This window comes from Oratosquilla oratoria, chromosome 12 (genome assembly GCF_046742065.1).
Source record: "Oratosquilla oratoria isolate Oo_2021 chromosome 12, ASM4674206v1, whole genome shotgun sequence".
In the NCBI taxonomy this organism is placed as follows: domain Eukaryota; kingdom Metazoa; phylum Arthropoda; class Malacostraca; order Stomatopoda; family Squillidae; genus Oratosquilla; species Oratosquilla oratoria.
This window is the reverse complement of record NC_134788.1, coordinates 66,750,141-66,822,229: the sequence shown is the minus strand read 5'-3', so window position 1 is coordinate 66,822,229 and position 72,089 is coordinate 66,750,141. Positions and strand designations below refer to the sequence as shown.

Below are 72,089 nucleotides of genomic sequence, written 5' to 3'. Positions count from 1 at the left end.
ACAAAGGCGGAGCATGCCGACAGGAGACCTTTTGATCCATATCTAGGTCGGATGCGAAAAAAAAAAAAAATCATATTAATAATAAAATAATAAATAAAAACTATGATAATGTAAATAACAAATAAAATACATAAATAAATGCATAGGTATAGTTAAATAATAAACAAACAGGTAAATAGTAAATAATAATAAATTGACATATAACTAATAATAAATTAAAATCAGACAGACAAATGATAACAAAACAAAAACAAATAATATAAAATAAATTATATTCATTACAGCATCTTACTTAGGTATTTATCTAACTGATTCTTAAAGCTTCGAACTGAACTACATTGCACTACCTGTGCAGGAAGTTTATTCCATTCATTTACTACACGGTTGGCAAAGTTGTTTCTACCTACTTCCAAATTGAATCTATTTCCGGAGAGTTTAAGACCATTGTTTCTTGTCTGATTCTCATTCAATGTAAAAATTTGGTCACTTTTGATGTTGTCAATTCCCTTTAGAATTTTAAAGACCTGTATTAAGTCACCTCTGAGTCTACGCTTTTTTAGGGAAAACAGATTCATATGTTTTAGTCGATTTTCGTATGATTTATTTTTGATATTTGGAATCAGTTTTGTGGCTCGCCGTTGTACTCTTTCCAATCTGTCAATGTCTTTAATGAGATTCGGTGACCATACAGAAACAGCATATTCCAAATGTGGACGAACTAACGATTTATATAGCTTGTTAATGAGTGATGGACTTTTGAAATCAAAAGATCGCGCAATCAGTCCTAGAATCTTATTTGCTTTCTCAGAGGCTGAAATACACTGCTTGGGTGATTTGAGGTCGTTACTGATAATTACGCCGAGATCTTTTTCACTATCCACTTTTGTTAACGAATTTCCAAATAACTTGTAATCGTACTTACTGTTATTTTTACCTATGTGCATTACCTTGCATTTACTTGTGTTAAATTTCATTAGCCACTTTTCAGACCATTGCTGTAATTGATCTAAATCTTCTTGAATATCTAATTGGTTTGAGTGATCATTTGCCACTCCGCACAGTTTTGTATCATCAGCAAATTTGGAAACAGTAGATTTTAGTCCATGGTCTATATCATTTATATATACTATGAATAGAAGTGGCCCAAGAACGGAACCCTGAGGAACTCCACTTCCAACACTTTTCCATCCAGAAGTTTTTCCATTTAAAACAACTCTCTGTTTTCGATCATTCAACCAATTACTAGTCCAACCTACTAGGCTACCACTTATTCCATGCAAAGCTAATTTAGTAAGTAGTCTTTCGTGTGGGACGGTATCAAAAGCTTTTGCAAAGTCTAGATATACTAAATCTATATTGTTTCTTTTGTCATAATTCGAGATAACTGTGTTGTAGAATTCGAGTAAGTTAGTCACGCAAGAACGTTTCCGTCTGAAACCATGCTGGCTATCATTTATCAAACGGTTACTTTCTAAATGATGTTCGATAGCATCTCTGATGATAGTTTCCATTATTTTTCCTACGATTGAAATCAAACTTATAGGCCTATAGTTATTTGGTTTCTTTTTGTCACCTTTTTTGAATATGGGAGTAACGTTAGCTAGCTTCCATTCTCTTGGGACATCTCCGGATATGATGGGTTTCTTGAAAATAATTTCTAATGGAACAACAATCTCATTTTTCATTTCCTTTAAGATTCTTGGATGCCAACCGTCAGGCCCTGGTGTTTTATTAACTTTGAGTTTGTCTATACACCTTTTAATTTTTTCTTTTGTTATATTTACCGTACCGAGTAAGTTTACCCTAGACTTTTCACAGGTTTCAGTTTGGAATTCACCTTGAGGTGTTTCGATTACGAATACCGAGCTAAAATAATTGTTTAAGATATTACACATTCCTTCATTTGAATATTCAAGTTGACCGTCAGCAGATAATAGTGGACCAATGTGATTCCTAACAACCTTTTTATCTCTAATGTAACTATAGAATTCTTTGGGATTCTCTTTGGATTTCTCAGCGATGTTCATTTCGTATTGTCGTTTTCTTTTTCTTATTGTCTTTTTTATTTCTCTCTGTATTGATACATAACTTTCATAGTCATTAGATGCACCCGAGCACTTATATTTCTTATAAGCCTGTCTCTTTTTAGCAATACTTTTTTCAGTTTCCTTGTCGAGCCACTTTGGGCGAGCCTGATTTGGGGGAGTCTGTCCTTAAAAGGAATGTAAGTTTGAATCATCTTAGTGAGCGTATTTTGAAATCAGCTGCATCTTCTGATCGACATACATGTCATGATTCATTTGTCCCTGCCCTTCAGCATGAACGGCAACTATAGAATACTGCTTCATCATACCCTTCACAAATTCATCACCAATACAATCAGTACAAAATAGATGTTTGTCATTACTTATGTTAACATTCGTAGGAGAAATTGGGTTATGTGGACTTCGATGGCAAAGAAAAAAGAATCAAAGGTCTCAGCTTATTTGACAAAGGATTTTCTCAAAAGAATGCCACCGACGTCCAATTTGTCAGAATAAAACGTAATCATTAAACTGGATTATACTTCTTTGTGACAAGATATCCATCGACACTGACAATGACATTCACCTGATATCGTCTTTTATTATAAATGTATGTAATAAGAAATGTGTATATGCGTAGCGGTCTATACACTTTTGTTTATAGACCGCTACGAGTGACGTCATCACTACCGGAAGTAAATAGATACGCCGCCATATTGGATGACAAACCACGAGCGAGAAGGAATGCCAGGGCTTGTTTAAAGAACTCGGAAGTTTAGGTTGATTAATTAAAACCCATTAAACTCCGGTGACAAGATTCTTGTCATTTGGTCAAATAAAACAAAAAATCATAAAATACCAAAATGTTTGATCAAACAGCACCAGAAAAATATGACGTCAGTCCTCGCTTCGCTCGCAGCGAAGCGAGGACTGACGTCATATTTTTCTGGTGCTGTTTGATCAAACATTTTGGTATTTTATGATTTTTTGTTTTATTTGACCAAATGACAAGAATCTTGTCATCGGAGTTTAATGGGTTTTAATTAAGGGACGATGTCCCTGGGGCCAAAACCGACATTTCACGTATTGATAGTTATTCCAACATCCAACTGAAGCCTTGGCTGGAGTGTCGAGGACTAAAAACTAATGGAAACAAGGACGAAATAGTGGGAAGGTACACTCCGCCATGTCCACCTCCGCTAACCCTATTGATTGGACGAGAAGCCACACCCAATGTTTTAAAAAGTTATTGAAGCAGCGTTCTTGCTTGTGGAACGTCAAGAGCAAAGAACATATATAGTGCGAGCCTTGATGATATGAGGAAATTTTCATTATGAACCGTAACATTAAAAATAAGGCTGCCAGCACACGAGCAACACTTTATTGCTAGTTGTCACAACAAAAATTGTAAAAAATAGAACGCACACATCTCTATGGGTGCCCGCACATGGATAATTTTTCCTGAGGCGACAACAAAAAATTGTGAGGTAGTTGCGGCCGGATCAATTTCTCCGACAACACAATTATTGTCGGCAACTGTGGCAGGCGATAGAAAACGTTATTTCAAATGGGAGCTCGCACACGAACAACATTTCGTTGCCGCCACCCAGCCTGATGCTGCCTTGGTGTCTTTCAGACTGCAGTGGTGAGAGGAACTTCAGGAGCTACGGGTCACACACAAGACCAGCTCAGACACGGCACCTGGAGAGGACCTCGTCACCTATTCCATGCTGACCCATCTTGGGCCAGTGGGTGACGAGGCACTTCTAAGGGTGATAAACAAGTCTTGGAGGACTGGCAAGCTACCAACAGCCTGGAAGACAGCAATCATAACGCCAATTCCAAAGCCAAAGGAACCTGGTGCTTATCGCCCCATCAGCCTGACAAGCTGCATGGAGAAGACAGCGGAGAGGATGGTGCTAAACAGGCTGCTGTGGAAACTAGGTCTAATGCATGAGCATATATATGCTTACTGCAAGGGCACTGGCACAGCAAACAGTATAGCAACACTCCTCAATGCTGTCAGTGGCACACCGTCCATCGTGGTCTTTTTGGATTTGGAAAAGGCGTTTGAGCTGGCCAGTCCACTTGTGATATTGGACACCCTTGCTCGCAAGGGTGTAAAAGTCAAGCTGCTTTCTTGGATTGCTGACTATCTCAGTCACTGGTCTGCGAAAGTAAGATTTCAGGGTCACATGTCAGAGGCCAGAATGCTGGAGAATGGCACTCCACAGGGGGTGGGGTGGGGGGGTCCTCAGCCCCACTCTGTTCAATGTGCTCGTCTCCAACATTCTGGAATTACCTCTACCCAATGGGTGCAAGGTCATCTGCTATGCAGATGACATTGCGCTCATAATTACTGGGAAACGGCGGTGTTTCAGCAGGGCCCAGCGCTGCTTAACTACTGTGGCGACAGAATGTTGCAGGTTAGGGTTAAAGATCTCCCCTACAAAATCGAAGGCCATGGTATTAGGACTCTGAAAAGAGGGGGAGCACCTCACCATCCAGGACCTTAGGCTGGACTGGATTCACCAGTTTCAGTACCTGGGGGTCTGGATTGATGGGAGGCTCACCTTTCAGAAGGAACTAGCCTATCTTAAGGAGAGACTGAAGGCAAGAACCACAGTTACGAGAGCAATGACGAGGAAGGCACTTAGTGCCACGCATCAGGTCCTTCGCACATTCTATGTGCAAGCAGTCCGCAGCTTGGTGGACTACGCTGCCCCAGCTCTCATAACTGTGGCGACTGCCAAGCTTGAAGACCTGGAGCCTTGCCAAAATGCCGCAGCAAGGATCATTCTGGGAGCTCAACCTTGGAACAAGATTGTTAACCTCCAAATGGAGGCTTCCTTGCCTTCATTAACATCACGGGTCAGAAGGCTGGAGGTCGACTTTCTTGCCAAGATAGTCCAGAGCCCCAGAAAAACTGAGCTGAATCAGAGCCTTGTGATAGAGCTGGGACGGGTGAATAATCTCATCCACTCCGGTACCTGGCTATCTCAGACGGCTGGGCTCCTGGACTCCTTCAGGCTCACCAGCGTTCTCCTTGAGAAGGGTAGGGACTCCCCACACTCAGAGTTCAAGCCCCCACCACCATGGCTGTCGATACCTGCAACCTTCGTTGTCACAAAGCTTCCCAGTAAGAAGAAGTTATGTGATCAGGAAAGAGTACGAGCGCAGGCCCTACAAGGCATCCGCGCACTGTCGGAACCTGGAATGGCCGTCTATTATACGGATGGCTCCGTAGACCCCAACAGGCCCCGTAGTGCGGGGGCTGCTTTCGTGACGGATGGTTTGACCTTTGGCAGGAGAGTATCTGATCATGCGTCCGCTCTCCAAGCTGAGACCGTAGCGGTCCAAGGAGCGTTAAGCCACGTCCACACGGTCGAGCACTGTCCGCCGGGCACGAGGGCTTTGCTCGACAACGGGCAATTTCATCGAGCAAACCATCAAACTGTCCGTTCCCGGCGCCATTTGCGGGCAGTGGATGGAGGGCTGACATTGCTGCCAAACGCATGAGGTGAGGTGCGAGCAAAGTTAGCAAACCCGCTCAGTACAGACCGAAGTTACCTTACTACCATGTCCACACCTAGTACTAGTGTGTACTGGTCTCGACAAGACGTGCTATTGGTGCTATGCTTTTCCTCATATTTGTCTCTTGCCTTTGTATATATGGCTCCACTTTCGAAAGGAGAAAAGAAAGCTGCTCATGTTCATTCTCATGTAACTGCAAAACAATTGTTCATTTTCATCCTGCAATTCACGTAGGATTGTCACTGAGCTTCCCATTAAATCACGTCTTTGTAACCACTCCCGGCATCAGGCATGTCTCCGTGATTTCTTGTTTTTCTTTTTAATGCAGACAGCAATTATAATGCTGTAAAGCGCTACTTTCTTTCCAAGTATGGCGGGAACCATGGTTATCGTACCGCACTGAATCACTCCCTCCCAACCTCTGCTTGCGGCCAACTAACCTCCAACCACCATCGTCAGCCGTGTGGACACTTTGCGGGCAGTCTGCGGACTTTGCCCGGTAAGGGCAAAGTCTGCCAGGCACAGCTCGACCGTGTGGACGCGGCATTAGAGCATGCTCTAATATCACGAACTGGTCCTGTGGTGATCCACACGGATTCACACTCTCTGCTAGGCAGCTTAGATACAACACAGCCCAGCGACAATGTACGCCTACTGACCTCCATCCTAGCACTCCTGCTGAAGCTACACCAGCAAGGCAGGAGTGTTACGCTCAACTGGGTGCCGAGCCATGTGGGCTAGCCGACGCCACAGCAGAAGCGGCGCGCCATAGACCCAAAGTCGATGTTGTCGTCCCTCTCAGCAGAAATCAGTTGCGCATACGCACCAGGGCTCTTAACCAGGTACAACGGTTCCTTCAGCACAGACTGGAGGCAGAGGTGTCAGAAAGGGTGAGGTGGTACAGGGCAGTCACCGTATGGTCACCGAATCTCTTTAAAGACATTGACAGACTGGAAAAAATACAACGGCGAGCCACAAAACTGATTCCAAATATCAAAAATAAATCATACGAAAATCGACTAAAACATATGAATCTGTTTTCCCTAAAAAAGCGTAGACTCAGAGGTGACCTGACACAGGTCTTTAAAATTCTAAAGGGAATTGACAATATCAAAAGTGACAAAATTTTCACATTGAATGAGAATCAGACAAGAAACAATGGTCTCAAACTGTCCGGAAATAGATTCAATTTGGAAGTAGGTAGAAACAACTTTGCCAACCGTGTAGTTAATGAATGAAATAAACTTCCTGCACAGGTAGTACAATGTAGTTCAGTTCGAAGCTTTAAGAATCATTTAAATAAACACCTAAGCAAGATGCTGTAATGATTATAATCTATTTTATATTATTTGTTTTTGTTTTGTTATCATTTATCTGATTTTAATTTATTATTAGTTATATGTCAATTTATTATTATTTACTATTTACCTGTTTGTTTGTTATTTAACTATACCAATGCATTTATGTATTTTATTTGTTATTTACATTATTATACTTTTTATTTTTTTTTAATTATTATGATTTTTTTCGCATCCGACCTAGATATGGACCAAAAGGTCTCCTGTCGGCATGCTCCGCCTTTGTAATCCTTTGTCACAGACTACGAGCCCCTTGTACTTTCTTGCTCCACACCTAGAAAAGTGGAAACTGCTTTTCCGTCTGCGGTTGGAGGACCGTTGTTTCCGGCAAATCAAGAACAACTCCACGCCAGAAGAGAGAAGATGTCGCCATTGCCGTCGCCCAGAAGCCACCCTTGACCACTACCTCAAGCATTGCCCCGCAACTGCTTTTCTGAGGAGAGGGCCTCCGACAACATCTGAGGGTCTTGTGCGCCGCCTATGCAGCCACTTAAGTCTGTTTGAACTGCGTCGGCTGGTGGAGTGTCAGCCCCCCCCCCTTTAGATTTTTATATTACATGTACTCATAACTGCATATACCGTTAATGATAGGAAGGGTGCATTCACCGGGATGTGCATACGTACATCACATACGTATGCACATGTAGTGAGTGTATGAGTGGGTGTGGCCAAGCCATACACACTCATACATTGAATCACCCCACCCCCTCCTTTAAATATCCCATATCTATTGTTACACACATCATTATTAGCATACACGATCATATTAGGAAGGGTGCATTCACCGGCATGTGCATACGTGTATCACATACGTATGCTCATCTTGTGAATGTATGAGTGTGTGTGGGTTTAACCCATTAAACTCCGATGACAAGATGTCTTGTCATTTGGTCAAATAAAACAAAAAATCATAAAACACCAAAATGTTTGATCAAACACCAGAAAAATATGACGTCAATCCTCGCTTCGCTGCGAGCGAAGCGAGGACTGACGTCATATTTTTCTGGTGTTTGATCAAACATTTTGGTGTTTTATGATTTTTTGTTTTATTTGACCAAATGACAAGACATCTTGTCATCGGAGTTTAATGGGTTTAAACCCACACACACACTCATACATCAAACCCCCTACAAACGGGCTAACTACAAAAGCCCGTGGGAACTTAATTCCCAAAATACATAGAATAGTAGAAATGGTGAGAGGACATGGTACTACGGCATGTCTGTAACAAAAGAGTTATTTGACTGCAAAACACTGATAACAGAGGTAGAGAAGAGACTTAAGGAATACAGCGATAAGAATATAAAAGAAAAGTTGTGGAGTGAGGTATGTGAGGCTGTGGTGAGCGATTGAAATACTCTCTCCCCTGAGGATAAAAAGGAGAGAGGTAAAACACATATTGTATTTATTTGAAAGGAAAACGTTAAGTATTGTCTGGAAGGTCAATGCATCTACCTGCTTGCCTGTCTGCCTGAATGTATGCTCTTATGTATGTATGTTCTTATGTATGTATGTATGTTCATATGTATGTATATATGTGTATGTTCTTATGGATGTATGTTCATATGTATGTATGTATGTATGTATGTTCTTGTGTATGTATGTATGTCTATAGAATTGTGTATGTGTGTGCTTACGTATAAAATATCCTTTCTTACAATAATAGTTTGTCTCGTCTATCATGTGGTTCACTTTTATATAGTGGTAACTTTCTACATTTTGTTATACTGCCATGGAACTGCTCCTTGAGGACTTGTGAAGTATGATGCAAAGTGATCTCTTACTGTTTTTCCTTTCATATTACTGTACATCTGGTGCCAACACGATCAAGGCCCATTGGACATTCAATGTCTCTTCAAAGTTGATACCCTCATGTTTTGTTTACAAAGTTGTGTAAAATACAGCATGCCTTAACTATGACAAAACAAAATTCAGGTTTGACATCCAGAGATCTATGGAAAAATCTCCATTTGTTTGCCAGGATACCAAACGTGCATTCAACCGAACGTCTTGCGCGTGACAAACGATAATTGAAAACACGCTGTTGACCTATCAGATTCTAGTTTGGATAGGACCGTAGAACATTCTCAGTCAAAGCAAATGCCTCATCACTGACAATAACGTATGGCATGCGGATTCTACTGTTGTCATTAGGTGGTGGGCATGGGCTTGGAAGATTCAGTTCCCCGGAATCTAATTTCTTACCTAAATTTTATTCTTTAAACACATTTGAATCACTGGACTTTCCAGCAGCTCCAACATCTACATCAATAAATGAACACCTACTGTCAACTAACGCCATGAGTACAGTTGAGAAAAACTGTTTGTAATTGTAGAAACTAGAACCACAATTATCTGGATTCTTGATGCGGGCGTGTTTTCCATTAACCCATTCAACTCCGATGACAAGATGTCTTGTCATTTGGTCAAATAAAACAAAAAATCATAAAACACCAAAATGTTTGATCAAACACCAGAAAAATAGGACGTCAGTCCTCGCTTCGCTGCGAGCGAAGCGAGGATTGACGTCCTATTTTTCTGGTGTTTGATCAAACATTTTGGTGTTTTATGATTTTTTGTTTTATTTGACCAAATGACAAGACATCTTGTCATCGGAGTTGAATGGGTTAAGAGGGCCAATGCTGTTTGGGAATTGTGTATCAGCATAGAAATCCTTTGCGACTTGGAGTCAGTCACTTCCACTTCTCTCAGGCATATAGATGTCCTGCAGACTTTCCCAGAGTGCATAACATGTTTCGTAAACAATTTGACGAATTGTTGATTCACCAAGCCGGTACACAAAGTGAAGCGAAACAAAGCTGTTCCCAGTTGCTAGGTATCTGCAAAAATTTTACCTAAGTTACTATTATGTAACTGTAAATTTTAATTAAATATTCCTACGAGTATATCTGTATATGACGCGATGAAGGTTTAAATATCTTGTAGTTATTAATTACCTCCGTCAAGGAGGTAATGTAATTGTCTCCGTTTGTCTGTCTGTCTGTCTGTCCGTTTGTATGCGCTCTAACTCATAAAATTATGAACGGATTTGGATGAAATTTTCAGGATATGTTGATAATGGCAGGAGAAAGAACTGATTAAATTTGGTAGTGATCCAGATCTGGATCCGGATTTTTCAATTCGAAAAATTATGAACGGATTTCGATTAAATTTTCAGGATATGTTGGTAATGGCAAGAGAAAGAACTGATTAAATTTTGGTAGTGATCCGGCCGGATCCGGATTTTTTCATTTATCTATTTATCAAACTTGATCATTATGCTCCACTTAGTATATAATACGTCCTTCATTTACTTCAGGAAACCAGCTACAGCGAAGAGGGAAAAATATCCGCGAATGTTTTACGAAAGAGTTAAAAGCTCAGAAAGGCAGGTCAGGAGATGGTGTCACTAAGAAAAGGAAGTATGTTTACTTTGATCAGCTCCTGTTCCTTGTAAGAACTTTTAACGAGCAAGAAACCACAGGTAACTACTCAGCACCAGAGGGTAATGATGATGAGGAATGTGGACAAGGCGACACAACACCAAGTAATTCTACGAACGTACATATCCCACAAAGACCCCATAAATCAAGAAAAATCCAAGGAGGTTCCAACAACAGGTATGAAGAAGAACTAATTGAAATATTAAGAGAAAAGACCAAAGAAGATTGTGATGAGGATAAAGCATTGGTGATGTCACTACTTTCGAAGTTTAAAAAGTTAAATGATGAGCAAAGATTTGAAGCACAGATAGAAATGTTGAGGTGTGAAGACAGAATGAGTGGTAGGGTGGTGAGTTTAAACGCCAAGAATCCGTTGAAGTTTTATTTCTGACGTTTCGTCCAACTAGGACTTCTGAAGAAGTCCTAGTTGGACGAAACGTCAGAAATAAAACTTCAACGGATTCTTGGCGTTTAAACTCACCACCCTACCACTCATTCTGTCTTCACACCTCAACATTTCTATCTGTGCTTCAAATCTTTGCTTCTTCAGAAGTCCTAGTTGGACGAAACGTCAGAAATAAAACTTCAACGGATTCTTGGCGTTTAAACTCACCACCCTACCACTCACAGATAGAAATAATGAAAGTGATGAGAAGTGTACAGATGATGCCAACACAGATTCCATTTACTGCTTATCATGGTAATGCGCCCTCTACAAGCAATTGTCATCCGTATGTTGCTGTACCAGGTATGTCTCAGCCTACAAGTGGTATGCATCACATGCATTAGCACCAGATACGTGAAGGTCACCACTCAACCCAAGAATTAGTATATGCCCATGGATATCTTCACAACCAACATTATTAACCTCACCTACATCATTCATAGGCAAATCGCGATTTTTTTTACAGTCTGCATCAAATATCAATACCACAGTTTCGTCACCAGCATCAGAATATTCTGTGAACTCAGGTGACACTAACCTATTTGAACTGTCATCATGAGATAATTATTATTTTCACGCATGACTAGTGTTTAGTGTGTAATGCATTAATTATCATAGACATGCATTCCAATTCATTCTGGTGTTTACCAATAACTAAAATCATTAGTTTATTTACATATAAAAGGAATTAAAAGTGTTTCCAGATTTCCATTGCTGAATCTTTCATTGATTTTGTTAAAGTTGAAAGTGTTTTTGAAATGATGCTCAATAAATAAGGAAATACATTTTTTTATGATTCACATAGTATTGGTTATATCTTCACAGCTACAGTGATGTGTAATACAGAAAATAGTCATATAATTTTCCTTTCTGAGAAATGGTAACGGATTTTCTTCATTTCTCTGTACTGTTATTTCAAGAATAATCCTTGATTATGTCAATAGATTACATGGAATATGAATTTGCATTTCCCTTATTTATCCTTACCTAAATGTTACAGCTAGCCTATCTTCTAATGGCACACACTTCCTCATGTTGGTGTCCTGGTGTGCTATAAGTGGCCCAGTTATTGTCAATAGATGACCAAAGGTTTCCTGTGACATCCTGAAGTAATTACAAAATTTCTCAGGGTGCCCTTTTAAGCCATTAAACTCCGATGGCAAGAATCTTGTCATTTGGTCAAATAAAACAAAAAATCATAAAACACCAAAATGTTTGATCAAACAGCACCAGAAAAATATGACGTCAGTTCTCGCTTCGCTCGCGAGCGAAGCGAGGACTGACGTCATATTTTTCTGGTGCTGTTTGATCAAACATTTTGGTGTTTTATGATTTTTTGTTTTATTTGACCAAATGACAAGAATCTTGTCATCGTAGTTTAATGGGTTAAATCATCAAATAATGTGTAGAATGCTCCACGTAGTAACCTCTGACTGACCATGGGGTGTACCCAGTACTTTCTTCTTGGCCTCTTTTTGTGCTTCCTCCTGAGCAAGAGCGCACAGGTCACTGCAACTTACTTCCACAGTATCCATGATGACACTGTAAACAACATTTGCCGCCATCGCGTGGCTCGTGTGCGGGTGTACCTTACCGACAATTTATCGTTGCGACAATTTTTGTTTATTGTGACAATATTTTGTTGTGACAACTAGCAATAAAATGTTGCTCGTGTGCAGGCAGCCTAAGAGTTGGGTTAGGTACGGTCGAGCGATTTCCCACGGCAGCTCCTGTCTGTTCTGTTCTGTGTAATTCGGGAGCGAAGTTCCCACGGGCTTTTAGTGTGAGCCCGTTTGGAGGGTGATTTGACTTATGAGTGTGTGTGGGCCCAACCACACACATTCATACATTCACAAGATGTGCATACTCATGTAAAATGCGTATGCACATCCCGGCGAATGCACCCTTCATGATGTATCGGTGTTAGGTGTTTCAAGTAATGATGTTACAAGTGAATACTTAAGTGAATGGTGTTAATCCACAGTGCTTAAGCAGCGCTGGGCCCTGCTGAAGCACCGCTGTTTCCCAGTAATTATGAGCGCAATATCATCTGCATAGCAGATGACCTTGCACCCATGTGGTAGAGGTAGTTCCAGAATGTTGGAGACGAGCACATTAAACAGAGTGGGGCTGAGGACCCCCCACCCCACCCCCTGTGGAGTGCCATTCTCCAGCATTCTGGCCTCTGATATGTGACCCTGAAATCGTACTTTCGCAGACCAGTGACTGAGATAGTCAGCAATCCAAGAAAGCAGCTTGCCTTTTACGCCCTTGCGAGCAAGGGTGTCTAATATCACAAGTGGACTGGCCAGCTCAAACGCCTTTTCCAAATCCAAAAAGACCACGATGGACGGTGTGCCACTGACAGCATTGAGGAGTGTTGCTATACTGTTTGCTGTGCCAGTGCCCTTGCAATAAGCATGTATATGCTCATGCATTGGGCCCAGTTTCCACAGCAGCCTGTTTAGCACCATCCTCTCCGCTGTCTTTCCCATGCAGCTTGTCAGACTGATGGGGCGATAAGCACTAGGTTCCTTTGGCTTTGGAATTGGCGTCATGATTGCTGTCTTCCAGGCTGTTGGTAGCTTGCCAGTTCTCCAAGACTCGTTTATCACCCTTAGAAGTGCCTCATCGCCCGTTGGCCCAAGATGGGTCAGCATGGAATAGATGACGAGGTCCTCTCCAGGTGCCGTGTCTGAGCTGGTCCTGTGTGTGACCCGTAGCTCCTGAAGCGTAAAGCTAACGTCAGTATCATCCGACCGACTCATCATGTCCTCAACGCTATGGCGCCTCACTCCTTGGAGGTCCTGCAGTGTGTCTTGAACACACTGCGGGAGTGAAGTACTGCTGGAGCGAGAGACAAACTCCTGCACCAGCCGCTGCGCCTCAGCATCGGGGGCATGATGAGTGCGTCGCGGTTGAGTCCTGCCAGTAGCTTTACGGAGCTTAGACCACAGCTCTGCTAGGGAGGTGTGAGCGTTAAAGCCCTCACACCATTCATGAAATTTAGCTCTTCTGGCATCTGCAGCTATGACGTGAGCGTCATGAACTGCAGCGCGCAAGTTGGCCAAATTGGTCCGAGTTCGGCGCCGTCGGAAAACACGCCTAAGCATGTTCACCCGATGGTTGGCCTCTCTCACCTCGGGGGTATAGTACCAGCTGTTCTTATGTTCTCTGGGGGACTGGCGAGTCTTTGGGATGGCTCTGTTGGCAGCCACCTGAAGGGCTGCAGAAAAGTCAGCTTCTAACGTTTCCACGTCCTGTGGTGGAACGTAGGACGCTGCCCATTCTTCAACAGATCTCTCAAAGACTGGCCAGTTTGCCAAAGCTGTCTTCCACCTAGGAACAGGTAATACAGCTGGTGCATCCCGTATGTGCACAGAGACACCGAAGTGATCGCTAGTGACAATAGGATGCACCTCCCAGGTTACCCTTGGGAGGAGAGTGGCCGTCGCCAAGGTCAGATCAAGTCGTCCACCTTGCACGTGCGTCGGATTGCCATCATTCAACAACGCAATGTCAGGGCATTCGTCTAATACGTAACTTAAGTGGCGCCCAGCGACATTGGACCCTTGGGGCGACATCATGATATTATGATGGGCGTTGAAGTCCCCTCCTATGATAAGGAGCCTGTCCGCAGCAAGAGCACACACTTCTCCAAGGTCCAGTTCCGCTCTCTGGCCCCTGTATATGTTATAGATGGTATACGTTTCGTGGGCCCGATGGAGTCGAACCGCAAGAACTTCTACACCATCCCCACATGATACAGGGTCCACGATCTCACTGCAGGGGATGGATGATTTGACTAAGATCATGCACCCCTAGTAGTGGGTAAGCGAGGGAGGGAGAAGATGCGATATCCCGGAAATCGCACCTCATCGATCACCAATGTCTCCTGGAGAAGTATGATATTGTAACCATGCTCTTGCGCAAGCGCAAGGAGATCCGAGCTTTTGCTGCGGAACCCATTTATGTTCCACTGTAGCAACCTTAAGTGATTATTGAACAGGGCGACTTTCTTCCCTGTCTAGTTCCATTACTGTCTCATCTTGTCCTCCCCGGTCAGAAGACAAGATGGGTTGCGTCTTTGTAACAGTGGGGACATTTTCCTCCTCATCAGAAGAGGAATCTTCAAGCCTAAGTGCATATTGGCGTTGGGGCTTGGCAGAAAGCACTTTCCTCGTCGTCTTTGACGTTGTAGGTGTTGCTTTCCCAATGGTGAAGGTGGGTGTGACGGGCTTGGGGGAAGTGGAAGGGGAGGAGGAGGCAGAGGAAGAGGAAGAGGTAGGGGAAGAGGCGGGGGAGGAGGCAGGAGAGGAGGAGGTAGAGGGGGAGGGAGTCCTCTCCTTTCGCCTAGGGTTTCTTTTCTCTTTGAGGAGTTTGAGCACGTTCTTGACGGCCCTATCCACCATGACTGGCATCTTCTCTGGGTCGCTTTCCCCTAAGGTAGTAGCGACTGCAGAGACTACACCAGTCACAATCAGGTCGATGTCATCCTCCCTAAGGGGGATGACATCAGACGGATATTGAGGTGGAGGGGACCGCCGTTCCTGTGCTCGTGGGGTTGGTACTGGGGGCGTGGGCTTGGCTTTAGGTTTGGGGGTGGGATTGGAGGCAGGCGTGGGTTTAGAGGTGGGCGCGGGTTTGGAGGCGGGAGCGGGTTTGGAGGTGGACGTGGTTTTTTTGGGAGCTGGTTGTGTTTTTGTGTTTGTCAGTGTGGGTGCTGGTGTCAGTGATGGAAATTGCTCCTGATTGCTCAGATCAGGAGCACTAGGTGTAGGTGGCTGTGGTGCTGTGGTGGGAGAGTGCTTCCTGCTGCCCCATACAAATGTTCCTGGGGGGGCAGGTATGAAGTCCTGTTGCTTCTCTGTCCTCTCCTTACAGGCAATGGCCTGAACTTTACGCACTGCGCATGAGGTATTCCAGGCGTGGTGCTTCTTTCCACAATTGGGGCACTTGGCAACAGTCTCAGTGCCAGCCTTCAACTTGTTGAGACAAGTCTCGGTGGCATGAGGCATGCTGCAAATGCCGCACTTGGTTGCTTAGCAGTGCACCTCGCCCGGTGGTGACCATATCGCTGACACCTGAAGCAACAAAGAGGATCAGGGATGTACGTTCGTACATCATACCTGCCATACCATCCCAGGTCTATCTTATCAAAGGGTTCGCCTTTGATAGTTATAAGGGCCTGGCGTGTGGGCGTTTTGTCCCATCGGCGCATTCTCGTGGCCGCGATTACCTGACTGTGGTCTTCGATGGCCTCGGTCATGTAACTGGTTGGGTAATCGTGTACCACGAGTCGATGCTTCCTGTCCTCCGGGTTGAGACGCTCCAGGTTCACTGGCTTGCCACCGAACGACTTGATCCCGTCCACTTCCTCGACGAGTTCGTAAGTGCTTGGTAACAGCAGCACGTTACCATCGCCGAGGGGCCGGAGGGACAGAAGCTTGCCGCGGAGTGGACCCTTTTCAAGAGCTCTCGCCACCTCAAAAGCGGTGTCATACCCCGCCGAGAGTATGACCTTGAAGGTGGGAGCTTGCCACCCTTTCCACTAACAGGGGCTATCACTACAGCAGCTTCATCGTCCGATGGAGCTGCTGAACCTGGAGCGCATCGACGCCTTTTCGACACGCCAGTCGCAGAGTCAGTAGCCGCCATGGCGGCACTGATAACGAGAAAAATACTAAGTTAAAACGCAACGGTAACGTGAAAAAAAACTCGTAATCTAAGGGGGCGGGGGATCGCGGGCGTTAACTAGCGCGTTGGTGCTATGTCTAAATTTGGGTAAATACCTTTCAGATCTCTACTTTGATTATATAAAATTCATTTCCTGGATCATATACAAATGCATTTACCTTGAATTTACCTTGAAGCGCAATTGCCTCAAGGGAGTGTTGCTTCCCCGATGGAAATTGAGGCAATACAGCGGTAACTTTATCTTTTTATAATGCGAATACTATGAAGCAACATCGCACGTCTGGCAGCTAATGCTGCCCGCGAGATTTTGACCCATAGTGAAGGGGTTAGAAAAGAATTGAAAGATATATGAGCACAGTAGTAAAGGATAAGATGTCAAGATGGAGAGAAGTAATGAGCGGAGTGCCACAAGGTTCAATGTTTGCATCAATAGATTTTCTTGTCTATGTCAATGACATGATGGAAGGAACGACAAGCTATGCAAACATGTTTGCAGATGATGCAAAAATCACGAGAAGAGTGGAAAATGAGGATGGTAAACTATTGCAAAATGATCTAGACACTATTTTTGCATGGAGCTAAGAATGGGAAATGAAGTTTAATATCAAAAAATGCAAAGAACTGGAAATGGGCAGTAGTGGCAAAAGACCATTCTAAAACTGCTCCTTGGAAAGTGAACCCATTACAAATGCAAAAGAGGAGAAAGATTTGGGAGTGTTAATAAAAGACAACCTGTCACCTGACAGACATATAAGCAAGACTGGGAGAAACATACAGACGACTGCAAAAGATCAAAGTGCTGTTTCACTATTTGGATGAAGAGATGATGAAAAAAACTCATCAAAACCCTAATATATCAAAGATTGGAATATGTGTAAGTGGTATGGTCCCCACACAGAGTGAAGGAAATAAGTATGATCAAGACAATGCTAAGGACATCAACCAAACTGGTCCCCAGACTGGCAGATAAACCACATGGTGAAAGATTAAAAACACTGGGTCTGCCAACTTTGAAAGATCAAAGAGGAGTGATATGATTACAGTATTCAGGTCACTAAAGGGGATAGATTGCACATACAGAAAAGATCTGATTAGAGATGGGAAGGCTTTACAAGGTCATGGGAGCAAATTGAGAAAGACCACAAGTCTAAAAGTATGTAAAGAAGTACAGTTTTCCATATAGATGCATAAATATCTGGAATAACTTAAGAAATGATGTAGCCCAAACTGAAACAATGCATGAGTTCAAATCTAAATATGATACAGGTTTCCCTTGCTATTCGATGGTTCGATATCCGATATTTTGTTTATACAATCCTTTTGAATTGATACCACTCACTCATTTTTCAATGTAGGTGCTCAATTATGATCACCAAACCATAAACAAATGCACTGCAATGACACCGCCACCCACGCTTCATCAGCCACCCATCGAAACTCGTTCCCGCTCTTTAATCAGTTGTGTTTACTCCCTCAGTCCGTGTGTCAATGTCTGTGTTTTGTGCTACTATTTCACTGTTGCTTTTACAAGAATAATACATAACATGATGGCTTACAAGGAGCCTGCAACAACTACTAGTAGTAACCACCACTCCTCTATCCCTTCAATCAGCAAACCCATGCCGAGACCGGACGCATCCATTCAGCAGAGATCCAGCGCACCAATCCCTAGATCGACACATCACGACTTCAGTCAAGACGCAGTGGACCCAGGCCGACGAGACACATCCAAGAGACAATCTCATCCGGCATCCACAACTACCGTCACCAATCATCGTGAGTATATACCATAGACTCCCACTAATTCCCCTTTTTTTTATAATTCAGGAGCCGGACGAGAACCCGCCTCCTCCCCCCCTCTCCATGACAAGCCAGACCCGGGAATTCGCAGCGGTTAGGCTCAGACCAGCCTAACCCACCTCCAACCCCCTCCATGACCACCCAGACCAGGAGCTTCGCATCGGTTAGGCCCCGACCCGCCTAATCCACCACCCCCCCCCTCCATGACCACCCAAACCAGGAGCCTCGCATCGGTTAGGCCCCGACCCGCCTAACCCACCTCCAACCCCCTCCATGACCACCCAGACCAGGAGCCTCGCATCGGTTAGGCCCCGACCCGCCTAACCCACCTCCACCCCTTCCACCCAGACCAGGAGCTTCACAGCAGTTAGGCCCGGACCCGCCTAACATACCTGCTCTTCGCATCGGGTCAGCATTCTCGCTGAGAATTGCTGACACTGGCGATGTTCAGCGTCAGCTGGACGTCAACACCCTTACCCACGAAAATTGCTTGCCCAAGCAATGTTTCAACACCAGCTAGGAATCCTCACCTCAGCCCACACCAGTGTCACATCCGCCCACGGAACCAACCAGTGCTACCCAGCCTTCAGTGCAGCCCTACCATAAGTACCCCATTTATAAAACTTTTTGTTATATTTAATCATAATTCTTCAGATGTAAAATAGCCCACGTAGAACTATCGGAAATAACTATTGTTACAATTATAGAAAATCAAAGACCAAAATAGACAGAACTCAATAATTAAATAACAAAACATCCACTAGTGTAATTTTTAACTTACGAGATAATTTTTCAGTTTTAACGTAGACTCAAAATATCTAAATGTCACCGCGAAGAAATCTCCCAGGCAGTCACCCGAAACTTAGTAAATTAGGATAAACCAATATACAACGACAAATCCCAAGATGAACATAACTAACACTTAAACTATGAATTTACATTAATTATTCCTCCTTCGGACGCAGGACGTCATGCGATTCGATAGGTTAGGTCATCACGATCATTTACTTATAAAACTTTTCACTATCTATAAAAGTACTTCTTCACTTCCTTCCGACCGTGAAGCCCCGGAATAATACACTCAGAACCCCACCCACTCAAAGATGAATAAGCATTTCATACCATACATACATTAGAATTTTTCAAAAATTAACTGCCTTAACTAAATATAAATATGTATAAGCGCGATAATAAGAACAACAGAAAAAATAATTTCCCATGAAAATTTTAACCAATAACCATTCTCAATACTAGCAACTTTGTATCTCTATGCAATGTATAAATATTTACCCATATATATATATATGTGAATATTTAGCTCTACACAAACTAACATATTAATTAAAAAACAACAATAACATCTTAGGATGTCATGTCTTCAGTAAAGCTATGACTGTAGTGAAAGTGTACAATATCTCAAAGAAAAGAGATCATCAAAAATTCTCATTGAACAGAGAAAGAACACAAGTGAAAAGTGAAAATTCATTCTCATTGAAAAGAGAATATACAAGTGTAAAAAAAAACACCTAGCATTATTGAACACATACAAGATATGATAATATACGTAAAAATCCCCCTTCTTTTACTCACTCAAACCAATTTTATGAATCAATATCCCCCACTAGCAAGTTAACAAATTATCATATCTTAAATTTTTTTTTTTTTTACAATTATATATGCCAAACCCTAGGTCACGACCTTAACCCAAGGTACGCGGACGTACCTCAAAAGGTCAGGGAGGCAATGTAACCATCACCCACCACGCACGTGATCCACATGCTTGCAACATAGCGGGACTCCCCCTTCTTGCTTACCTTGCATTTCCCACAACATACATCTAACGCAGCACATTTTAAGACAAACAAGATATAGATACCCAATGTCACCAGACTAACCTATTAAAATCCTTTATTATAAACTGCCCTATTATATTACGCATAAACTAACATATATATAATATACCTGACAACATCCACCAACTATAGGACCAACCCTCATATATAAACTGACCCTAATGCACAGAATAGCGAGACTAACGCCTTTGCTTACAGTAACCTACTAACAACCTATATAACCTTTAACACCCATGTCACGTAGCGAGAGGCTGGGTAGGTCAAGAGCCTACCGGCCAGTCGTCAGAGCTAGGCAGACTGAGCAGGCTGCCAGCCTATTGTGCCCTAGGTCAAGGCCTGGCACTTATTGTAATCTGCCCACAGGGCCATTTGTACCTTATCATATTTGTAAACCAGATTTGCCTCAATTGTTAATTAAAAGTAGAAAACTCCCGTTTTGGAGTTTATCTTGCCCGCATTAAGTCCTCCTTACATAACCAACAAACCTATTTAATGGTTACAATACAAATACAGAGCAAACATATGCACATTACAGTATACATGAAAAAACACACCCATAGTCAAACAAACCCACCTACATATGCACACAAACAGGTAGACAGACACAGCACCAGTCAGAAACAGTATGCCCAGTTTGACTAGTGCTGTATTTACCTAGTTGCATCATACGGGAAGGGGAGCTATGCTTGTGGTAACCTGTCTTTGTATCTCGCAACATCTAGTTTGTTCCCAAATTCTTGTATGGTGTTTGCCCACACTATTGTTTTGTCCAATTTGTTTGTTGCCTCATCCAACTTATTCCAGATATACCGTACTCTGTGTGGAAAGCTGTTTTTTTCTTTTTCAGATCTCTTCTATAACTGTCCTTTTTTGGTTTCTTTTCATGTTCCTTTTCTTTTATCCCCCTTTCATGATTCTGTAAATGGCCAATAGATTGCCTCTTTCTCTTCTTTGTTCCTGTGTTGGTAGTTCCAGTTTAGACAATCTTTGCTCATATGTCAATTTTGAAAGTGTTGGGGCCATCTTTGTCATTACTCTTTGGATTCTATTTTCCTTATATTCTTTTTTGAACTGGGTGTCCATAGTGTCACTGCGTATTCCAATCTTGGTTTTATCAGTGTGACTAGTCCTTTCTTTACCATTACCTCATGCAAGTAATTAAAAGCCACCTTTATTGACCTTAGTAAATTGTAGGTTTCTCCAACTATTTTGCTTATCTGCTTGCCTGGGGACATGTCTTTGTGATGATTACTCCTGGGTCCTTTTTGGAACCAACTTTCTTTACTTCCTTTGCACCAATTTTATATTGTCCTTATATTCTTTTTTTAGTTTTTCCAAGTTCCATTATACATTTCTTTATAATGATGTTTACTTCCCACTTCTGACTCCATTTTCAGACCTTGTCCAGGTCTCTCTGTAGTGATTCACAATATTTTTCCATACTTTCTTTAGTAGTTTTGTGTCATCTGAAAAGAAGTTCATGTAGCATTCTACACCTTCATCCATGTCATTTACATATATAGCAAACATTATCGGAGCCTACCTGTGCGTATTTACCTAGTTGTATCTTACAGGAAGGGGAGCTATGCTCCTGGTGTCCCATCTCTGTATCTCACTATATTTAATTTGCTCTTAAATTTTTGTACTGTTTTTGCACACATTATTGTTTTATATAGTGTTCCATATACCACTCTGTGGCAAAAACACTCTTTTTTTTCAGGTCTCTTCTATAACTGTCCTTTTTGAGTTTCATTCCATGTCCTCTTGTATTTCTCTTATCCTAATTTAGTAAGTCATCTCTATCAAGGATTTCCAAACCTCTTGTAATTTTGTAGATGGTCAATAAGTCACCTCTTTCTCTTCTCTGTTCCAGTCGGTAGTTCTAGTTCTGACAATCTTTCTTCATATCACATTTTTGATAGTGTTGGAGCCATCTTTATAGTTACTCTTTGGATTCTCTCAATCTTCCCTATATTATTTTTAGTACTGGGTGACCATAGCGCTGCATTCTCCAAATTAGGCTTTATCAGTATGACTAGTCTTTTCTTTACCTGTATATATATGTGGACTGTTCTGTACTTACTTAATTGTAGCATACAGGGAAGGAGAACTGCTCTGTTCAAAAACTTCACAATATCTACCACCTTTTGCCAAAAAGTCAAGAGGGATTCAATAAAAAAATATGGCATCACTCCCATCTTTATTTACTTAAGAAAATAAGACATTCCAAAGATGGTAAATAATTACCCTCTATCCCTAGATCCAAATAAATGCACAAACATAATCCTATTCAAAAAATATAGCAGACTATTATAATAATAATGGTAACATTAATCAAATCTAGCTAATTGAAGACAAGTAAACATAGAAATGGCGGGAAGCAGATGACAGGCCACTTAGCAAGGCGACTTGAGGGCGATAGTCGTATCTTTAGCATGCTCAGTGGGTCCCGTCTCCTATTCTCTAATTTTCTAACCTAACCTAGACTCAAATTCATGTGTGGTTCCAACTTAATCTATATCCTTGATTTCCAAGTATCATGTTTAGATTTGAACTATGTATTGTTTCAGCTTGGGCTATATCACCTTCTAAGCTATTCCACATGTTTATGCATCTATATGGAAAACTGTATCTTTCCACATCCTCTCAACTTGTGGTCTTTCTTAGTTTAATTTCATGACCTCTTATAGCCCACCTTTAATCAGATCTCTTCTATCAGTGCAATCTATCACCTTCAGTCACCTGAATACTGTAATCATATTGCCTCTTTCTCCTCATTCTTTCAAAGTTGGCAGACCCAGTGCTTTTAGTCTTTTCTCATATGGTCTATCTGCCATGTTGGAGACCAGTTTGGTTGCTGCCCTTTGTATTCTCTTGATCTTGCTTATACCACTGACACCAGGTGCTGATCCAGGAATGTTACTTGGTGGGGGGAGGGCCAAACCGATAACTGATACTTGAAACACGTTGATATTTTAACCCCAAGAATAATGCTGTTGGCTTGGAGATTGGTCTAAGTACCTAAGTCTGTTTTGCTTGTAATTGTATGTAAAATCATATATAATTCACAAATATAATCCAAATCGTAAATTCGCACTAACCTGAAAGAATTTGCAAGATATCTGTTTACATTTGCCCAACCGCTGCGACATAGTCGGTGCGCAAGGCGCGGAGTAAACAATGAGACAATGATGCCAAATGAAAAGTTGACACCTTCAAATTCTACAAGCAGATACAAACAGAAAAACCTACGCGGCTGCCTTCACAAATGAATCAAATGTTTGACGAAAATGACATACCCCATCACATACAAGTACTGACTGATTACACTGGGGAACACTCATTTTGTTGCATTTAAAAAAAGACTTTTCTATAGTCAACTTGAGTGTGCTGATTTCAAATCTGAAGTCGGGTTTTGTCTGCAAGCTACAGATTTTATGCAATTTGACATTTTTATTTATTTTTTAAATTTTCGTTATTATAGGAAATTGCAATATCAGCCACAATTCTTTTGTTCACTTGAATCTTAAAACAGTATGAAAGCCATTTCTGTACATTTATTAAGACAAAAGAAACAGAACATTAACAGAACATCTATCCCAAAGTTAGATTAGCATCCTTCAGAACATCACCACAGCTGATGGAAGCTTATCAATTTCTTTGTGTATTTTTTTCAGGCAGGAATTTGCGTTTGTAACTTTTGCGTTTGTACATTTCATCTGGGCAATTTCGTTTAATGCTCCAGCAGTAGTCAGCCATCATACTTTTGTCCCAGCGCCCTTGGTAGCGTTCTTAAATGATCTTTAGGTCTTGGTGGAATCGTTCTCCTTGTTCGTCACTCACAGCCCCCAGGTTGTCAGGGAACTGATCAAGGTGGCTGTTCAAAAAATGAAGCTTGATGCTCATGTTGCACCCGAGATCACGAAAAGCGAGGAGCATTCTGTTCACAAGTTCACTGTAGTTCTCCACCTTATTGTTTCCAAGGAAGTTCTGAACGACTGCCACAAAGGATAACCATGCTGCCCTTTCTAAAGCGGTCATCTTAGCAACAAACTGATCATCACGAATTAGGGTTCGAATCTGTGGGCCATCAAACACGCCTGCTTTGGTCTTCTCAAATGATAACCCTGGTAAAGCTGTGATGATGTGTTGGAAACATTCACCTTCGGTTTCCAGTGCCTTGACAAATTGTTTCATCAAACCTAATTTGATGTGAAGAGGAGGAAAGATGATCTTATCTCTGTTTACAATTGGGTCTTGTATGATATTTGGCATGCCTGCTTCAAGGGTGTCACGAATAGGCCAGTCCTTCTGGACCCAATGTCTGTCTCGTGCTCGGCTGTCCCACATACAGAGGAAACATGGAAACTTGGTGAAACCTTTCTGTTGTCCAAGAAGAAAGTTGACCATCTTTAAGTCTACACAAATTATCCAATTGTGCTCATGATACTTTAATAAGTCCATGACCATTCTCATATCATCATAGTCTTCCCGCAAATGCACTGAGTGACCGACAGGTACTGCTCCATAAGCATTGCCATTATGTAAAAGAACACACTTTAGACTGCGTTTTGAACTGTCTAAAAAGAGTCTCCATTCAGCAGGACTATAGTAAGGTACACCCAGTTCTTTGAGAAGCCCTGGGATGTCATGGCAGTAAACAAACTGTCTGTCTTTTGAAAAGAAGGTCACAAAAAGCTGGTCACGCTTTCTGAAATATGATACTTTAACAGAGTGATCAACAAGATTTCTGCCTTGTAATCTTGATGCCAAAAGCTCTGCTGCTTTCTTTGAAAGACCTAAATCCCGCACTAAATCATTCAGTTCAGCCTGGGGAAGAGGCTTAGGGACGGGGAAAGTTTCAGTGTCTGAAGAACAGTCCTCCGATTGTGAACACTTTTCTGACAATTCACTGTCACAACTGTCTTGCTGGCTTGTATCATGTCCAATGTCTTTATCGTCCAATGAAGGCAAGCCTTTGAAAACTGGAACAGGTACTTCTTCAGAGTGCGGAACAGGCCGAATAGCTGAGGGAATGTTCGGATACGTAATCTTATGTCGGTTTTTCTTCCCAACACCCGTTGTGTTTACCATGCAGAAATAACAGTCAGTTACATGGTTGGTGGGTTCGCGCCAAATCATTGGAACTCCAAAAGGCAGACCTTTGCGTTTTCCTTTGGTCCAGTCTCGAAGCATTTCCTCACAATTGTGGCACACAACATGAGGAGCCCATTGCTTGTCTTGATCACCAAGATGAACTTCAAAATATGCCTTGTAGGTACGCTTGACGAACGAGGATATGTTACGTCTCTGACGATTGAGTGTGTAGCATCCACATATGTAGCAGAAGGCATCAGGCTTGTTTCTGCAATGATGTCTCATTCTGGAAGCCATGTTTGAACTGAAACAAAAGAAGAATGATCAAAATATTAGAAGTTATCTATATATATGGACGTTAAAATGCTTATACATGGTTTACGCAAGTTCACATATGTACAATTTCATTAACCTCAAATTGCATACAAACTAGAGCTTGTAGAGAAAAACTAATTTCAGATTTGAAATCAGCGCCTAAAACTCTTTCAAAATCCGTTAAAATATCCAATGCAACTCAAAGTTACTGAAAAAGTGTTCCCCTGTGTTATGAACGTGTACCATACTCAGTGTGTTGGGGCCTGGGCCCCCCCCCTTGTATCCATGCCTGACTGACACATATTCCAGTCTTGGACATATCAGGGTTTCAATTAATTTTTTCAGCATCTCTTCATCCATATAGTGGAATGCCCCTTTAATCATCTGCACTAGTTTGTATGTCTCTCCCACAATCCTGCTATGTTTGCCAGATGACAGGTTGTCTTTAATCAACACTTCCAAGTATTTCTCTTCTCTGCTTTTGTAATGGGTTCGCTTCCCAGAGAATAGTTTAAGGAGAGACTTTTGCCAATATTGCACATTTCCAGTACTTTGTCATTTTTAGTACTGAACCTCATTTCCCATTCTTGGCTCCATACAAAAACAGTATCTAGGTCATTTTGCAATATTCTACCAATCCTCATTTTTCATTCTCCTTGTGATATTTGTCATCTGCAAACATGTTGGCACAGCTTCTTGTTCCTTCCATCATGTCATTGACATAGACAACATTATTGGTGCAAGCACTGAACCTTGTGGAACTCTGCATGTTACTGCTCTCCATTGTAGGAGAGAGGCCAAACGCAGAGTATGGGATCCAATATATATACATTGGATCCCATACTCTGTGTTTGGCCTCTCTCCTACAGTGCTGTTGCAGTCGTTGCTGCTTTTACTCAACTGCTCTCCATCTTGACATCTCATCCTTTACTACTGTGCTCATATATCTTTCTTTCAAAGTCTTAAATCAATTCTAGTTGTTTGCCTCTCAGTCTTCCATCATACTCCAATTTCCATATAAGTCAAATGTGAGGTACTTTACCAAATGCCTTCTCTAGCTTGAGGTACACAGTCCACACACTACTCTCTCTTGCAGCACATCAATCACTCTCAAGTAAAAACTTAAAAGCTTCGATACACAAGACCTTCCAGATCTGAACCCAGACTGATTCTCTGTCAGAATGTTCATCTTTTCAAAATATTTGGTCCATCAATCTTTCATAATCCTTCCACAAAATTTCACTATTGTGCTGGTTAGTGATACTGGCCTATAATCTAGTGGTGTCTCCTTATTTACAACTTTGTGAACTGGCACCACAATTGCCTCTTTTCCAATGAACATGTAATAAGACTATGGATCTTCCTTGTTAGTTGTTCCCTACATTCCTTAAGTATCCATTTTGAGACCCTTTTAGGTCCTGAAGCTTCTGTCACATCAAATGATCCCAGGAGATTGAGCACTTCCCTCACTTCTACTTTTATATCAGCTAACCGTTTTTTTTTGTGTTTTTTTTTCTCCATTACTTTTCTGTGTTTGTATGTGTATTTACCTAGTTGTATTATATGGGAAGGGGAGCTATGCTCGTAGTGACCCATCCTAGCAACATCTAATTCATTCTTAAATTCTTGTATGATGTTTGCACAAACTAATGTTTCATCCAATTTGTTCTAGATATCTACCACTCTGTTTGGAAAACTTTTTTTTTTCAGATCTCTTCTTTTCATGTCCCCTTGTTTTTCTTCTATCCCACTTTAATAAGTCTTCTCTGTCAAGGACTTCCATGCCTTTCATAATTCTGTAAATGGCAAATAGGTAGTTCCAGTTTAGACTATATTTGCCCGTATGTCACTTTTGAAAGTGTTGGGGCCATCTTTGCAATTGCTCTTTGGATTCTATTTTCCTTACATATATAGGTATATACTGTATATGTGTGTGTGTGTGTGTGTGTGTGTGTATATATATATATATATATATATATATATATATATATATATGTATATATATATATATATATATATATATATGTATATATATATATATATATATATTTGTATGTGTTCTGATGCTTCTACCAGCTTTCTGACTTCCCAACATAAAGGACCTTAACTAAAATGAAATACTATAAGGATTTATTCAAACTTTGAACATGTGACAGTATGTTGAAAACAATTCTAGTACTTGAGAAAGCTAAAATGCACAGGGATCATTGATGGGTATCTGCCCATGACAGTCCTGCAAGATAGTTGTCAAGAAGAAGAATCTTGATCTTATCTTACAAACCTTAAGAAATCTAAGGAAGAGCCTAAGGATCACCACTATCTCTGTGGGGCTCTGGATTTCCAGAGGCAACAACTATTACTATTCTAGTTTACAGACCACACTAGAAAGGGCTCTTGCTTGTGTGGGTTATCTCATGCTTTTTCAGAGCACATTTCTGTGAGAAAGCTGCACCACATTGGCTGTGTTAGATAGGCTTCTCTCCTGTGTGGGTCATCATATGGCGTTTGAGGCTACTCTTCCATGAAAAAGCTGCATTGCACAAGTCACACTGGAAAGGCTTCTCTCCTGAGTGGATCCTACCATGCCTGTTGAGATCACCCTTCTCAACAAAAGCGGCATCACATAAATCACACTGGAAAGGCTTCTCTCCCATGTGGGTCATAACATGTTTTTTGAGAGCACCTTTCTGAGAGAAAGCTGCATCACATGAATCACACTGGAAAGGCTTCTCTCCAGTGTGGATCATCATATGGGATCGAAGCTTGCTCTTCTCTGAGAAAGCTGCATTGCACAAGTCACACTGAAAAGGCTTCTCTCCTGTGTGGGTCACAGCGTGCCTTTTGAGATCGCCCTTCCGAGAGAAAGCAGCATCACATAAATCACACTGGAAAGGCTTCTCACTAGTGTGGGTTATACCATGCCTTTTCAGATAGTTCTTGTCCGAGAAAGCTTCACCGCAAAGATTGCACTGGAAAGGCTTCTCTCCAGTGTGGCTCACCATATGGCATTTGAGTTTCCTCTTCTCTGAGAAAGTTGCATTGCACAAGTCACACTGGAAAGGCTTCTCTCCACTGTGGGTCATACTATGCCTTTTGAGATCACTCTTCCAAGAGAAACCAGCATTGCATAAACCACACTGGAACGGCTTCTCTCCTGTGTGGGTTCTACCATGCCTTTTGAGATCACCCTTCATAGAGAATGTTGCATCACACAGGTCACAATGGAAAGGCTTCTCTCCTGTGTGGGTCATACTATGTCTTTTAAGAGCACCCTTCTGAGTGAAAGCAGCATCACATAAATCACACTGGAAAGGCTTCTCTCCTGTGTGGACCATCACATGGTTTTTGAGTGCACTCTTCTCTGAGAAAGCTGCAGCACAAAAGCCACACTGGAAAGGCTTCTCCCCTGTGTGGGTCTTCCCATGCCTTTTAAGAATACTCTTCTGCGAGAAAGCTGCATCACACAGGACACATTGGAAAGGCTTCTCTCCTGTGTGGGTCATCACATGCTTTTTGAGAGCACCCTTCTCTGAGAAAGCCAAATCACACACGCCACACTGGAAAGGCTTCTCTCCTGTGTGGATAGTACCATGCCTTTTAAGAGCATCCTTCTGTGAGAAAGTAGCATCACATAAATCACACTGGAAAGGCTTCTCTCCTGTGTGGACCATACCATGCCTTTTCAGATATCTCTTCTGCGAGAAAGCTGCACCACATTGATCACACTGGAAAAGCTTCTCTCCACTGTGGGTCATCATATGGCATACAAGTGTGCTCTTCATTGAGAAAGATGCATTGCACAAGTCACACTGGAAAGGCTTCTCTCCACTGTGGGTCATACCATGCCTTTTAAGGGTATCCTTCCGTGAGAAAGTAGCATCACATAAATCACACTGGAAAGGCTTCTCTCCTGTGTGGGTCCTCACATGCTTTTTGAGAGCATCCTTTTGAGAGAAAGCAGCATCACATAAATCACACTGGTACGGCTTCTCTCCTGTATGGGTCATTACATGGTTTTTGAGTTTAACATTCTCTGAGAAAGCCGCACTGCATAAGTTACACTTGAAAGGCTTCTCTTTGTGGATCACCATATGCATTTTGAAATAATTTTCATGTGAGAAAGTTACATTGCACATGACACACTGGAAAAGCTCCTCTCTTGTGTGAGTCGACACACGGCTTTTGAAATCATCCGTGGATCATCACAAGCTTTCTCAAACTCTGGTTCAGTGAGGAAATTTCATCACACAGGTCATACTGGAAAAGCTTTACTCACATGGGAGCCATCATACGTTGTTTGAGAATACTGTTCTCTGAGAAAGCTGCATTGCAAAAGTCACACTTGAAAGGCTTCTCTACTGTATGGGTTGGCAAATTGTTCTAGAGATTATCCTTCAGTGAGAAAGTTATATCTCAAAAAATTGACACTTAAAAGATCTCTCCTGATAGGGTCACCACACTCTCTTTGAGATGGATTCTTTCATATAAGAATGTGGGCCACCATATTAATCTTCTGTTGGGGGTGATTATACAGCATACATACATCCAGGTAACTCTTCCACTTACAGCATGGTGCTCATATCCTGCCAGAGAAAAGAAAGAAATTTCTGGAATGAAATTAGATATACATATATGTGTGTGTATTTTACCTAGTTGTATCTAATAGGAAGGGGAGCTATGCTCATGGTGTTCCATCTCTGTATCTTGCTATATCTAATTTGCTCTTAAATTTTTGTATTATTTTTGCACACATTATTGTTTCATCTAATATGTACCATTCATCCACCACTCTGTGGGGGAAGCTGTTCTTTTTTTTCAAGTCTCTTCTATAACTGTCCTTTTTGAGTTTCCTCCTATGTCCTCTTGTGTTTCTCTTATCCCAATTTAGTAAGTCATCTCTATCAAGGATTTCCACACCTCTCGTAATTCTGCAGATGGTCAACAAGTCATTTCTTTCCCTTCTTTGTTCCAGAGTTGGTAGTTCTACTTTTGACAATGTTTCTTCATATGACATTTTCAATAGTGTTGGAGCCATCTTCATAGTTGCTCTCTGGATTCTCTCAATCTTTCCTATATTCTTTTTAGTACTGGGAAGTGTCACTGCATACTCCAATTTCGGGCTTATCAGTGTGACTAGCATTTTCTTTACCATTTCTTCATCCAGGTAAGTAAAAGCCATTTTTATTGATCTTAGCAAGTCATAGGTCTCAACAACAATTTTGTTTATATGTTTGTCAGGGGACTTATTTTTTGTAATGATCACTCCCAGGTCTTTTTCAGATCCCACTTTCATTACTTCCTATTCACCAATTTTATATTGTCCCCAAAAAAAAAAAAAAAGAGAAAAAATGAATGTAGGAGTAATATATAGGCCAAAAACTCATTAGCAGACTACAAACTGTTGTTTCAAGAACTGTCTAGTTTCTGCAACTGGGACTTGTTGATAATGGGTGATTTCAATTTTACTGACATTGATTGGATGACCCTTGAACATGGCCATATAGGTAGTCGCTTGGTAGATTTTCTCAATGACAATTACTTAATTCAGCATGCAAAAGAGCCCAACTCTGAAACAAAGAAGAGAAAGAGGAGATCTACTATTTATAGAATCATGAAAGGAGTGGAAATCCTAGATAGAGATGATTTATTAAAATGGGACAACAGAAAAACAAGAGGACATGAAAAGAAACTCAAAAAGGACAATTATAGAAAAGATCTGAAAAAGAATAGCTTCATCACACAGAGTGGTGGATACCTGGAATAAATTAGATAAGGCATCAGTGTGTGCAAATACTATCAAAGACTTTAAGAGTAAACTTGATGCTGAAAGATAGAAAGACGGGTCACTACGACCATAGCTCCCTTCCCATGCAATACAACTAGGTAAATAGGTAAATACAAGACATGGAAATTTACTAGATCTATTGATCAGTAGCTGAAAAAGCATGATAACCGATGTAGAAGTTGGTGTAACTATTGCAAATAGCAATCACAACTTGGTTAGATTCAAACTGCTAAAATTTTTTAGAATAGATACATGCGTATTTAAAATACCCAATTTTAGTAAAGCTCAGTTCATAGGACTACATCAGGAGCTTCAGCTTGATTGGGATACAAAATTAAGCGAAAGACCTGTAGATCCCATGTGGGAAATATTTCAAATTACACTTACTAAGATGATTCATAGTTACATCCTATTTAAAGGCAGATGCCCCCAAATCAGGCTCACCCAAAATGGCTTGACAGAAACTGGAAAAAGTATTGCTAAAAAGAGACAGGCTTATAAGAAATACAAGTCCTCAGGTGCACCTAATGACTATCAAAGTTATGTAATAAGACAGAGCTTTAAAAAAGACATTAAAAAAAAAAGAAATAACAATACGAAATTAATATCACTGATAGATCCCAAAGAACTCTATACAGCTGATGCACTAGCCAGCCTAGTCAACCCTGCCAGCCCCTAGGCTGACACCCCTGGCTGGCACCACTAATCCAATGGAGATCCTGTACTAGATTTAATATAAATGGTTCAATTTCTTCTTTATATGTAATGTACATCATTATACATATGTACTGTAGCTTTTTATTACATATCTAATACGTATGTGCACGCTGAAACCTGACAGACAATTTTCTACGTAATGGACTTATGTTCAGTATCCAGTATTGGTAACGGATGGACCCAATTTTCAAATAATGGACTTTTACAAATAACAGACAAGAGTCTGTACGCATTTGTCCATTAAATCAAGGGTTAAGTGTAGTTACATTAGAGATAAAAAGGTGACTAGGAATCACATTGGTCCACTATTATCTGCTGTTGGTCAACTTGAATATTCAAATGAAGGAATGTGTGATATTTTAAACAACTATTTTAGCTCAGTATTCGTGAGCAAAACACCTCAAAGTGAACTCCATACTGAAACCTGTGAAAAGTCTAGGGTGAACTTAATACAGTAAGTATGACAAAAGAAAAAATTAAAAGGTGTAATCATGTTCCCTAGTAAGGATTACAAAGGATTACAAAGGCAAAGCATGCTGACAGGAGACCTTTTGATCCATATCTAGGTCGGATGCATATTAATAATAAGTTAAAACTATAACAATGTAAATAACAATTAAAATACATAAATAAATGCATTGGTATAGTTGAATAACAAAACAAACAGGTAAATAGTAAATGATAATAAATTGACATATAACTAATAATAAATGAAAATCAGACAGACAAATTATAACAAAACAAAAACAAATAATATAACATAAATTATAATAATTACAGCATCTTACTTAGGTATTTATCTAAATGATTCTTAAAGCTTCGAACTGAACTACATTACACTACCTGTGCAGGAAGTTTATTCCATTCATTAACTACACGGTTGGCAAAGTTGTTTCTACCTACTTCCAAATTGAATCTATTTCCGGACAGTTTGAGACCATTGTTTCTTGTCTGATTCTCATTCAATGTGAAAATTTTGTCACTTTTGATGTTGTCAATTCCCTTAAAAATCTTAAAGACCTGTATCAAGTCACCTCTGAGTCTACGCTTTTTTAGGGAAAACAGATTCATGTGCTTAAGTCGATTTTCGTATGATTTATTTTTGATATTTGGAATTTCCAAATAACTTGTAATCGTACTTGCTGTTATTTTTACCTATGTGCATTACCTTGCATTTACTTGTGTTAAATTTCATTAGCCACTTTTCAGACCATTGCTGTAATTGATCTAAATCTTCTTGAATATCTAATTGGTTTGAGTGATCATTTGCCACTCCGCACAGTTTTGTATCATCAGCAAATTTGGAAACAGTAGATTTTAGTCCATGGTCTATATCATTTATATATACTATGAATAGAAGTGGCCCAAGAACGGAACCCTGAGGAACTCCACTTGCAACACTTTTCCATCCAGAAGTTTTTCCATTTAAAACAACTCTCTGTTTTTGACCTTTCAACCAATTACTAGTCCAACCTAATAGGCTACCACTTATTCCATGCAAAGCTAATTTAGTAAGTAGTCTTTCGTGTGGGACGGTATCAAAAGCTTTTGCAAAGTCTAGATATATTCAATCTATATTGTTTCTTTTGTCATAATTCGAGACAACTGTGTTGTAGAATTCGAGTAAGTTAGTCACGCAAGAACGTTTCCGTCTGAAACCATGTTGGCTATCATTTATCAAACGGTTACTTTCTAAATGATATTCGATAGCATCTCTGATGATAGTTTCCATTATTTTTCCTACGATCGAAGTCAAACTAATAGGCCTATAGTATTTTGGTTTCTTTTTGTCACCTTTTTTGAATATGGGAGTAACGTTAGCTAGCTTCCATTCTCTTGGGACATCTTGGGACATTTCTCTTATCCCAATTTAGTACGTCATCTCTATCAAGGACTTCTGTGCCTTTTATGATTCTGTAACTGGTCAGCAGGTCATCTCTTTCTCTTCTTTGTTCCAAAGTCGGTAATTTCAATTTGGCCAGCTTTTCCGCCTATGACAGGTTTGAAAGTGTTGGGGTCATTTTTGTGGCTGCTCTCTGGATTCTTTCAATTTCCTTTATATTCTTTTTGGTACTGGGTGACCATAGTGTCACAGCATACTCCAGTCTAGGCCTTATTAATGTGATTAATATTTTTTTAGCCATTTCTTTATCTAAGTAGGTAAAAGCCACCTTTATTGATCATAGCAAGTTATATGATTCTCTGACAATTTTGTTTATCTGTTTATCAGGGGACATGTCATTTGAGATAATTACTCCCATGTCTTTTTCAGATCCCACATTCTTTACTTTCTTTGTTCCAATTTCATGTTGTCCTGATATTATTTTACTTTTTCTCAACTCCATTATTGAAGTCTACTTCTCACTTTTGGCTCCATTTCCAAACCTTGTTTAGGTCTCTCTGCAGTGATTTACAATCTGTTTCAGTATTCACTTTCCTCAACAATTTACCATCATCAGCAAAGAAGCTCATGTAGCATTCCACATCTTCATCCATGTCATTCACATAAATAGCGAACATTATTGGAGCCAATAGCGAACATTATTGGAGCCAATACCGATCCCTGTGGAACTCCGCTAATCACCTCCTCCCAAGCTGAACTCTTCTCTGAGCACTACTTTCATTTTTCTGCCATGCAACAAATCCTCCATCCAGTTCATTAATTTATCTTGTATTCCTATGTTTTTCCGTTTTTTTTAAATAATTTTTTGTGTGGTACTTTGTCAAAGGCTTTTTGTAAGTCTAGGAAACACAACCAGCCCATCCATTCCTTTCTTGTATTATATTTATTAGTCTTGAGTAAAAACAGATTAAATTTGTGGTACATGATCTTCCCTGTCTGAATCCAAATTTTCTCAGGTTTATTATATTGTTTTCCTCCTGGTGTTTTATCCCTCTATTCTTGATAATTTTTTCACGAATTTTGGCTACAGTATTTGTGAGGGAGACTGGTCTGTAATTTATTGGTTCTCCTTTATTTCCTTCTTTATATATTGGTACAATATTGGCATTTTTCCTGTCGTTTGGTATTTTTCATTCTTGGAGTGAGCACCTTATTATGTTATATATTTTGTCCATTAATTCTTCTTTACATTCTTTTAGTATCCAGTCTGCAATTCCATCTGGGCCATGTGATTTCCTGACATCAAGGTTTGTTAGTTGATCCATTATTTCTTTTTTTTTTTATTGCTATTTCCCTCATGGGGGTGATCACACTGCAATTCCTTCGTCCCAATGCTGTACTTTTTCTCTAGTAAAAACAGACTTGAAGTGGTTGTTGATGATTTCAGTCATTTCTAAATCTTCTGTATATTCTACATTTCTGTGGCATAGTTTCACCATTTCCTGTTTATCTTTAAGTTTACCATTCACATAACACATATCTATAGAATAGTTTGGGTTGGTTTTTACATTTTTCTATGTCTTTTTTGTAGTTTCTTTTTTCCTCTCTGCATATTTTTACATATTCATTTCTATGGTTAATACATATTTGCTACTTTCCATTTTTTTTTTCTTCTTTTTTTCATCTTTTCCAAGTTTCATCTCTTCTTTCGCCTCATTGCATCTTCTGTTGTTGAACCAGCACTTAATGTACACCTCTTGTTTCTGTCTTGGTATGTATTTATTCACTCCTTCACTGTAAATTTCCATCAAAATCATCCATTTCTTTTCCACTTGTGTCTCTTTGAAAAAGTTTTCCCAATTTACCTTTTGAAAGAATTTCTTAAGTTTCCCAAAGTCCATTTTGTTGTACATCAATCTTCCTTTTCTATATTTCTCATTTCTCTTTATATATATATATATTTCCTCCTTTAGTTCAACTTCTATTAGTATGTGGTCACCCATTCCAAATGGTGTCTTGTACTCAATTTTATCCAGTTTCAGATTCGGTTGTAAATATTAAATCTAGTCTAGACAGTTCTTCATTACTTCTATATCTAGTAGAGTCTTTTACCCATTGCGCCATTCTATGTTCTATAGTGATATCTAGTAATACACTTCCCATTCATCCTCTCCTCCTTTCACTGTCATCTCTTCCCAACAGATTTCCTTGCAGTTAAAATCCCCCATAAGCACCAAGTTACCTCCATCCTTCAGCATCTCATTTAATGAATGCCTTGTACCTTCTAACATTTTTGAATGCTTGCCCTCTTTCCAAGAGCCCATTTTTGGGGGCACATAAGAACCACAAACTTTCTACTTTTCATGTCGCTGTCTTCAACTTTTATCATGATCAGTTTTGTTAGCTCTGTCACCACTGTTCCCTTCTTTAGTCCCCTTTCACCACTCTGTGTTGTTGTCTCTTTGTGTTGTCTTTCATGCATTTACTTTCTATTCGTACGTCTCTCACTTTCTACTTTCTTTTCACCACTATTTGTTACTCATGATTTGTCACTACTTTCATTTGTAGATTGTTTCAGTTATTATTACTATGTGTAAGTGAGAAGAATTAAAGAGAGATTAGTTTTCTTTCATTTCTTCTCAATTATATACACTTGATTCTCTGAGTTACGCCAAGGGACTCCCATCGAGAATCCTCAATTTGTTTACTAGGTCGGTTCTGCAATGACATCATGATTTCTTTACCCCCACTGATCTTTACTTTTATATTTAAGATCCTCCCCTAAAGGCGTGATCTTACTTTCGTGACCCAATTAAATTTTCTCCTCCACCTTTTCTCCAATCAGAGTGTTACAAACCCACAAGCAATACTGCTTACTCAAGCAATCTCAAAATCAATGCCCCACTTAGTTTACATATTGTTACATCAGCATAAAATGAACATCATACAGCAATGAAATCGGGTCCCCAGTGGCTGTTTGTAAACATTTAGGTGGGGAGCGAGTTCGTGCAATTCCTTCACCTATGAAATGTTGTTTATCAAACACCCAACTCATGAAAATGAAATTCTCACCACCTACCCCTCTATCTACCTCACTTGTCTACCTATATCTACAAACCTCATCTATGAGCCTCTTATAGGGCTCAGCAGCTACCACATGGTTGTCCCAACCAACCATTTTCCATTACCCTCTTACAGGGCTCACTGGAAATACACACTTAAAAAATACCCTATACAAGGAGCTATTAAAACTATTTCTGTATAAACTGGCTAAACAAGGTTAACCCGTTCAGTGTCGGAGCCATTTTTTTTTCTATTGCTTAAATCAACTCAAAATGATGTGAAACCAACAAATCTTGCTTATTTTGATTCTTCTTAGCCTAGAAGTGGAGAAACTGGGTTGATTTTGTCGAGATATGCGTGCGAAAGTTTGGTAGAACATCCGTAGACTTTCTTTCCTTCCTCTTGCAGGTTGAACGAGGTCATATTTTTTGGGGAAGCTTTGTTAGAATTTCAGAGAGGGAATTTGACATTTATGATGTTTCAAATCAATGTGCAGTCACCAATAATAGTCTGACACTTATGAAAAATGTGTTTATAAACAGATTTTGTGGATTTTTTTGGCAAATATTTATCACTTTGTTATGTGGTAAATTGATTTTTCAGCATTTTTTTTTTTTCTTTAATAATTTCATGGAGGATAGGTGATTATGGTGTTTTTTATTGTTTTGGTAAATGTTTTAGTAAGCATCCATCACACCATTTATTACGAAAATTGGCAATGCGAAATTGCTAGTTCTACACGTCTGAATACATACTAAATAGCACCTGCCCGTCAAAGTACAGCTTCACCTCCTTGTACTTCGTTTCATACACGAGTCTCCTAAATTACGTCCTAAAGGCCGATTTTATACCCCAAGTTACCCCCAAAAAATTGCTGCTGGGTTTGCCAGTTTTGTCAATAGATAAAAAAAAATTTGGGTGTCTTTTATAGCCAATGGATAGGGCTACTTGGTCATTACCACAGATTTGACCATCAATGTAATGCCTATTTTTAGCAAATTTTCAAATTTGCGGCATGCAACGTATGTCGCTGACATTGTAGGGGTTAAATGTATTATCCTTTAATGGATGTTGTCATCAAAACATGCCACATATAACAAAGAAATAAGTAACCCCTCCAAAATGCATAATTGTCTTTAACACCAAAATAAAACAATTGTAATACAGATGTAAATTGGATGTCATAAATTGATTTGCAAAACTCACTACTACCAAAGTCTGAAGATGTCATAATTAGTAATAACAAAATCAGGAAAAAATGTTAAATAGTATTTAGTGTCTTCCTCCTGATTGTGAAATTTTATTAAGAACAGTAACAATTAAAATAAGACATTATTGAAATAGTTGTTTGTGTTAGATCTCAATGAAAGATGTTTTAAAATTTCCAAAGATGATGAGTTGTGTATCTGTAAGGTATGTTACAACAGTTATATACACAGCATTAAAGATGTTAGTAATAGTAGAGTGTCTCTGCATAATTTCACATTTGTTTCACACTTATTTCACTTTGTCTAGGACACATACTATTGAAGCTATATAAGGTTTTTCAATACTTCACAGAAGAAAATATTGTTCAATAATTATTGTTCTTATATATTGGCAAGGTTCCAAGTCTTCATGACTGACCAAGGCTCCAGGTAGCACATCTGTCTGACACACCAAAGGTCCCAGTAGTTCCAGTTTCCCATCTCAGTCATGCACCATACATAATTAACAAATATTATAAATCTAGGATTATCTGTAAAAAGTATTTGGAGTAATACTCAACTCACACATGATACTATAAACATACTACTCCTCTGGACTCAATGTTTCTTCAAAACTAATACATTGTGTATATTTTCCCTCAATGTCACATTTATCATCATCAAATTCTATCCTAGTCTTCTTTATCTCATCTCCATGTCTAACTGACACTTCCCTAGTTTCTAAGCATAAGATCTTGTATTTATTTCCACCTGCAAACCCAATTATCCTATATGAACCTGAATACCTTGGTGAGAGTTTATTATGGGTTGTATGTAATTTAACCATGACTTAATCTCCTATTTGTAATTCTATTTTATGTGCTATTTTGTGGTGTCTAAGACAGAACATCAAAGGACAGAATGTTGAATGGTCAAAATGTCAACACGACAGATGGTCAAATGCGACAATGTTGAAATATACATCTCACTGATTATTAAGTTATGTGTACCTTTTACATTAGTGGCACTTGACTAATCATGACTAAAAGAGGTTGTTTGAAGATGGATATTGTTTTAAAGAAAATCTAACTTGGCAATAAAGACCGATATTTCCCAAATCACTCAACCCATCATGGCCATCTGGCATGATTTTCTTCTTTAACATAACAATGAAGATAAAACAACTTAAACAACAGTCACTTATACCAGTTCAATTGCAATTAAATTAATTAAAGGACTATTAATGAAACCATCGTGAATTGCGATTGCCTTATTGCAGTTGATAATGGAATGACACAAAACAAAGTTTAATGTTTATTTCTATGTACACTGTACTATCAAAAACACATTAATGATTGAATGATTGCCTTATTCCAGTTGGTGATGAAATCACACAACACAAAGTTTTATGTTTATTTGATACTGTACTCTATTTTATATGTAAACTTATTTCCACATTTATTTATACATAGATTTAAATACACAAGTATTGGTACAAATGGATGTTATACACTATATTAGAAAATATCAATATGTGATATTAAAAGTTAGACCTTCAACATATTCCTGAATGGATTGGTCCTCATACTGAGAAACAATGCACGATATCCATTTATTTGTTGATCTAACTGACTTCCTTGGTTTACATGGCTCATATCCAGCAACGAGTTGTGAGAGGACAGTTTCTGTGTGGGCTTGTTCATCTTGTAGACAAAGTATAAACTTGTAGATACTTGGGTGAGCCTTACCAATGACTACTTGAAAGCGCCAATGCCATCCTTCAAGGTGGCTTGTCATTCTCGGTTCTTTCTGGATTATACGGTAATAAACACTCCAAAACTTCAGTGGAAAACTTGGTTTTGTCCATGATCTATGACACAGAGAAATGGCGAGGCTAGATGTACTGGTGTTTGTTGACTGGTATTGATAGTATCTGATGTATGTTTCTCTGATGTAATTTACAAAAGGGTCACATTTGGGAGGTATATCTGAAATATGTTCATGAAAAGCTCTTGAGATGTCAGACGGGGAACAAAAGCCAAAGCAGTGAGCTCTTTAAGTCTCTGTGCAAAACCGCTGTCATTCATGTACATTTCACACAAACCTAAATCTACAACCTTTCTCCAGTGCACTTAAGCAAAGTGAAAGAAACAGGCTTCAACCTTCTGTACAGACAGGATATCCTTTGCAGCTTCCATCACAGCACATTCAGTCATTTCTGTAAATAGTGACTCTGAGATCCAGACCACATTGTGATGCAGCTTCTTGGATGGCTGAGAAGACACGACAATAAGCGTCTTTGGTTTTCTTGGTTGTCAGCACGAAAAGGGAATGCAGCATTTGCCCCATCACTGGTGCATGCAGGGTGTAGCGTTGATATAACAATCCTGGGGAGACATCAAAAGTGCCATCACTGTACCATACTGAAGAGCTTGATATATTTCTCAGGTTGTTTGAACAAAACACTATGATCTGATCATTGTTACCAAAACTGATATCAGCAATGATCCAAGGGTCCCCTTGTTTTGTTTTGATGTAAGGATCAGGTAGGGTAAGTCTGTAAGGTAAGCCCAGTTGATTTTTATGACACTGCCTCTGAATCATCCTTTTGATGCTCAACTCTTCCAGAAGATATTCACAAACCTCTTCTGGAGGATGGCTGGAGAGTTCTTGGCATATTATCCACAATGTCCCTTCCAAAGTTTCTTTGGCGATGTGCCTAATCTTGGACATCAACTGCTGGACCTCAACCCTTGCAGTATTTGATCTATATTGGGAGTTTTTGTGGTTACTATTACATCATCAACAAGTTACAACTTTTCCTAACAGGCACAGTCCTTACAGCACCAGTATATTTTTTCTTTAACACACTTGTTTTTGGTGTGAAGAAAACCTTCATATGAATTTTTTTTCCTCCTTTTTGAGCAATGAAGAATTCTGCCATGTTTTCTTTGTACTGTATTCAAATGAATGTAGAAGAGGGAAATAAAGAGGTACATACATACATACATATACCAAGGCTTTCCCCCTTACAAGGGAGGTAGTCACAAAGGAAAAGGCATAAAATCATTCCCACCCATTCCATCCCTGAATACACTCCACACCCCTCCACCCTCCCTCTTATCTTAGCACTTCCTGGATGACAGGTCATCCCTGCACCTTGTCCACTGCCCTGGGTCAGAAGCAGTGTCGCAAGACACAGCACATCCACAGCAAGGCCGCTTCATCCTCGTCTGGGGTATTGGCTGCTTGTTATTGTGGCAAAGTAGCAAGCAGTTGATACTTTAGGGTCTATATGGGGCGCCCCTATGGACCAGAGCCACACATCATTTTGTCTTTGATAGAGGAAAACTCTTCATAGAGAAATGATGACACTTTTATACTACGACTGTCCCTCCGTTATGCTGTCCCCCAACCCCTTGCTGCTGTCCTGTGCCATTTCTCTGAGTATTCATTTTCTGCTGTGGGGGAATTCCCTATGGTGGGGAAAAAGAATACTGCCACCAAGTATTTCCACTTGGATCGTAAGAGGCGAGAAGAAAGGGACGAGGAGTGGGACTAGGCATCCTTCTCCTTGTAGCCCCACAGGGAACATTCCTAAACAAAAAAAAAGGAATAAAGAGGTACTTCCTGAAAATAGGAGGAAAAACAAATAGATAACAGAGGAAATATTCAAACTAATGGATAAGAGAAGAGAAGCTAAAAATAGGGATGGAAATGAATATAGAGAACTTAATAGACAAATCAAAAAGAAGTGTATAGATGCCAAGGAGAGTTGGCTTGATGAACAATGTAGGGAAATTGAGGACCTTAAGAAAAGGGATTCTAAAATGGTGTATGATAAGATTAGAGAAATTACCAAGAGAAAGAGGAGTAATGGGGGGGCAATCAAAGACATAGAAGGAAAGGTTTTAATGGACGAGGAGGATATTAAACATAGATGGGAGGAGTATGTAAGGGACCTATTTGAGGACGACAGACAAGGAGAAGAGGAAAATTATAGATATCTAGATGGGGAAGAAATAATGGAAGAGGAAATGAAATTTGCAATGAAGAAAATGAAAAAAGAGAAAGCCATGGGTGAGGATGGTGTGATGATTGAAATGTTAGAGGCATTAGGGGATTTTGCAATAAGAAAACTCACTAGTCTAATAAACCAAATCTACAAAAAGGGTGCAATAATGGAACATACAGGAGTCCCTCAAATAACGCGGATTCGAATAACACGGATTCAATCATACGCGGATTTCATTTCAAAACCATCTCAAATGTAGAGAACTGTTTTAAAATTCGTGCCAAGTTGGGCACGCATACGCATACACGCGGCAACATCGCAAACATTTGTGGTGACTGCTTTCTATTTTACCATATACAGTCGATCCTCATATAACGCGGTCATTATGTACACTGGGAACTGCTCAAACAAGGGTGTGGGGCGAGGAGATAGCCGTGGGTGGCTGCCTGAGGTCATGTGTCAACCTCCTGGTACTGATGCAGGAGGGAGGAAGGGGAGGCGAGGGGGAGTAGGGGCGTTAAAATAAACCGTGTTATCTGAGGAACGGCTGTATATATTTTGTATTTTACTTATATTCATTTCATTTTATTTTATTATTATATACCACTTTACAATATTTCATTATTGCTGTTTTGTCTCACTTTGATAATTTATGTAAAGTTAAGGTTGCTTGTTGGTTGCAATCCATTAGCGGTGCACTTGATTCTACCTGTTCCCACAACCTGTGTGGTGACCCATTCCTCAGTCTCTCAACATTCGTAGTGCTGGTCAATTGCTCTGAAAGTCGTGTTCATTACCCCTCCACGTGTTCTCCACATGGCACTGAAACGCTCCTCTAAGCCAACAAAGACAAAGATTCAAGGAAAGGATGGAAAATTTGCTAAGCGAGAAAGGAAGCGTATGACATTATAAAAAAAAAATCGTCATTTTGGACAAACTGAGAAGTGGTATGTTCTATGCAGCATGTGCCAGAGAATACGGACTTAATGAATCTTCTGTGTGAACCATAAAAAATGTGAAAAGGACATCAGACATGCCATGACACATTGTGCTCCTGTTTCTGCTAAAGTGGTGCATCACATCAGAAATACAGCACTGAATCAGATGGAGAAAGCCCTGAATGCTTGGATCGAAGATCTGAATCGTCGTCATGTTTATTTAGACACGCTCAGCATCAGATAAAAGGCCAAGAAAATGTATGACTACTTCAGTGAATAGTGTGAAGAAAAGCGACCTTTTGTGGCCAGCAAAGGCTGGTTTGAAAAGTTCAAGAAGAGGTTCACTCCGCACAATTTAAGAATCACAGGAGTCAGCTTCTGCTGATCACGTGGCAGCAGAAGGTTTTCCAGAGAAGTTGAAAAAGATAATTTAAGACAATGGATATTTACCAGAGCAAGTATTCAATGCAGACGAAGCAGGACTTTGGTGGAAGAAGATGCCAGCTAGAACATTCATATCTCAAGAGGAAAAACAAGTGCCAGGATTCAAAGCCCAGAAGGATCGCGTTTCCCTTTTGTTGTGTGGAAATGCAGCTGGACATATGATCAAGCCTATGTTCCTGTACAGAGCTAAGAGACCACGTGCTCTTAAGGGGAAAGACTTAAACCAGCTGCCAGTATTCTATCAAGCAAATGAGAAAGCCTGGGTAACAGCTGCACTGTTCACAGATTGGTTCCACAACTGTTTTGTGCCTGAGGTGGAGAGATATTTAACAACTAAAGGGTTGGATTTCAAAGTCTTGCTTCTTGTTGATAACTGCCCCGGCCACCCCGATTCGCTCAGGTTTGCTCACCCCAACATTCAAGTGGAATTTCTCCCCAAAAATACCACTTCCCTCATTCAACCTTTAGACCAAGGTGTAATTGCTGTGTTGAAGGCCAAGTATGTCTCTCGCAACTTTTCTAACATGTTGAAAGCAATTGATGAGGAGGGAGAGGAAGTAAGATAATGGTGGAAAAAGTATAACATTGCACACTGTATCTCTATGGTGAAAATGTGCCATGATGAACTCACTACACATTGCTTGAATGCGTATTGGAAAAAGTTGTGGTCATCTGCAGTCAATGATTTTACTGGTTTTCTGACTGTGGATGCTGAAGTCTTCAAGATAAAGAGCTATGCTAGAATTCTGAGTGGTGTCGGATTTTCAGACATGAGGGAGCAAGAAATTAGTGATGAATTGTTGAACCACACAGGGGAAGAATTAACGGAAGAAGAAATAGAAGAATTGCCACATGAGGAGGAAAAAGAGCAAGAGGAGGAAGATTGCGGCACGCCACCACCACCAGCTTGGACTTTAGCTAAACTTTGTGAAGTTCAAAGAAGTTTGCATACACATATCCCACACCAAGCCCTCTACACTCCCTCCTCTCCTGATATCACCTTCTGCTCCCCCTGCCTAACCCCAACAACATCATGGAGAGTGGTCAGAACCAAGGGTTCTGACCACCTTCCAATCATCATCACCACCAAAACAAGATGCACCCCGGTTGGCCACAGACACACATACACCAATTACAAGAGAGCTAACTGGGAAGCTTTTACTGAAGAGACAGAACAACATTTTGAAACACTTAACAGTACACCAATCACAAACATAAACAATGCTGTGCACACTTTTAATACAATCATACAAAACGCAGACAAGAGATACATCCCTAGAGGCAACAGAAAATCACACAACCCCAACTTCACACCAGAAATCTAAGGCCTCATCAGACGAGACACACTTAAACACAATACCCCCACACCTATCCCTCAAAACATAGCAGACCAAATACAAACACTAAACACTGTGATTGCCAATAAAATACTCAAACAAAAAACACAAAATTGGCAAAACTTTATCAATACTTGATCACAAAACAAACACCAGCAAATTGTACAAAACACTCAACAGCATTACACTATCCAACAGTAACACAACACGCTCTCACACAGCAATAATCACAACAATAGACAATCTACCCTCAAACAGACAACAAGCAAACACACTCATCAATCATTTTGCACAGACAAGACATCTCACTTCTCACCCTGACGACCGACACACTATTCGACGTAAGAAAGACTTTCCCACAGACTCAGACTATACACCCTTCATAGACAGTCAGACAAAATACAAAATACATAATCTCAAGCACTCATCTGCCTGTGACCCTGATAACATAAGTAACATCCACCTAAAACACATTGGACCACAAGGTATACATGCACTCACAGACATTGAACTACAGCTATTCACACAACACTATACCCGATATATGGAAGCATGGTAAAATAATCACCATTCCAAAACCGAACAAAGACCCAACAATCCCAACATCGCACCGCCCAATCACACTTCTCTGCACCCCCCCTCTAAAGTCATTGAACGCCTAATACTAAACTTGTCACACCACATATTCCCTTGCTGACTCACAACACGGTTTTAGGCCACTACACTCCACAAACACTCTTCTGATAAATCTCTCACAAAGAATTTTAGATGGCATCAATTCAGATAGGCCCCACCACAGAACACTTCATATAACATTAGACATTAGTAAAACTTTTGATGCTATCCCCCGCCACAACCTAACAAATACATTATATAACACAGACATGCACAATAACACAAAAAGATGGCTGGCCAATTATCTGGCAGGTAGGAATGCTTACGTGTCATATAATGGCCAATCATCGCACATCAGAAACATTAAGAATGGAGTACCACAGGGCTCTGTTCTATCCCCACACTCTTTAATCTATACATGCATGACTTACCCACACCAGACACCTCAGAAACACAAATCTCTTCCTACGCAGACGACATAACAATCACATGCACACATCGTAACACAGACAAAGCTGCAGAAATAATCCAGCCATACCTTGATACACTCAACACATGGTTCATCACAAACAGACTCATAATAGCTCCAACCAAATCTACAGCAACACTTCTCACCAACTGGACAAAAGAACACAAATACATACCTCATCTCTACATCAACAACACTCTAATATCACACACAAACACACCGAAAATTCTTGGTGTAACATACGATACATCCATGTCTTTCAAACAACACATCACAAGCATAAAAAACAAATGCACACCTAGACTTAACGCACTTAAGTCAATCACTGGAACAACATTTGGACAAAACAAAGAAACTAATACAACAATATACAAACAATGCATACGCTCAGTGATGAATTATGCAAGTCCTGCATGGGCTCTTAATCTCAGTGAGACACACCACAACACCCTTCAAATCATATAAAACAAAGCCCTAAAAACAATTACAGGCTGCACAAATACAACACCTACAGACCATTTACACCATGAAACAAAAGTCCTCAAAGTCAAAGACCACCTCGACATGAGAGGCACACAAACACTTGCTGCAGCCACCACAAACACATCACACCCACTACACTACATAGCAGAACACCCACACACACCAAGAAACATTAAAACAACACCCAAAGACCTGTATCACACAGATACTCTCTTCTCTTCCTCCACAACCACCAAATACCAGCCTCCGGAAACATATTCATAATCATATCACTCACTGCTCCAGTAACACACTGAAAGACAACACACTGATGCATGCCAGACCCCCAGACATCCACCCTTCTGAATCCTCTCTCCCACGAAAGGACAGAGTCCACCTGGCCAGACTGCGGTGCGGCCACCACCCAGGACTTCTAAGCTACCAGAAGAGGCTGGATGACCGCATTGTGAACAACTACCCAGGATGTAACACTTCACTCCATACCATACAACACATAATGGATTACTGCATTATACACAATCATGCACACAAACAACACAACATACACTCTATAAAGGATTTGTGGGAAAACCCAGTTTCGGCTGTGGCATTCCTTGGGGAGAAGGGACTGCTCAGACAGACAGTCTAGGGAATGACAACAACAACAACAACTGCATGCTACTTTGCCACAATAACATGCAGCCAATACCCCAGACAGAGTATAAATATCAAATAGTAAAACTGCTTGGAGATAAAGAATATATAGATGACACAGAAATGGCAGAAGTTATGATCAGACATTTCAGGTCTATTTTTACAATTGAGAGCTCACAATTTTGGGAAGATGGACAACAAGAAAGATCCCCCAAAATGAAAGAAATAAAGGTAACACAGAAAGAAATAAACCAAATAAAAAACCTAGATGTTAGGAAATCGCATGGAACGATGGAATTGCAAATTGGATACTAAAGAGTGTATCGACGAACAGACAGACAAATTATACAAGATAATAGACTTCTCATTCAAAGAAGGAAAGGTACCGCGAGATTGGAAAGATGCAAACATAGTGCCAATATATAAAGGAGGAAACAAAGAAGAACCTACAAACTCCAGACCGGTATCCCTTCCAAGCACAGTAGCAAAAATATGCAAAAGTCATCAGAAACAAATGGACCAAACACTTGGAAGAAAATAGAATATTAAACTCTAAACAATTTGGCTTTAGAAGTGGAAGATCGTGTACCACAAACCTAATCTGCTTTTACTCAAGATTAATTGAGATAATACAAGAAAGAGATGGCTGGGCAGAGATAAAGAATATATAGATGACACAGAAATGGCAGAAGTTATGATCAGACATTTCAGGTCTATTTTTACAATTGAGAGCTCACAATTTTGGGAAGATGGACAACAAGAAAGATCCCCCAAAATGAAAGAAATAAAGGTAACACAGAAAGAAATAAACCAAATAAAAAACCTAGATGTTAGGAAATCGCATGGAACGATGGAATTGCAAATTGGATACTAAAGAGTGTATAGACAAACAGACAGACAAATTATACAAGATAATAGACTTCTCATTCAAAGAAGGAAAGGTACCGCAAGATTGGAAAGATGCAAACATAGTGCCAATATATAAAGGAGGAAACAAAGAAGAACCTACAAACTCCAGACCGGTATCCCTTCCAAGCACAGTAGCAAAAATATGCAAAAGTCATCAGAAACAAATGGACCAAACACTTGGAAGAAAATAGAATATTAAACTCTAAACAATTTGGCTTTAGAAGTGGAAGATCGTGTACCACAAACCTAATCTGCTTTTACTCAAGATTAATTGAAATAATACAAGAAAGAGATGGCTGGGCAGATTGTGCCTTCTTGGACTTGCAGAAGGCATTTGACAAAGTACCACATAAAAAACTAATAAGAAAAATTTAAATAATAGGTAAGCTACTGGAATGGATGACGGATTTCTTAATTGGGAGAAAAATGAGAGTGGTACTTAGAGACAAAAATTCGAACTGAGAAGATGTGAAGAGTGGCATCCTGCAAGGCTCTGTATTGGCTCCTTTAATGTTTGCCATATATATAAATGATATGGATGAGGGAATAAATTGTTACATGAACTTCTTTGCTGATGATGCCAAATTACTCAAGAGAGTAAGAACAGAAGATTGCAGATCAACTACAAGACCTAGATAAAATATGGGAATGGAGTCAGAGATGTGAGATGAACTTCAACAAGAAATGTAGCATAATGGAATTAGGAAAAAGCAAAAATAGAATATCGGGTCAATATAAAATTGGAAACAAGGAAGTCATAAAAGTCGACTCAGAAAGGGACCTGGGAGTGATCATCTCAAGTGACTTGACACCTGATAAACAGGTCAATAAATAATTTGGAGAGACCTATAACTAGTTAAAATCAATGAAAGTGGCCTTCGACCACATGGATGAAGAAATGGTGAAGAAAATAGTGGTTACACTAATATGACCTAAACTAGAGTATGCTGCAACACTATGGGAACCTAGCACAAAAAAGAACATAAGAAAATTAGAAAGAATCCAAAAAGCAGTGACAAAAATGGCACCTACACTATCAAATTTGACATACAAACAAAGATTGGAGAAATTACATCTATCAGCACTGGAACAGAGAAGAGAAAGAGGTGATTTGTTGACCATTTACAGAATTATGAAAGGGATGGAAATTCTCGATAGAGACGACTTATTCAAAATGGGACAGAAGAGAAACAAGAGGACACGAAAAGAAGCTAAAGGACAGTTACTGAAGAGACCTGAAAAAGAATAGCTTCCCACATAGAGTGATTGATGTCTGGAACAAACTAAACGGGGAAACAGTGAATGCCAAAACTATACATTATTTTAAGAATAACCTGGATGCGGAGAGATACAAAAACGAATCACTACGAGCATAGCTCTCATCCCATGAAATACAACTAGGTAAATACAACTACGTAAATACATGTGCACAGCTTAGAGGGAATGCTGGGTACCTGTAATTCTAGAGGTCATCAGTGTTGTCATCATCTTCGACTTCTGAATCTATCAAAACAAAGATGACATCTAAAGGAATCAAAGCGACCTCATTCATTTCTGTATAGGTTTTAGCAATGTTTTCTGATGTTGATTTCTGCCAAGAAAAATATTTATTACATTGAAGGTTATTTCTTTTTTTTTATAAGTGCACACCTACACAATATAGCATTAGAAAACTCTATATTAATTTTGTTAATTATAATACATCAATGTATTACATATTTTTCTTGGAAATCAACAGCAGAAAATGTTGCTATCTTTGTTTTGATAGATTCGGAGTTTGAAGATAACAACACCTTGATGACCTCTAGAATTACAGGTACTGCATTACTTAATGCAGGTTATGTTAGGTTAGGTTAGGTAGGTTGTTAGAAAAGACAAATCTATCATACCTTAATTTCTTCAATCTCCACATTTCCCAAAATAAAGATGGTGTCTCAAGCAGTTGAAGCATCTACATTTGTTTATGTATAGTGTTTAGCAACTTTTTCCATTATTGATTTCCAAGAATAACATACATTACATTGATATATCATAATTTACAAAATTACTGTTTAATACTGTATATTGCTCTATCGTGTAGGTGCGCACTTCTAAAAATTTACCCATTGATGTATGTTACAAAATTAATATTTAATTTTCTAATGCTATACAACGTAGGTGTGCACTTCTAAGAATACTATCACTGCTGACCAAAGGTACCTTTTATATCCCAATTGTCTCACCATGCCTTCAAATGTTGAAAAGAAAAAAAATTCTGGTTCCCTTTCATCAAAATTGGGGGCAAGTTGATTTGCCTTTAGGCTTTACAACAATATCCTCTATACTTCTCTCCCTACTCATCCAAGTTAATTGTTGCTCACACTGTTCTAGGAGTATTCCTTTTCTAAGCTCAGCTCAGTTAATCAAAGTAGCCATTGTGTAGGTATGTGCAAATCTGCGGGCGATGCCACTATTGCAGATGCAATGTTTACACTGCCATCTTTTGCAGTCTATTTGAATGGGTATGCCTCAGTTTGAATGTTTGTAGCATTCGGTGCATCCACAAGATTTTCAAATTGTCTTGCTGTTTTATATATGTAATATATATATACATATATATATATATATATAATATATATATATATGTATATATATACATAGACATATATATATATATATGTATATACATATATATATATATATATATATATATATATATATATATATATATATATACACATATATATACACACAAATTTGGCTATTAGCCATGGCAAATTAGTTTTCCGAGTAGAAATCTAAAGATAAGGCACCTATATATATCTTAATGTGATATTCATGTTTTTTAGCCTATTTTCTCCCAGAAATGAGTAACTTTAAGATCATTGGTAATGTGACAGCTGTTCCTTAATGCGGAACATGTAGGCATGTTCTCCGATACTTAGTTATGTTTATTAATGCATGACATGTCGGAGATACTATTTTTGATATGGTATAAGTTGGCTGCATGTTATTGTGACAAAGTAGCATGCAGTTGATTCTTTAGGGTCTACAGTGCTCAACAAGGAAGTACGAACTGTTAGCAAGAATGAGTGATGAGGAGAATGAATGAGTCATAAATAAATAAACAAAAACTCACTTTATACCTCTAATACTTTGATGGGTGGCCTTTACGTGCAATAATCTCACAAAGGCGGTTTGGAATGGAAATGGCGTACTTGGCAAGATGTGCAGGGGTTATACTAGCCCAGGATTGGCGAATGGCTGCCTTGAGCTTGTTTAATGTGGTTCCACAGGTCTTCTATTGGGTTTATGTCAGGACTATTGCCTGGCCAGTCTGCTATGTAAGGTATATGACAGTCTCTAAGCCACTGAGTAATACTACGAGCAGTGTAAGCTGGGGCATGATTTTGCTGAAAGATGTCAGCACCTGAGCTATTAAAAGAATCCTCCAGGGGGGTAAATTATATGCACAAGAAAGTGCAAACGGACAAGCAGGCGGAGCTAAGGGTAGGGTTTATGACGCATGCTATCAATCATTCCTCAGTTGCCTCTTAGCCTTCGCGGGGAGGCTTTTCGTTCCGTGAGTGTTCTGGTGACGCCACCTAGGCGGTCAGTGTTTTTTGCAGACAGAGGTGCTTCCTAGCCTTAATATGGGCAAGAACAAGTATTTATCACAAGAGACAATAACCCAGATCATAGCTTTACATAACTCTGGTCACCAAAGGAAATAATAGAGCAGGTTGGGGTTGGCAAGACGTCTGTGTGCAAGTGGGTTGCCATTTTTAAGAAGGAAGGTGGCTGTGACACACCCGGTTACAAACCAAGGAAAAACTACCCCCAAAAAGACATCCTCTCGTGCTACTAATGTTATCAAGAGACATTTGACCATAATCCATGTGTTACCACCAGAAAAATAAAAGAAAGTAACCCGGTACTCTTTGGGGAGGTTAGTGTGCAAACAGCCACCACATTCACGACCTTAGGTACAGAAGCCACCACCCGGTGAAGAAGCTTCTTCTCACTCTTAACCACTTCCATACGGTGACACCTATGTAGGCGGCATGAGGAGCAAGTGGGTACTCAATGATGCCGACGTCGGCATCTTGATTATGTTTATTGTAGTCATACCTATGTAATTTTCATTCTCTCTAAACTGGCTTCATCAATTTTCTATGGTTATCAAAATACACAGGTGAAAATGAACGAACGATTAAGCACCGACTTTACTTTTTATGATACGATTATTATGACGCAACATCGCACGTTGGGCAGCTAATGCTGCCAGACGTGCGATCTGCCACGGAGTGAAGAGTTTAACCAGAGGCGCCATAGGGTCGAGTTTTGCAAGAAATATCTTCAGTAGGATGATGACAAGTGGCTGGATATTCTCTGGACCGGTGAGTCCACCTTTACTGTGACTGGCAATCAGGGTGGAAACGTGTATCAGCGTGCAGGTAGCAACCCTCTTGACCCTCGGTACATTCAACAAACAGTGAAACACCCTGATTCTCTCATGGTATGGGGAAGTTTTAGTGGAAAAGGACTTGGGAGCCTTGTTGTACTACCGAAAATGTAAAAGTGAGCCAGTATGTTCATTATGAACTCTTAAATGACCACCTGGAGGATTCTTTTAATAGCTCAGGTGCTAACATCATTCAACAAGATCACGCCCCAGTCCACACTGCTCGGAGTGTTACTCAGTGGTTTAAAGACTGCCATATACCTTACATAGCAGACTGGCCAGGCAATAGTCCTGACACAAACCCAATAGAAAACCTGTGGAACCACATTAAACAAGACCTGCAGGGTAAAGATACGAGTTCTATGCCCAAGCTCGAGGCAGCCATATGCCAATCCTGGGCTAGTATAACCCCTGCACATCTTACCAAGTATGCAACTTCCATTCCAAACCACCTTCGTGAGACCATTGCATGTAAAGGCCACCCATCAAAATATTAGAAGTACGAAGTGAGCTTTTGTTTATTGATTTATGACTCATTCATTCTCCTCATCACTCATTCTCGCTAACCATTCGTACTTCCTTGTCGAGCACTGTATATGGGGTGCCCCTATGGACCAGAGCCACACATAATTTTGTCTATGATAGAGGAAATCTCTGTCCAAAGAGATATGATGACACTTTTATTATACTGTACTGCAACTGTCCCTCCGTTATACTGTCCCCTAACCCCTTGTTACTGTCCTGTATAATTTCTCTGAATATTCATTTCCTTTTTTTGCCTACCCTGTGGTGGAGGAAAAGAATGCTGCCACCAAGTCTTCCTACTTGAGTCGTACAAGGCGACAAAAAATGGGAGGGAGGATAGGACTAGGAATCCTGCTACCTGTAGCCACACAGGGGACATTCCTAAAAAAAGGTAAAGGCATAAGAGGGTCTAGGAGCTTTCCAGCCATGCCTTAAGGTTTGGGTCTTTTAATGTGCATGTGGATGAAATGTCTGAGAAGTATGATAGGGGTTACTAGCCTAGATAGAGTGAGAAATGAGGTGAGGAGGAGAACAGGGGTGGAAAGGGTGTTGGGAGATAGGGTTGATGAAAGAGTATTAGGATGGTTTGGACACATGGAAAGAATGAATGAAGAAAGATTAGTAAAAGAGGTGTGGAAGGCAGATGTGGAGGGAGTGAACATGAGGGGGCGACCTAGGATGAGATGGATGGATGAGTTGAAAGGGGCTTTGGGGAAGAGGGTAATGTCTGTTGAGGAAGGATAAGAGAGGACAGAAGACAGGGGTGAATGGAGAATGGTTGTATATGGATGATGTTGTGATGCATGAGGTGGAATGGGTGGGGGGATAGGGGGTGAGATAGTGTGAGAAAAATTTGACACAGCCCAAAGCAATTTCTCCCCATCTTTTCTGCATGAGGGGATGGAGAGTGGGGGTCACCGAACTAATGAAGCAGCCTTGCTGTGGATGTGCTGTATCTTGCAACACTGCCTCTGACCCATCATGCAGGAGGTGCCAAGACAAGAGGGAGGGAAGAGAGTAGAGGGAAGAGGAGTACGTAGGAGATGGAATGGGTGGGAGTGGTTTCTATGCTTTTGTCTTTTGGCTACCTCCCGTGTAAGGGGGAAAAGAGCCTCTAGTATATGTATGTATGTATTAATAATATGGTCAGTATTCCATGTCATGGACTATGTCCATGACCATGAGAAGTCTCAAGATTAGTAGAGGTCTAGAGACATGACTTAAAATTTCCTCTGGGTTTCATGATGATAATAGACACAAGCTGTTGAAATAAGGCTGTTTATTCAGATTGTCATGATTATAGATAACATGATTAAACAAAATAACTCATTTGAAAGTAAAAATACTCTATTCGTTTTTCTATCTCAATAAATTGGTGTATAAAAAAAAATCACAGGTTTCAATGTAAATCTAAGTCAGGTCTTAGGATAGTTGTAGTACTAACTGGTTAGTGTACCAAGAGACAATCTAAGGGTAAGGGCTAAGGCACCTATATATGCACTTTTTAATGTGATAGTAGAATTCTTTTAGCTGCACATACATTACATTTGGAACATGTTACATGATAGGTGTTAGTAAGAATAGAATAAAAGGAAGGTCCTGCATTGCTTTTTATATGCTCAGGTGATTTGTTGACCCATAAAACCTTCACATGCCAAGTTGCATGTCAATTGGGTCAGGGGTTTGGATTTTATGGATGATTATCTCTAAACTGACAATACCTGTAGTTGCCAGGGCAACATGATACATGTTAGTAAGAATAGTATAAGAAGAAGATCCTGCATTGTTTTTGACATGCTCAGATGATTTATTGACCCATAAAACCTTCACATACCAAGTTACATGTCAATTGGGGTAGCAGTTTGGGTTTTACTGATGATTATCTCTAAATTGACAATAGCTGCCATGGCAACATGAAAGATGTTGGTAAGAATAGCATAAAAGGAAAGTCCTACATTATTTTTGACATGTTCATGTGATTTGTTGACCAATGAAACCTTCATATGCCAAGTTGCATGTCAATTGGGTAACGGTTTTGGAATTTATGGATGATCATCTCTGAATTGACAATAGTTGCCATGGCAACATGAAAGGTCTTAGTAAGCATAGTATAAAAGGAAGATCCTCCATTGTTTTTGACATGCTCAGAGGATTTGCTGACCCATAAAACCATCACATACCAAGTTGCATGTCAAATGGGCCAGGGGTTTGGATTTAATGGATGATCATCTCTAAATTGACAATAATTGAAATGGTAACATGATAGGTGTTAATAAGAACAGTATAAAAGGAAGGTCCTACAATGTTTTTGACATGCTCAGGTGATTTGTAGACCCATAAAAAACCTTCATATACCAAGTTGCATGCCAATTGGGGCAACAGTTTGGATTTTACTGATGATTATCTCTAAATTGACAATAGCTGCCATGGCAACATGATAGGTGTTAGTAAGAACAGTATAAAAGGAAGGTCCTATGTTGATTTTTACTTGCTCAGGTGATTTGTTGACCTATAAAACCTTCGTATCCCAAGTTGTATGTCAACTGGGCCAGGGGTTAGGATTTTATGGATGATTATCTCTAAATTGACAATAGTTGCCATGGCAACATGATAGGTGTTAGTAAGAATAATATAAAAGGAAGGTCCTAAATTGTTTTTTACATGCTCAGGTGATTTGTTGATCAATATAACCTTCACATACCAAGATGCATGTCAATAAGGGATAGTGGTTTGGGTTTTACTGATTATCATCTCTAAATTGTAGGTATGTATGAATCTGCGAGCATTGCCACCATCAGGGATGTAATGTTAACCGCCATCTTTTGCAGCCCCATTCGAATGGGTATGCATGAGTTCGAATGGGTATGCATGAGTTTGAATGCTTGTAGCATTCAGCGCATGTGCAGGATTATCAAATTGTCTTGCTTTTCTTCAGTTCTTGAAAAACAAAACATAATTTACTGATTTAAATACAAATTTGGCTATTAGCTATTGCTAATTAGTTTTCCAAGTAGAAATCTAAATATAAGGAACCTATATATTAATATTTTAATACACTATTCTTAATTTTATACCTATTTTCTCCCAGAAACAAGCAACTTTAAGATCTTTGGTAATGCGACAGCAGTGCCTTAATGCAGAATATATAGGCATGTTTTCCAATACTTTGTCATGTTTGGTAACGCATGAAATGTTGGAGATACTACGCATAGTAGTCATAGAGGGTGTTGTTCACATATAATACATTGTTATGGTGTGAATTTTAAGATGCTGGACAGGCCTATGCCTATTACATAGCCAGCTATGGCTATGATAGCAAGTATATGAAATAACTATTAATAGTAGAAGTCTAGAGACAAGACTTAAAATTCTTCTGGGTTTCATGATGATAATAGACACGAACTGTTGAAATAAGGCTGCTTATTCAGATTGTCATGGTTATAGATAACATGATTAAACAAAATAACTCCTTTGAAAGTAAAGAGACTTTATTCATTTTTCTATTTCAACGTAAATTTAAGTTAGGTCTTAGGATAGTTGCAATACTGACTGGTTAGTGTATGGAGAGGCAGTCTAAGGGTAAGGGCTAAGGCACCTATATATGCACTTTTTAATGTGATAGTATAGTTCTAAAATTTAGTTGCACATACATTACATTGATGGAACATGTTATATGAGAGGTGTAATTATATAGCTTGTTAATGAGTGATGGACTTTTGAAATCAAAAGATCGCGAAATTAGTCCTAGAATCTTATTTGCTTTCTCAGAGGCTGAAATAGACTGCTTGGATAATTTGAGATTGTTACTGATAATTATGCCGAGATCTTTTTCACTATCCACTTTTGTTAACGAATTTCCAAATAATTTGTAATTGTACTTACTGTTATTTTTACCTATGTGCATTACCTTGCATTTACTTGTGTTAAATTTCATTAGCCATTTTTCAGACCATTGCTGTAATTTATCTAAATCATCTTGAATATCTAATTGGTTTAAGTGATTATTTGCCATTCTGCACAGTTTTGTATCATCAGCAAATTTGGAAACAGTAGATTTAAGTCCATGGTCTATATCATTTATATATACTATGAATAGAAGTGGCCCAAGAATGGAACCCTGAGAAACTTCACTTGTAACATTTTTCCATCTAGAAGTTTTGCCATTTAAAACAACTCTCTGTTTTCGATCATTCAACCAATTACTAGTCCAACTTAATAGGCTACCACTTATTCCGTGTAAAGCTAATTTAGTAAGTAGTCTTTCGTGTGGGACGGCATCAAAAGCTTTTGCAAAGTCTAGATATATCAAATCTATATTGTTTCTTTTGTCATAATTCGAGATAACTGTATTGTAGAATTCAAGTTAGTCACGCAGGAGTGTTTCTGTCTGAAACTATGCTGGCTATCTTTTATCAAACGGTTACTTTCTAAATAATGTTCGATAGCATCTCTGATGATAGTTTCCATTATTTTTCCTACATTTGAAGTCAAACTTATAGGCCTATAGTTATTTGGCTTCTTTTTGTCATCTTTTTTAAATATGGGAGTAACATTAGCTAGCTTCCATTCTCTTGGGACATCTCCAGATATGATGAATTTCTTGAAAATAAATTCTAATGGAACAACAATCTCATTTTTCATTTCCTTTAAAATTCTTGGATGCCAACCATCAGGCCCTGGTGTTTTATTAACTTTGAGTTTATCTATATACCTTTTAATTTTTTCTTTTGTTATATATACCATAGTAAGTCTACCCTAGATTTTTCACAGATTTCTGTTTGGAGTTCACTTTGAGGTGTTTCATTTACGTATACCAATCTAAAACAATTGTTTAAAATATTACACATTCCTTCATTTGAATATTCAAGTTGACCATCAGCAGATAATAGTGGACCAATGTGATTCCTAACAACTTTTTTATCTCTGATGTAACTATAGAATTCTTTGGGATTCTATTTGTATTTATCAGCGATGTTCATTTCTTATTGTCATTTTCTTTTTTAAATCTGTCTGTATTGATACATAACTTTCATAGTCATTAGATGCACCCAAGCACTTATATTTCCTATAAGCCTGTCTCTTTTTAGCAATACTTTTTTCAGTTTCTTTGTCGAGCCACTTTGGGCGAGCCTGATTTGGGGGACATCTGTCCTTAAAAGGAATGTAAGTATGAATCATCTTAGTGAGCATATTTTGAAATATTTCCCACATCTGATCTACAGGTCTTTCGCTTAATTTTGCCTCCCAATCTGTAAGCTGAAGCTCCTGACGTAGTCCCATGAACTGAGCTTTACTGAAATTGGGTATTTTAGAAACAAGTATCTATTCTAAAACTTTTTAGGAGTTTGAATCTAAGTTGTGATCGCTATTTGCAAGTTTCACTGACTTCTACATCAGTTACCATATTTTCGCGGCTAGTGATCAATAGATCGAGTAAGTTTCCATATCTTGTGGGCTCTTTTACATGCTGAATTAAGTAATTGTCACCAAGAAAATCAATCAAGCGACTACCTATATGGCCATGTTCAAGGGTCATCCAATCAATGTCAGTAAAATTGAAATCACCCATTATCAATAAATCCCGGTTGCAGAAACTAGACACTTCTTGAAATAACAGTTTGTTGTCTGCTAATGAGAATGTCTTTGGCCTATACATTACACCTACATTAATTTTTTGTCCATTTGTTTGGGTTAACCCACAAACTATCATATGCATCCTGTTTCACTTTCTCTAAAACACAAGCATGAACATTGTTTTTAACGTACAGCAGAACACCCCCACCTTTCTTGTGGTTTCTATCCTGATGAAAGTGTTTAAATCCCACAATATTAAATTCAGCTTCAAACTCTGTACCATTTAACCATGTCTTGGTTATTCCTATCATATCGAGATTTTTGCTTTTGACATACGCCTGTATTTCTTGAAATTTGTTCCTAATACTACGAGCATTAAAGTACATAGTTTTAAGAAACTCGTGATTATTTCCTTTTAACACATTTTGAGTTTCAATATCATGTCTTACATTATCATTTTGTTTTTTTATTTATACCTTGCTCTATATTATTATTTGGTCCTTCATTGACATTCAATGCCTCATTAACATTTCTCCCATCAAAATTAACATTTCACCCCATCACGGACATCTGGTCGATCACGGTCATCCAATCTCTTTTGTACACCTTCTCCCCCTACGTCACTGTGATTCACACCGGCCTCCCGTCATTCATTGACATTCTGTCCAGCATCCCTTCCTAAAATTATATTTTGTCCTCCAGTGACATTATATCCTACTGTGATATTTTTTCCTCCACTATAATTACATCCCATCGTGATCTTTTGTCTTCCACTGTCATTACATCCCATCATGATATTTTGGCCTTCATTGACATTCTGTATGGCATCCCTTCCTAAAATTATATTTTGTCCTCCACTGACATTATATCCTACCATGATATTTTCTCCTCCAGTAGCATTACATCCTATCAAGATATTTTGTCCTCCACTACCATTGCATCCCATTGTGATCTCTTGTCCTTCACTGTCATTACATCCCATCGTGACATTTTGTCCTTTGACATTACATCCTAATGTAACATTTCGTCCTCTACTGACATTACATCCTAAAATTATATTTTGTCCTATACTGGCATATTGTTCTACATTAATGCTATACTCTACACTGTTTTCACACGTACACTCTATTTACCCTTCCCTTTGGGCTTCTACCCCAAAAAAGGAACTAGTTCATTACAAACTCCCACAACGAGGTTTGTAAGAACATCTTTGCCTCTGCGGGTAAGGTGGATCCCATCAGAAGCGTAAAGGTCATGGCACCTGGAAAAGAGATACCAAGGATCAAGAAAGTGGTATCCCAATTGTGTGCACAACTGCGATATGCTATCATTGATCCCTATGGATCTACTGTTCCAACACAAGCCTGTGTAGATCCTTGGGAGAATCCCACAGACTACGTGACGGCTCCCACATTCCTTCATCTCCTGAAGGAAGACCCTGTAATTCCAAACAAGTTCCTCTGATTTCACCCTACCTACATCGTTACTTCCTGTATGAGCAATCGTAACAGTGTTCGTCCGTCGTTGCTCCCTGATGGGCTGGGTACAACCGGCGATCCCACGGCCCAGTTGACATACAAGCTTGCAACGTCGCTTAGTTTCCGCTGCAGGATGTCGTCATAGCCTCGCACCATGGAGTCCCCCACCATCAAGAACTCCTGGTTTTCAGCCACTTCATACTCCAGTAGAGCAAAACAATTGGCTAGAGCCAGCGGTTGCTCCACAGGGCACACATCTACCGAACGCGGGCTCAACAAATGGGACCCTGCGGAGCACCACTTGCTCATGGCAGTGACAGAAGGGGAAGAAAAGGAACGCTCTTTGGGTTGTGGGGAGGGTTCATTCTTCTCACAGAGCGCACTCCTGAGAAGATGAATTTCCTCCTCACACATTCTGAGATGGTCCTCCAGGTTCACACAACCTTCACAAGCCATTTTGCTCCTCTTTTAGCAATACAAACAGCAAAGAGAAAATACAAATCAACAACAAAAAAACAAAGCGGTCTCTAATAAACTAAATACATGAAGCTTACTCTGCTTACCATATACTATTTCTCCTACCTTTGGAGTACAGTAACAGAATACTGTTTTGAATTTAAATTGAACACTACACTTTATCTTATATCTGTAACTGTATAGCGCTATACGTATACAATTACAAAAACACAACACAATCACTGAACACTATTCGGAGATTTAAATTTCACAGGTATTCGCTAACTGCTATCTGTGCAGAAAAATGAGCTCTCTAGCTGATGTCACGAGCAGACTGAGCTGAGGTCATGAGCAGACTGAACTGAGGTCACGAGCATGTCAATTGGGCCAAGGGATTGGACTTTACAGATGATTATCTCTAAATTGACAATAGCTGCCATGGCAACATGAAAAGTGTTATTATGAATAGTCGTATTACATTGTCTTTGACATGCTCAGATGATTTATTGACCCATAAAATCTTTACATGCCAAGTTGCATGTCAAATGGGCCAGGGGTTTGGATTTTACAGATGATTAACTCTAAATTAACAATAGTTGCAATGGCAACATGAAAAGTATTGGTAAGAATAGTACAAAAGGAAGGTCCTACATTGTTTTTTATATGCTCAGGCGATTTGTTGACCCATAAAATCCTCATATGCCAAGTTGTATGTCAATTGGACTTGGGGTTTGGATTTTATGGATGATTATCTCTAAATTAACAATAGTTGCCATGGCAACATGATAGGTGTTAGTAAGAATAGTAGAAAAGAAAGGTCCTGCATTGTTTTTGACAGCTCAAATGATTTGTTGACCCATAAAACCTTCACATGCCAAGTTGTATGTCAGTTGGGCCAGGTGTTTGGATTTTATGGATGATTATCTCTAAATTGACAATAGTTGCCATGGCAACATGATAGGTGTTAGTAAGAACAGTATAAAAGAAAGATCCTACATTGTTTCTGACATGCTCAGACGATTTGTTGACCCATAAAACCTTCACATGTAAAGTTGTATGTCAATTGGGACAGGTGTTTGGATTTTATAAATGATTATCTCTAAAATGACAACAGTTGCTATGGCAACATAATAGGTGTTAGTAAGAATAGTATCAAAGGAAGGTCTTGCATTGTTTTTGACATGCTCAGATGATTTGTTGACCCATAAAACCTTCACATGCCAAGTTGTATGTCAATTGGGCCGGGCCAGGTGTTTGGATTTTATGGATGATTATCTCTAAATTGACAATAGTTGCCATGGCAACATGCTAGGTGTTAGTAATAATAGTATAAAAGGAAGGTCCTGCATTGTTTTGACATGCTCAGATGATTTGTTGACCCATAAAACCTTCATATGCCAAGTTGTATGTCAATTGGGCCAGGGGTTTGCATTAGACTGATGATCATCTCTAAATTGACAACTTAATAGTAGCCATGAAAAGGCAAATTTGGTATGGTGATGTTCCATTGTTTTTGACATGCTAAGATAATTTGTTGACCCATAAAACCCACGTATTCCAAATCTTAATAAAATCGGACCAGTGGTTTAGAATTTATGTGTATTTCTTTACCAAAATCTTTCCAAATTACCACCCTTCTAAACTTTTGATATGGTAGTCTAGCAAAAAATTTGGAATAAAAAATAACAATAATAAAAAACTATATCTCCCTTATTTTTTAAGCTATTTTAGAAATCTAAAAAGTTTTGTTTCTAATGAAATGGTCTTTCATATGCAACAAGAATTTAAGGGTTAAAAAAATGAAAATTTTGTCCCCACACCTACATTGTAAATTGGGTAGATACGCCCGAAAAAAAGTGCAGCCCCACCATCTCGCTGGTTTTGTTTACAACGACATATTTTGCGACCCGTTGGATTTTGTTTGGCTTAGTTTGAATGCTTTGAGCATTCAGTGCATGCACAGGATATCCAAATTATCTTGTGCAAGTGTATGCCCAATTCTTCAAAAGCAAACAAATATTCACCAATTCAAACACAAATTTGGTTATCAACCTTGGTAAATTTTTTGAGTAAAAATATTAAGGTAAGACACCAAGAAAACAATACTTAAATGTAAGAAAACTGTTTTTTAACCTATTTACTCCCAGATATGAGCAGCTCAAAATCGTTGGGTATTATACATTTGGTGATTTGTTGACCCAAAAACCTTCACATGCCAAGTTGCATGTGCGCTGAATGGCCTACCGGCTCCAGCGCTTGGCCTTCAAGCCAAAAATTCCATAAATCAATCAATCAACCAAGTTGCATGTCAATTGACCCATACATTTTATGGGTCATATTGACCCATAAATTTTATGGGTCAATAAATCACCTGAGCATGTCATTAACATTGCAGGACCTTCTTCTTATACCATTCTTACTAACACCTATCATGTTGCTATGGCAACTGTTGTCAATTTAGAAATAATCAATAAAATCTAAACCACTGGCCCAATTGACATGCAACTTGGCATGTAAAGGTTTTTTGGGTCAACAAATCACCAAGTGTATAATACCCAACAATCTTGAGCTGCTCATATCTGGGAGAAAATAGGTTAAGTTTTCTTACATTAAAATATTGGTTTCTTGGTGCCTTACCTTAAGGTTTTTACTCGAAAAACTAATTTGCCGAGGTTGATAACCATTTTGTGTTTGAATCAGTGAATTTTTGTTTGCTTTTGAAGAATCAGGCCTTATGATAAAACCTTCACATGCCAAGTTGCATGTCAATTGGGCCAGTGGTTTGGATTTTATTGATTATTTCTAAATTGACAACAGTTGCCATGGCAACATTATAGGTGTTAGTAAGAGTGGTATAAGAAGAAGGCCCTGCAATGTTATTGACATGCTCAGGTGATTTATTGACCCATAAAACCTTCACATGCCAAGATGCATGTCAAATGGGCCAGCGGTTTGGATTTCATTGATTATTTCTAAATTGACAACAGTTGCCATAGCAACATGATAGGTGTGAGTAAGAATGGTATAAGAAAAAGGTCCTGCAATGTTAATGATATGCTCAGGTGATTTGTTGACCCATAAAACCTTCACAGGCCTAAGTTGCATGTCAATTGGGCCAGCAGTTTGGATTTTATTATTTCTATATTGACAACAATTGCCATGGCAACATGATAAGTGTTAATAAGAATGGTATAAGAAGAAGGTCCTGCAATGTTACTGACATGCTCAGGTGATTCATTGACCCATACAACCTTCACATGCCAAATTGTAAGTCAATTGTAGGTACCCACGAATCCAAGCGCGGCGCCACCGTCGACCATGTATTGTTTTTATGGCCATATGTTGCGGCCCACTAGCTTTTATTTAGTTCAATTTGAATGCTTCCCGCGCTTAGCGCATGCGCAAGATATTAAAATTACCTTGTTGTTTTGCAAGTGTAAGGCTAATTCTTGAAATAGAAACAAATTTTCAGCGATTTAAACGGAAATTTGGTTATCGAACTCAGCAACATAGTTTTCCGAGTAAAAATATTAAGGTAAGGAATCACTAAACATAATTTTAAGTTACATAAACAAGTTTATCAACCTATTTTCTCCCGGACATGAGAAGCTTAATATCGTTGAGCACTTCGTGTTTGAGCTTAGCACCCCGGTATGTAGCCATATCACCCATGATTTTGTTTACTTATTACCATTGACGACCAGAATCACACAATGACGGTTTTTCCTCAAATGCATAATTTATATATAAAAAATAGCATATGGTTGCATTATTTGACCTATTTTCTTTAAAATGTGTGATTTCCATGTAGAATGATAGAAGAGAAGTTACGTTTTTATCCTCTGTAAAATTATCAACCGGCAACCAATGCCGTCATTGTTTGGGTTTCGTCGACGTTGGTTGCCGTCTGATAATTTTTCAGAGGATAAAAACGTAACTTCTCTTTGATCATTTTACGTGGAAATAATCCATTTTAAAGAAAATAGGTCAAATAATGCAACCATGTGCTATTTTTATATATAAATTATGCATTTGAGCAAAAACCGTCAATGTGTGGTTTTGGTCGGCGTTGGTCGACTTCGGTCGGTGTTTAGCGAGACCCACCATTGACAGCTTCATGGTTGCCATGAAAAGGCAAATATGGTATGATGGAGATGTCTCACATTGTTTTTGACATGCTCATGTGATTTGTTGATCCATAAAACCTAAGTATTCCGAATTTTAATCAAATTGGACCAGTGGTTTAGAGTTAATGTGTATTTCTTTACCGAAATCTTTACAAATTACCACCCTTAATTCTAACACTTTGTTATGGTAAAGTCTAGCCAAAAATGCGGGCTAAGAAAATAATTCAAAAAATCGTATCTCCCATATTTTTCAAGCTATTTCAAAAATTTAAAAAGCATTTTGTTTCTAATAAAGTTGTCTTTCATATGCAACAATAATTTAAAGGTTAATTTTTTTTTTTTTTTTTTTGTGGGGGTACCTATCAATTGAGCCAGTGGTTTGGATTTTATTGATGATAATCTGAAAATTGACAACTTCATGGTTGCCATGAAAAGGCATTGTTTTTGACATGCTCATGAGATTTGTTGATCCATAAAATCCAAGTATTCCGAATTCTAGTAAAATTGGACCAGTGGTTTAGAGATAATCATCATCTCTAAACCACTGGTCCAATTTTATGATATACACATTATGATCATCATAATGTGTATTTCTTTACCGAAATCTTTACAAATTACCACCCTTAATTTTAACATTTTGTTATGGTAGTCTAGCTAAAAATGCAGGCTAAAAAAGTAATTCAAAAAATCGCATCTCCCTTAATTTGTAAGCGATTTCAAGAAATTAAAAACCATATTGTTTCTGATAAAAAAAAAAACTTTCATATACAACAATAATTTAAGGGTTACATTTTCTTTGATAATTTTGTGCCCGTACCTAGATTGGGCTGGGCTTCAACTTTATTTATTTCTCGTCTAGATCGACTTCGCTACGTCTCTCACCTCTGTTTTCCTCACCTATTTTACCTTCATCTAATTTTCCTCCATATCATGATTTCTTTCTCTTACCAGTAGAAATCCCTCGAAGTGATAATTACTGTCAATACAATTTAAGCTGCTTGAGCGTGACATTTTTCTTTTCTACTTGTATATCTATTGTATACAAACAAATCTGGCGGATGGGTTTTTGTTTTCATGATCGATCATTGTTTCAATTTACTCGATATGACATGTTCTCTTCTTTATTTTACACACACCAATTATTTCACCCAATGAAGAAGAACAAAAATCCCTGACAGGCTCCCATTTATATGTCACGATCTGATGTTTTGTTTTTTATCTGCTTTATCAAACCTGGTCAAGATTTGATCAGCTCTATCAATCCAATTGCCAGCGTACTTTATGCCTTTAGATGGGATATTTTCTTCCTTGCACCGGATATGAAATAAAGGCGAAATGCAAAATATAACTATCTTACTTATATAACTGTTTGAGGTGACAATTGCACGCCGTGGTATCGAGGCGTATACTCTATTTACATGCTTGAATACAGGTACATATCAGAGAAAAGATAGATTTCATGGAGAGAACACCCACGCTGGACCGCCTCACCATTGAAGTTACGCCTTTTGTGCCGTCATTTACCCTAGTCACTAGCTCTGATTGACGTGAAACACCCCGTTCAAGACAACGAAAGTACTGCTACCCGAGACAATTCCCCCTTCTCGTGGAATCTCGCTCTGGCAGGATTATGTCCCTCATCCCTCTCCCTGTACGATCGGCATCGATCGGCATAGCCATGCTTTTTTTTTTTTTTTCTTTACGACGGGAGAGGGGAACCCCTCGAGAAGAATAGCCCGGTCTCGCGCGTCTAGGCGCACTCGGGTCTCGAATTCATTGACTGCTTGCGAGGTACACAGGTTTCGTGCGTTAAGCGACTCAGTGCTTACACACTCGTGAACGCCCGCGCTCCCTGCCCCCTTAGATTTACATGTTTTTTTGTTTTTCTCGCGTTAAGACCCGTATAGACTATAGCTTAGCGTTATCAGTACCGCCATAGCGGCTACTGATAACATGGCTGGCGTGCTGAAACGACGGCGCTGCGCTCCAGGTTCTGAGCCTTCATCTGACAATGAAGTTGCCGTGGTAGTGGCCCCTCCTCGTAGCAAGAGTGGCAAGCTCCCCACGTTCAAGGTCGTACCCTCAGCAGGACACGACACTGCGTTTGAGGTGGTAAGAGCTTTGGAGAAAGGCCCCCTCCATGGCAAGCTTATATCACTCCGACCCCTTGGCGATGGTAACTTGCCTCTGTTACCAAGCAGTTACCAACTCGTCGAGGAGCTGGAGGCGATCACATCGTTAGACGGCAAGCCTCTGAGCCTGGAGCGATTAAATCCCGAAGATAAGAAGCACAGACTCGTGGTACACGATTACCCGACCTCTTACATGACTGAGACCATCGAAGACCATGTTCAGGTAATCGGGGCCACGAGAATGTGCCGTTGGGATAAAACGCCCACACGCCAGGTTCTCATCACCATTAAAGGTGCACCCTTTGATAAGATTGACCTAGGGATATATGGCAGGTATGGTGTACGAACGTACATCCCTGATCCTCTCCGTTGCTTTAAATGGCAACGCTATGGTCATCACCAGGCGCGGTGCACTGCTAAGCAACACAAATGCGGCATTTGCAGCATGTCTCATGCCACAGAGACTTGTCTTAACAGGTTGAAGGCTGGCACTGAGATTGTTGCTAAGTGCCCCAATTGTGGCAAGAAGCACCACGCCTGGAATACCTCTTGCTCAGTGCGTAAGGCCCAGGCCATTGTCTGCAAGGAGGGGACAGAGAAGCAACAGGACTTTATACCTGCCCCCCCCCCCTTGAACATTTGTATGGGGCAGCAGGAAGCACTCTCCCACCACAGTAACATAAGAACATAAGAAATAAAGGAGACTGCAAAAGACCATAAGGCCTACACTAGGCAGCTCCGTATCCATCACCATCTGTCATCCCCATCCATAAAGTTGTCTAATCGTTTTTTAAAACAACTGATAGTTTCAGCGCTTACTACATGGTTACTAAGTTTATTCCATTCATCGACCACCCTATTAGTAAACAAATTCTTGCCTATTTCCTTCTTAACACAGCCACCTGCACCTAGTGCCCCTGATCTGAACAATCAGGAGCACTTTCCTGCACTCAACACCGCTACTACACACACACACACACACACTCGAACACAGTCAGCTCCCAAAAAATGTCCCCACGCCCAAACCTACACCCAAAACCCAAGCCCCCGCCCACGCCCCCAGCACCAACCCCACGAGCACAGGAACGGCAACCCTCTCCACCTCAATATCCGTCTGATACCATCCCCCTTAGGGAGGATGATATCGGTCTGATTGTGACTGGTGTTGTCGCTGGGATCGCAAGTACCCTAGGGGAAAGTGATGCAGAGAAGACACTAGACATGGTGAATACGGCTGTCACGAATGTAATCAACCTACTAAAAGAGAAAAGAAACCCTTCCAAAAACCCTAGGCGAAAGGAGAGGGCTCCCTCCCCCTCCACCTCCTCATCTCCCACCTCCTCCTCCTCCTCCTCCTTCTACCCCGCCTCTGCCTCCTCCTCCTCCCCTTCCACTTCCCCCAAGCCAGCCACACCCACTTTTACCATTGGCAAAGCGACACCCACATCATCGAAGACGAGGAAAGTGCTTGCTGCTAAGCTCCAACGTCAATGTGCTCATCGGCTTGAAGACTCCTCTTCTGATGAGGAGGAAAATGTTACCACTGTTCAAAAGTCGCAACCCATCTTGTCTTCTGACCGGGGAGGACAAGATGAGGACGTAATGGAACTCGACAGGGAAGAAAGTCGCCCTGTTCAATAGTCAATTAAGGTTGCTACAGTGGAACATAAAGGGGTTCCGCAGTAAAAGCTCGTATCTCCTTACGATTGTGCAAGAGTATGATTACGATATCATACTTCTCCAAGAGACATTGGTGAGCGAAGAGGTGCGATTTCCGGGATATCGTATCTTCACCCTCCCTCGCATACCCACCACTAGGGGGTACATGATCTTAGTCAAATCATCTATCACCTGTAGTGAAATCATGGACCCTATATCATGTGGAGATGGTGTAGAAGTTCTTGCGGTTCGACTCCATCGGGCCCACGAAACGTACACCATCTATAACATATACAGGGGCCATAGTGCGGTACTGGACCTTGGAGAAGTGTGTACTCTTGCTGCGGACAGGCTCCTCATCATAGGAGGGGACTTCAACGCCCACCGTACAATGTTAATGTCGCCCCAAAGGCCCAATGTCGCTGGGCGCCACTTCAATTACGTGTTAGATGAATGTCCTGACATTGCGTTGTTGAATGATGGTAATTCGACGCACGTGCAAGGTGGACGACTTGATCTGATCTTGGCGACGGCCACTCTCCTCCCTAGGGTAACCTGGGAGGTGCATCCTAGTGTCACTAGTGATCACTTCGGTGTCTCTGTGCACATACGGGATGCACCACCCATACCGGCTGTATTACCTGTTCCCAGGTGGAAGACTGCTCTGGCAAACTGGCCGGCCTTTGAGAGATCTGTTGAAGAATGGGCAGCTTCTTACGTCCCACCATAGGACGTGGAAACGTTAGAAGCTGATTTTTCTGCAGCCTCTCAGGTGGCTGCCAACAGAGCCATCCCAAAGACTCGCCAGTCTCCCAGGGAACATAAGAACAGTTGGTATTATACCCCCGAGGTGAGAGAGGCCAACCATCGGGTCAACATGCTTAGGCGTGTTTTCCGACGGCGCCGAACTCAGACCAATTTGGCCAACTTACGCGCTGCAGTTTGTGACGCACATGTCACGGCTGCAGGTGCCAGAAGAGCAAAGTTTCTTGAATGGTGTGAGGGCTTTAACGCTCACACCTCCCTAGCAGAACTGTGGTCCAAGCTCCGTAAAGCTACTGGCAGGAGTCAACCGCGACACACTCATCATGCCCCTGATACTGAGGCGCAGCGACTGGTGCAAGAGTTTGCCCCTCGCTCCAGCAGCACCTCACTACCGCAGTGTCTTCAAAACACACTGCAGGACCTCCAAGGAGTGAGGCGCCTTGGTGTTGAGGACATGATGAGTCGGTCGGATGATACTGACACTAGCTTTACGCTTCAGGAGCTACGGGTCACACACAGGTCCAGCTCAGACACGGCACCTAGAGAGGACCTCGTCACCTATTCCATGCTGACCCATCTTGGGCCGGCGGGTGATGAGGCACTTCTAAGGGTGATAAACGTGTCTTGGAGGACTGGCACGCTACCAACAGCCTGGAAGACGGTAATCATAACGCCAATTCCAAAGCCAAAAGAACCTGGTGCCTATCGCCCCATCAGCCTGACAAGCTGCATGGGGAAGACAGCGGAGAGGATGGTGCTAAACAGGCTGCTGTGGAAACTGGACCCAATACATGAGCATATACATGCTTACTGCAAGGGCACTGGCACAGCAAACAGTATAGCAACACTCCTCAATAATGTCAGTGGCACACCGTCCATCGTGTTTATATATATGTATATATATATATATATATATATATATATATATATATATATATATATATATATATATATATATATATATATATATGGAAAAGGCATTTGAGCTGGCCAGTCCGTCCACTTGTGATATTAGACATTCTTGCTCGGAAGGGTGTAAAAGGCAAGCTGCTTTTTTGAATTGCTGACTATCTCAGTCACCGGTCTGCGAAAGTAAGATTTCAGGGTCACATATCAGAGGCCAGTATGCTGAAGAATGGCACTCCGCAGGGGGGGGGGTCCTCAGCCCCACTCTGTTCAATGTGCTCATCTCCAACATTCAGGAACTACCTCTACCCAATGGGTGCAAGGTTATCTCTTATGCAGATGACCTTGCGCTTATAACTACTGGAAGACGGCGGTGCTTCAGCAGGGCCCAGCGCTGCTTAAGTGCCGTAGCGACAGAATGTTGCAGGTTAGGGTTAAAGATCTCCCCTACCAAATCGAAAACCATGGGGTTAGGACTCTGGAGTGAGGGGGAGCATCTGACTATCCAGGGCCTTAGGCTGGACTGGGTCCGCCAGTTTCAGTACCTGGGGGTCTGGATCGATGGGGACCTCACCTTTCAGAAGGAACTAGCCTATCTCAAGAAGAGGCTGAAGGCGAGAACCACAGCCATAAAAGCAATGACGGGGAAGGCACTTGGTGCCACGCACCAGGTCCTTCGCACATTCTATGTGTATGCAGTCCGCAGTTTGGTGGACTACGCTGCCCCAGCTCTCATAACTGTGGCGACTGCCAAGCTTGAAGACCTAGAGCCTTGCCAAAATGCCGCAGCAAGGACTATCCTTGGAGCTCAACCTTGAACCAAGACTGTTAACCTCCGGATGGAGGCTTCATTGCCTTCATTAGCATCACGGGTCAGAAGGCTGGAGGTTGACTTTCTTGCCAAGATAATCCAGAGCCCCAGGATAACTGAGCTGAGTCAGAGCCTTGTGATAGCTCTGGGACGGGTGGATAATCTTATCCACAGTGGTACCTGGCTATCTCAAGCGGTCAGACTCCTGGACTCCTTCAAGCTCACCAGTGCTCTCCTTGAGAAAGGTAGTGACTCTGTTCACCCAGAGTTCAAGTTCCCACCTCCACGGCTGTCGATACCTGCAACCCTCGTTGTCACTAAGCTTCCTAGTAAGAAGTTATGTGACCAGGAAAGAGTACGAGCGCAGGCCCTACAAGGCATCCGCGCACTGTCGACACCTGGAATGGCGGTCTATTATACGGATGGCTCCGTGGACCCTAACAGGCCTCGTAGTGAAGGGGCTGCTTTTGTGATGGATGGTTTGACCTTTAGCAGGAGAGTATCTGATCATGCGTCCACTCTCCAAGTTGAGGCCATAGCGGTTTAAGGAGCGTTAGAGCATGCTCTAATATCTAGAACTGGTCCTGTGGTGATCCACACGGACTCACAGTCTCTGCTAGGCAGCTTAGATACGACACAGCCCAGCAACAATGTACGCCTACTGACCTCCATCCTAGCACTCCTGCTGAAGCTACATCAGCAAGGCAGGAGTGTTACGCTCAACTGGGTGCCGAGCCATGTAGGCGTCCCAGGAAACGAGCTAGCCGATGCCGCAGCAGAAGCGGCGCGCCAAAGACCCGAAGTCGATGTTGTCGTACCTCTTGGCAGAAATCAGTTGCGCACACGCGCCAGGGCTCTCAACCAGGTACAACGGTTCCTTCAGCACAGACTGGAGGCGGAGGTATCAAAAAGGGCGAGGTGGTACAGGGCCGTCACCGACTACGAGCCCCTTGTACTTCCTCGCTCCACACCTAGAAAAGTGGAAACTCTGCTCTTTCGTCTGCGGCTGGAGGACCGTTGTTTCTGGCAGATCAAGAGAAATCCAACACCTGAAGAAAGAAGATGCCACCATTGCAGCCACCCTGAAGCCACCCTCAAGCATTACCTCCAGCATTGCCACACAACTGCTTCTCTGAGGAGAGGGCCTCCAACAACATCTGAGGGTCTTGTGCGCCGCCTATGCAGCCAATTTGCGAATACGAACTGCG

General features: G+C 40.3%; 2 protein-coding genes across 4 annotated transcripts in view; one reads left to right on the top strand and one right to left on the bottom strand.

Annotated features, from left to right (window-relative positions):
* LOC143031964 (bestrophin-3-like) overlaps positions 1–2,770 on the top strand; it is a 61,638-nt gene extending 58,868 nt beyond the window's left edge. For both annotated transcript variants that reach the window (XM_076196365.1, XM_076196366.1), the window contains one exon: positions 1–2,770. This exon is cut by the window's left edge and continues 109 nt beyond it. The gene's annotated coding sequence lies outside the window, so the exon portion shown is untranslated.
* Positions 2,771–27,626: 24,856 nt separating this feature from the next.
* On the bottom strand, positions 27,627–65,642 carry LOC143030853 (uncharacterized). Of its 2 annotated transcripts, none has more exons than XM_076194074.1 (2): positions 65,557–65,642; positions 27,627–30,149 (listed from the first exon to the last, which is right to left on the bottom strand). In XM_076194074.1, the coding sequence occupies exon 2, from the start codon at positions 29,700–29,702 to the stop codon at positions 28,032–28,034; it is 1,671 nt and encodes a 556-aa protein (XP_076050189.1). In that variant the 5' UTR covers positions 29,703–30,149; positions 65,557–65,642; the 3' UTR covers positions 27,627–28,031. The 2 variants fall into 2 exon arrangements, with proteins under 2 accessions (XP_076050189.1, XP_076050190.1); XM_076194075.1 differs by having other exon boundaries at positions 65,515–65,624.
* Between the last annotated feature and the right edge of the window lie 6,447 nt (positions 65,643–72,089).

Coding starts and splice junctions, on each gene's coding strand:
- LOC143030853 (XM_076194074.1), bottom strand. CDS start 29,702: ATGTGCAATGTAACTTTCTCACATGAAAATTATTTCAAAATGCATATG.